Raw genomic sequence first — 72,089 nt, 5'->3', positions numbered from 1 at the left:
CGCGTGCACTCACACAGAATAGCTGATTTGATTAAGTCTCAAGCCCCCATTATTATGTTAGGTAGGTGGTGTAGAATTTCAATGATAATCCATAATGCATGACCAGCTCTGTTGCCGTGGAAACATAAATTCAAGGTTACCGGCTTGCAGACACATAACGGGCTGCTCCAAGGAGGCGCTGCTCAAAATTCCGCTCATGGAGGTAGAGCATCAATCAAACTGTCGCAGATTGCAAAGTACTCATAATCAGATGGAATGCCTCAGAGAGAGAGAGAGAGAGAGAGAGAGAGAGAGAGAGAGAGAGAGAGAGAGAGAGAGAGAGAGAGAGAGAGAGAGAGAGAGATAGCTCATATGTTTGGGAATATGTAGACAAACAACATCGCTCTACATAAGTAGGAGGAAAAAAAGACTGCGCCGTGTTCTCCGCAGACACTGTCCATCCACAAACACACACAGCTTTGGAACTGGTCAATTTGAGACAATATCACAGTTTTTTTTTTTTTTTTTTTTTTTTCAGGCGACTTGCTCGCACTTTATTTGCCGTTATCTTGCTCGGGCAGGCTGGGATGTGACCTGAGTCTTCTGCTGTGGGGGATGATGGAAATCAATGCTCCGTAAGTCAGCCACGGGCCCCCTGCAGAGACGGAGAGAAGGAGATCTCTGGGCCATGACTAGGCCCGGGCGGACTGCTTCTCACATTTTCTGCACTGATTTTGGAGCAAATGTGCACAATTGCTGATTTTAATATGGTCAAATGTGTTAAACAGAGCTGAGAGTTCGACAGACTTGCTGACTGTAGTGATACAATATAATTAGCCAAATGATTTAATGAACAAACATGCAATGTGTGATTCTGGATGCAGTCCCTATAGGCCTATCATGACTTCTCACTTTTCAGTTCTTTCTGCAAATGTGTCTCAGACCTGCAGTCAGCAGTATGCACGACACCAGACAACAAAAAAAGACAAAAAAAAGGGAACCATCAGGTCCTAAAATAAAACATTTAGGAGTCAAATAACCTTTATGTGACACATTTAGGCGATACCTTGCTTGATTAAGATGGTTGTTTATAGATGTGCTTCATTTCATTATGTGCATATCTTCTTTCTTGAGTTTTTAACCACAGCCACTGCTCTGTCCTCTCATATAGGAATATTTTAGTACATTTAGTAAATATTTGAGTATTTTGTACATTACTATGATGATTGAAATGAGGAATTCCCAAAATATTTTGTCAGCCGAACCCCTTTGACCTAAAATATTTACTTAATATTTTAATATTTTAAATTAATATTTTCATAATTTAACAACACGTTCACATCAAGGTTCTCTGATGTTGGTTTATCAACTTTTTAAGATTTTTATTTTGGTTGTTTTCTTTTTAAATAGGTTATTTTAATTTGGCATTTTTATGACTTAATTATTAGCTGTTCATCAACTCACAAACCCCCTGCAGTTTACAATCCCCCAGTTTGGGAAACTCTGATTCAAATGTATAGATCCCTATAAAACCCAGTTAGGTTCATCTTGTTGTTGCCTATTTAGTTTTAATATTATTTTCCAGTTTGATCATGCACTCCTAGTGATCTATAAACTCTATAGAGACATAAACTCTGTTGATTGTCATCCAAACAAACTTTCACTTATAGATAACATTTAGGAATTGGACCTTATATTCTAAACAATAGGGATGTCACTGTGAGGAAATGTTCAGACCGGTATATATATAAACTTGTGACAACAATGGTATCAGCCTACCGATAACACTGTGGTATAGGGTTAGATATTGTAGGGCTATATAACTTGCAGGGATCAGGGAGCCGCTATCAGTAATGCAGGGTACTGACATCTCTTGCATTTCACTTTCAGATTTGCAATCACGAGTTAAACTCTCTGTATAGGCCTATAATTTGCAGGTATCAGGGAGCCGCTCAAAGCTTTTACTTTCGATTTCGCGATCTCGTGTACTGTTTGTATAAGGAGTGACGGTACTGATCACATATTTGATAAGATAATGATGCTCAGGATCTGTTGCTCAGGATCTTCACGTAATAAGTGAAATTTAACTCTGCTGCTCTGAGTACATTGGTCCGTTGTTGTTGCTTCATAGTAGAAAATGAAGTTGTACTTCTGATGAAACGAGACACTGATTCTGTTTTTCATGTTTAATGCGGTAAAGCTGCTTGATTTTAAGCAATCTATTGAATAAAAGGATATATAAATAAATGTAACATGACTTTACTAGAGTGCCGGATTGCAGAGCTTGTGCAAACATATTCACGTTGCTATGTTCAGATGCTTTTATTATGCTTTATTAAAAAAATGCTTGCTGTTTTCTCAATTTTGTTTGAGCGTGCAGCACATATTTACATATTCATCTAAACCCCGATCTCAGCAGTGTGTGCGGATGTTCACTAACAGTATATCGCTGGTCACACAAATCGAATTTCGTTTTACCCCTTAACAAACAATGAAAATAACAATATCGGAGCCTTAACACCGGCTCACTTAACAAGTAAACAATATCCAATGATTTGTTTATTTTTTTAAAGAAAATGTTTTATTGTTTTTGGAATTTGAGTCATTAATTTATGCAACAAAATTCTGTTGTGATGGATTTTTAATACCCTTGTTCTCCTGGTTCTCTAAAAAAGAACCGCTTTAGTCAATTGTTTGTGAATCGGACATCATGGCTCACGCTGTGTTTGCTGAAATGGAAATAATGACAGGGAATTAATGGCAGTGAATCATTCGCAATGACCTGTGTACATGAAACCATTTCTAAACATTCATCACAAAATGTAGGGTATTTTTCAAAAGCATAACGTAAAAAAACATGTATTTTTTTATGTATTTCCCCAGCATGAGACATTGGCATGTGATTTGTGGCATTTATATGGCAGTGTTTTATACGATTGTACACATTCTCTCTCTTCGTTTAATTCTCTTTCAGTGTTTTACACTCTCACACACACGCTGGGCAGGACTTCAGTAGCTGTCACTGAGAGGAGCTGGTCTGGCTCCCAGAACTGTGTGTTCAAGGGGGATATTGTTCAGTATTTCTTTCAACATATCAGGTTTCTGTTCAGCAGGTCTGTGGTCTGTGAGGGAGGCCGGGCTTTGCAGATGCATCATATACATGTATGTGGAAACACCTGATCCCAGATGCATGACGATTTCTAACTATACCACTTGTTCTTGGTTGAGGTTTTGAAACTGAAAAGACCTGAAGCTGGTGGTCTAAAGCCATCGTGAACATGTTTGGATTATTTAAAGGGAATCTGGCATGAGGAATTCAGGTGGTGTGCTGAGAGACCGTGACTGTATCCAGAATTTGTATTCATAAGGTTATAAATCCAGGGCAATAGGGGTCAGTTCACTCAATTGGTCAGTGGTCTCTCTTGATAAAACAGACTTTGATGAAAGCCTCATGGTCTGTCACATTGTTTCTTTTTTATCAGAAACTGAAAGAAAAAAAAAAAAAAACATTAGTTGTGGCCGTTTCTCTCCATAAATATTGAACATATCGTGGATAAGACTGGCCTGGCCTGCTTCACGGCAGATAAGCTAAGAAAGAATTGTGCAAGCATTTGGATGGTTCCATTTGCATGATGTACAGTGGGATTTGTCTCCACGGCTTGGGGAGAGAAAACAAAATAAATCCGCATTTGATCATATCTTCAATAAAGGAACCGTTTCCGAATCAAATCAAAGAGCCGAGCGCAGAACTCTTGTGAAGGAGTGATGCTCTTATCGTAGCGTGAGCTCTGATGTGTGCAGGTATTGGCTGTTTCCCTAATGCACATTTTTCTTCAGATGATGTACGAGATGATCAGCCAGTAATGTTGTTTATCCAAAGCTCATTTTATGCATTTGTAGAGAAAAATATGATGTGTTCTTGATATTATTTGTCAACCTTGCCACTTATTCACTATTCTGGATGGTTATTTTCACACTCCAAGGTCAAATGCTGATATACACACCTTTACTTAATTGAATGTAAAAGCATACCGTTAGTTTGTCATCAGAAATTGTTCTATATTTTAAGAAAGTATAAACATTTATAACATAAATATTGCATATATTTTTTCATGTGCCATTATAAAATTAAAGCCTAAAGTGCCTCAAAATATTTCATTCAGTCGGGATCAGGTTGTGAGTTCATGTTTGTGTGTTTAGCACCTGGAGTAACTGTGAAGTCATCAGATAATTGGCAACTACCATGAGTATGTTTGGTTGTTTACAGCTAGAAATACCAATTGCATTATATTTTCTAGACAGACATATACACTTGGGTCGGAAGTCTTTCATGCTCATCAAGGCTGCATTTATATGATCAAAATACAGTTAAATTAGTAAAATTAATTTATTAAAATTATATAATTTTATAGGTATTATTGCAATAAAAAAATTATTACATTTTAAAAAAGTGTTTTCTATTTACTCTCTTTGGTACTCAAGAAACAGCTCTTATTATTATCAATGTTGAAAACAGTTGTGCTACTTAATATGTTTACATTTTTTCCAGGATTTTTTTTTATGAATAGAAAGTTCAAAAGAACACAATTTTTTTTAAATAAATCTTTTCTCCTAGAAATAGAAATGTTGAACACATTTTTGATTATTTTTACACAGTTATTGAACGGAACTAAATCAACACTGAACTGACCTCAGCTGAACAACGACGCTGTTTTCTTTTTACAGCAGAAGTGAATTTCATTAAATCATTATTTTCCTGTATCTTTGTAAAGCTGCTTTAAAATAATCTATACGATGCACTATATAAATAAAGTTGACTTGACTTGTACCATTATAAATGTTTTTACTGTCACTTTTGATCAATTTAATGCATCCTTCCAGAATAAAATTATAAATTTCTTAAAAAACAAAAAGTGTGACTCCTTTAGGCCTATATCATTTAATAAAACTATAATAATCGTATTGGCTATATATGTTCAAAAACGCCAAGCTCTTCATTCACCACGCATCTTCTGTTCTGGACAGATTTAACAGGCTTTGGTAGGATGGCTCAAGGATAGGTTTAACACAGTTCAGTCAGTGTGGTGTGTGTCTGAGTGCATGCTGGGATAGTGCTCGCAGGACCCTCTGCAGGACACTGAGCTCACGGGGCCAACATTGATTGTTCGCTTGGCAAAATGCGTGGAGTTCCCTCGCCTGTTTCACGAGATATGACTAAGCATGCTCACTGAATTGATATTAAATATTTATTCACCACCTCACAGTAATTAAAGGGGGGGTAAAATACTTAGTTTCAGTCAATCTCATGTTAATCTTGAGTACCTACAGAGTAATAGTGCGTCCTTCATATCTCCAAAAAGTCTTTAGTTTCATCATATTTATAAAATAAAAATACAGCTTTCCGATTCTAACCGGAAAAAGCCGAGGTCCTTGATTCTGGGCGTGGGCGGAGCTATAGAGTCAAGCGGGAGCGCCCGGGAAGGTTTGCTTATTATCGATCGTGGTGCGGTAGGCCATATTACTATATATATAGTATTTGGTTTGCAAAACCAGCGACGAACTGGGCCTTGTTAATAAAACTTTCGTCACTGAAATGACCAGAACACAAAACCGCACTTGCCACACTCCTTTGCTGTCCAGGAAATACAAACTGCATCCACTGTTCCAGTAACACTGGGTTCTTTGGGAAGCTGAACAAGGTAAACTTTCCCTCACATCCCAAAACACACTTTTTTGGAGACATTCTTGACATCAACCATTCCTATTTAGCGCTGCTGATGATGATTTCCGGTAGTAGCGCGTCGATGCATAGATATTATATAGAGATATGTCTATGCGTCGATGAGCGCGGTCTTTCTCTCCTCTGGTCGACGTGTGCGTGAACGCGCTTTTCCGAGAGCAATGCTCATATAAGGAGTTCCACTCTGGTCTACGTCATTAGATCTACGACAGAAAAAAACCAGCCGAAACGTGTTGCAATCCGGAAGTATGATTTTCAGCACAGAAATTCTCTGTTATTCGTTCAAAATAACTTTTCAAACTTTGGCCATTATTAGCATGAGAATCCATCTCTTTAACACTGTAAACAACTCTGAATACATGAAACACCAATGTACCCCCCCTTTAAGCGAATATGTGTGTCTATGAAGGACTGACAAGTCAGGTTTGAAAATGCTGAATGCATATATGGTTTATCTGTCACCTGCAGCTGCTCTTTTCCCCGATTGTGTATGCATGTATCTGACCAGCGGGAGAGGCCTTTGATAGCCGTGGATTTCATTAGTCCAAACTTGATTTCCTCAGGGGTGTTTCCTGCCTGCTTACAAATTGATCCAGCGAGCTTTCAAGAAGGCAGGAGGCCAATCAAACCAGTCAGAATCAGAGTGGCCACATGTGGACGCAGCTCGTGTTCCAGAACTTTCTGGAGACGAGCTTTGATACGTCATCTCTGTGAGAGTCGTAGTGGTAGAGCAGGGGAGCTGGATTTAAAATGTTCGATTGATGACTTTCTGATGCAGCCTAGAATCATAAATCGCAGCCTGTTTGTTCATTTTGTCCCCCCTTCTGTCACATGCTTAGATGGGGATTAAAAGACACTTAATATTCAGCAATATTATTGATTTGACTGCACTGACACATATCGGATGAGAACAACACTTGAAGTGAATTGAGTTGATTGATGTCTTCTGAGCTGCTTTATACCTGAATCGAATTTGTTTCGTATTTGATTCATTTTGCAGAATTGATTCATTTTGAATCATTGTTGAACTGACTCAAGCTGAATAACGAACAACACTTGTTTTGTGTAGAGCTGCTACCATCTGAATTTAACTTGATTCATAATTACATAATTATTGAACTGAACTGAACAAACTTGAGCTGAATAATGACACTCCTGTCTTTTATGAGCTGCTTTACAGCAGAATTTGAATGTTTCCTATTTGATGGCAATTTCATCCATTATTTTCCTGTTTATTCGTGTGAAGCTGCTTTGAAACCATCTGTATAAGACCCTTCTATCCACCTGCTCCTATTCCTTTTTCCACATGAGCAATGAAGACAGTGCCTTTTTTATTTGCGCTCTCTGTTCTGTTTGCATTTCTTATTACCATTCAGATAAGTGAATCCCAAGGCAAAGCTTTGGCCTTTGGTGCTATCATTCAAGTCATTCTCTAGGTGTTTATCTATGCCCCCTCCTCCAGAACTGAATTGAAGCCCAAGCCACTTTTTGTATGCACAGCCATTATTAAGGTGACAAGATACCATCTCTCCAGTGGGGGGTCTGGAAGAGGCCAGGGCGAAATGGATGAGCCATTCCCTGAGTGTTTTGCAAATGAATGCACCCCGGAAGGCTTCTAGGATAGCCAAGGTTCAATCCCCCACCCAACCCTTCTGTTCTCCGCTCCCTCTACATTGTGCTTCTATGTGGGCAACTATAAGACAGTCGTCAGCATTTTTAAGCACAATACTGATCATCCACATTCGCACTGTTCCTCGGGGCTAGTTTATTTATGAGGTTTTGTGTACATCATTGTTTTTAGAGTCCGCCATCTGTAAAACAACTCAAATATAGGAGTGCTGTGATGGTGGATGGGATTAACTGATCATTTGCAAGTTTTTAAAACCAAATTATTTTTTACACATTGAAAATGCAAATCCCTGGCTTATATTTAATGGGTGATATTCCTCTCTGACTCTAAATAATATATGAAGTGCTCATGGGAGTAACTCATGACATATTGTTATGTAACTTCTGGCCTACTTTTGCCTCAACATGCAAGTGACTGGTAATTAACAAGTGCCAGACTGGATAGTTTTTCTACAGAAAGAATCTGCAGAAAATAATTATAATATTTTATTTCGTTTGTTTTAACTGAGTGGCGCAGTTAGTAGATATTTTATAGTACGTTCTGTAGTACTTTGTTAATTAAAATAACTTTTTGAAAATAAAAGACAAGTAAAGGGAGAATCTACAGAATTGTATTATAATTTTTTATTTGTATTCAAAATATATGGACTACCAGAGATAATATACAGAAAAAATAAATAAAAAAAAATTTTTGTGGAACTGTGAATAGATTATTTCTGTAAAAAAAAAAAGGATTTTATGTAAAGATTTATTATTTTATTAAAGTAATGTTGCATTGATGATAATTTTAGTGGGTTTAAAGGAACACAACACAAACATTTCAAAAACCTTTTAATATGATTTGTTCAGTTACATTTACTCTGAAAAGTCCTATTAATTGGCTAAAAATGAAATACAATAAATGAGACTAAAACACACCCAAAAGGTTCAAGTGCCTAATATGAGGCCCACAGAACATCTTATACCCCTGAAGCAAGATCCAGATGTTTAACGAAGCAGAAACCTAGCCCGAGGTAACAGCCAGCTGTTAATAGTAGAAACATTCTGATAGACAGAGTGTGAAAACAGAGAGGGGTGACTGGTCAGAACGAACCTCTTTTCTTCCCCAGCTTCTGTGACAGATGGCTGGCCTGAGGTGTGGGTTTTTGCAAAGCCTCTCTCGCTTTCCCTCACTCAACAGGACTGTTATATCTTCACAGCTAAAACCTCCCCAAAAACAGTAGGATGGACACTTAAAACTGAAAAACAACTAAATTTGGCATCAACACATGTGGTGAGATTATTTTTTATAGCTAATCCAACCTCTTTAGTTCAAACACACTTATAACAAACCCAAAACGCATGTCAGTTCAATTCCATTCCACCTTTGATCCGTCCTGTAAAAGTTCGGCTAGTAATTAATGATACTCTGGCCCATGGAAGGTCACACAAAACATGTCAGAGAGCCAGAGGCTTCCTACTGGGAGAAACTAAATCACCTGCATCGCAGACATGAACCTAACCTAACCCCTTCTACGGGGCTTTACTGCACACTAATAATCACCGGCATCAAAGGCACGCCGCCCCTCAGACTGTAATGTCTCTCTAATGACTTTTAAAGGGTATTTTTATGCTTATTTTACAGTTGCCTGTTGATGTTCAAACATGCTGAGTTTTTAAAACAGCCTGTGCTGTTTTACGGGATGTGAAATGACAGTTTTTGAACGGCCCTCTCTGTTTTGGGTGTTTGTGTGGCGATATGCAGGTCTGTTACAGGAAGAGTCTCGGTGGAGATCCAGGTGATGACAGGCATGATATCAGCTCAGAGGAAGTGCTGACGGATCCTGACTGGACAGACATGAGGGCTTTCAGGATGAGGGTGAAGGCAAGTGAGATAGACCACCTGTTCAGGACAACTATCACGGCACTGCCAGCTTCACTACACTCTAAAAAATGCTGGGTTGTTTTAACCCAATTTTGGGTCAAATATGGACAAACCCAGCCATTGGGTTAAATTTTTAAATTGCATTTTTGATCCAACATTTGGGTTTGTCCATATTTGACCCAAAATTGGGTTAAAACAACCCAGCAACCCAGCAGAGTGTATAAAGTATGAGTAGTTATATATACAGTACTCTAGGCCTACAATTCAAAAGTTTGGGGTTGGTGCACTCTAAAAAATGCTGGGTTGTTTCAACCCAATTTTGGGTCAAATATGGATAAACGTTGGGTTAAAAATGTAATTAAAAAATGTAATCCAACGGCTGGGTTTGTCCATATTTTACCCAAAATGGGGTTGAAACAACCCAGCATTTTTTAGAGTGTGAGATTTTTTTAAATGTTTTTGACAGAAATCTCTTATGCTCTCCAAGGCTGAATTTTTTGATAAAAAAATAAATAAAGTAAAAACTGTACTTTTGTGCAATATTATTGATGTCAAAGCTGAATTTTCAGCATCATTACTCAGAAATCATTCTAATATGCTGATTATCCTGAAACAATGGAAAAGTCACTTTTGATCAATTTGAAGTGTCTTAGCTGAATAAAAGTATTAATTTCAAACAAAAAAACTTCAAGTAAATATTTCAGGGTAGACAAATGTTGATAGAAAATGTTTATTTTATACTGGATGTTTGGAAAATGATGCATACACACTATGCAAACGATCATTGTGGTGGCTATTAAATACAGTCTTGTGTCAGTTCATGTTCCTTGCGTCCAGCTTCAGCATTATACAAAATGCTGGGTCAATTATGGACAAACCCAGCCGTTGGGTTAAATTTTTAAATTACATTTTTAACCCAATGTTTGGGTTTGTCCATATTTGACCCAAAATTGGGTTGAAACAACCCAGCATTTTTTAGAGTGTAGGTTGACAGATCTGTAAGAGAATACCCAATGCAGCAATGACATCATTCAGGTCCATTATTGTGGTCAGCTGACAAGAAAAACTTAAAGGGCTATTCACCCAAAAAGGACAAATTTATCATTACTCATTCTCATGTCGTTCTAAACTTGGATGACTTTCTTTCTTCTGTGAAACTCAAAAATATTTTTTATCCATACATTTAAAATGAGTTGGGTCCAACCCAACGTTATTTGGACCCATAGACTGTAAAGAAAATATGGACGTAGTGTCCGTGACGTCACCTGTAGGTTTCTGAAGAGCATTTTTGAAGCCTAAAGTGGGCGGAGCCGGCCGTCGCCATCTTGGCCTCGCGTCACTCCCGGATAACAGAAAATGGGCAAAGAGGCGGAGCTGAGGAGCCTGGCTATCTGAAACCACGCCCACCTGGCTCGATGTGATCGAGTTAGCTCAGGCTTGGGAGGAAATGCTATATGCTACTGACAGTGCCAAGTCTGCGACTGCACAGGGCCTCGCGCTAAAGTGACAGTTGATGATGTAAAGCCAATTAAAAGTTCCTGTTTTTGCCCTTCGAAATATTATAATAGTTAAAAGATGGCTACAAGTGAGACTATGTATCGTGATTCTGTATTCTGCTAGTTGAAAATGTATTATGCAGTAACTTAATATTACTTAATGAGAGTGTGTGTGACAGTGATTTATGTGTCAGTCACTCTTTTTTTACAGTCTATGGTCCGTCAGCGCGGCATCGCTCGTCAAGTTCGTAGAGAGCTTTATTATTCAGTCCATTTTAAATTCTGATTTTGGCCGCATCTCAAATGGGTCAAACCATATATATATATATATATATATTACGTATATTACCTATGAAGTTCAAGTAAATGCGCTAGAAATCCGCGCTCATTCAAGGATGTGCATTTATTGCATGAACGGAGAAAGCACAGACACCTGCAGGATTTCATCTGACTATACATAAGCATATTATAATCTGTCTGTTCCGGGAGAGCAGAACGAGCCTTTATATCTATTGACGTTTTTAAATCTGAAATCTCCAAAAAGCAACGAAATTGTCAGACATCCATCAGTGCATGTTCACAGAGGAAAACAACTGGCTGGTTGTTCTCTCGAACGAAACTCGACGACATTAAATTGTATGAAATAATCCTGAAAAAAAGCATAAACACGGCAGAGATGGCAAGTTCAGCAGCTGGAGTTTGCTGAGGTGAAGTGACGGCTAACAGCAGACAAACGGCTAGCATTAACATCAGCGGCAATCCACCTGTCACTCAAGTGGACACACCCTTAATTATGTAGAAATGTAACACTTAATATAATTTAAACGGATGAGTTATAAAAAAAATCACCCCCCTCACAGTTGTCATGAAGGGCAAAATTAGCTGTATAGACCAAAACCACTTTGAGTACCAGGCTGTAAACATGTTTTTTTCTGCTGTAAAGTTGGGCATTTCAACATGGGGGAGATGCAGACTTGACTCACTTTTGACACCAGCCTCAAGCGGCCAGTCGATGAATTGCAGTTTAACTCACTTCCGTGTTGGTCTCAAGAGAGAGACAGGGAGGTTGCCGCTTGTTTGGACCCCAACGTTCTTCAAAATAACATCTTTTGTGATTAGATATATTAAGGTATACCGGTTTAGAGCAACATGATTGTGAGTAAAGGATGATAGCGTTTTTTTTTTTTTGGGTGAACTAACCCTTTAACAAAATGTAGTCATACCAAAACAGGAAGACAGTTTGAAGCACAACAATTGATCTTAAAAGTGTCTGAACAAAACAACAAACTGACCTTTATACTGGCCTATTTGCTCAACTCCAAAGTTATCTGATTTCAGAATCAAGTGATTATTTCATTTCCTGAGATAACTGCGGCAGTCTTGCAAGCTCGTTAAAGTCTTTTCGTCATATGCTAATTTTGGAAAAGCAAACACAGTGGCTGGAGGGAAACATCTATTGTGGCCAGACTAGAGCCTGTTCAAATGCAAGCTGACCTGGTTTGTTATCAACAAAATCTGGAATGTGAATGGAGAGTTCAAGGCACCGGCCACAACATTTACACTAACATATTAGCATTATGCAGAGGCTCGTCAAATTATTATTATTTTATATACAGTAACTGTAGACTACCTTTGGTGTGAGTGTCCGAAGACATACCAGCAATAGGAACAAATGTTTACGCAAGAGATGCAAAGCTATTTTTAGGTTATCAGTATGCAAAATATAATAGGATAAGTGCCAGCTAGCTCTCAGTGTTCTAGGTCAAATGGGTAAAACGTCCAGATTTGTTGATGTTATCACACACTTGAACAACCGTGCAGTGGCTCCTAAACTTTCTTGTCCAGGTCTATGTCTGTCGCCATGAACTTTAATCTGATGGTCATGCTCTTTGGCTATTTGCATTTGGTTCCTATTTGAACATTATGAGGCCACAAGGAGAACCGAGACCATCATATGAAGTCAGACGATTCATGCTCAGGAAATGAGGGTCCAATTATAGTGACCTCAGGGGGCAGCCGGGAGACTTAAGGACAGAAACATGGAGGAGAGAAAGAAAAAGAAAGAGGAAATGTAAGAAATTGTGCATGAATCATATGGTGAGGGTGTTTATGTTTAATGTGCATTTGTGTAGAATGTACTTCCTGTTGGCTTCCCGATATAAGATATATAAGGGGGTTGAGAGAGAAAGCAGCCAGTTACTCTCCGCATGCCCTTCTCCAGATGGGACCGTGTCAAAGCTGCTTCATAAAATCAAAGAGCGATTTAAGCAACGCTGTAAAACTAGGTTGCTCCTCCTATAACTCTGGGCCGAAACTAGAACTGGTTCATAATCCCTCTGCAGAGCTGATGATATTTATTAGGTGGAATTTAATTGAAAGTCCAGACAGTGGTTAAGCCTCTGATGACTGGGGTTTTAAAGCTTGTTTTATTGGATGTTGTCTGTAATGCTCTCGCTGAACTGACAGATACATAACAACATTCACACCTGATAGGATGTTTAGATGTAATATGATCTTTAAGCTTAAAACATGTGGGAAACATGTGGTAACATCACTGTAAGGAATGATCCTGGGGAACTCCTTTTTTGAGTTTCTGTTTATTAAACCATTCTTCTTCATTGTAATTTTTCTCAAATTTTTAATTACAACCAACTCAAAATTTTAAGGCAACTTGCTTTTTTAAGTTAAACCGTTTTTTTTACAGTGTTGTTGCACCTACTTTTATATAGAATATTTCGCCCATTCTATATATATAAATAAATATACTAAAATATTCCTTGTTGCATCTTGCATCTTCCTTGTTACTTGTTGCATCTAATTTTACATTTCACTGGTAAATCCATCAGCACACACATGGAGAGAAAAAAACCACCCCCTCTGAATACCAGAAAATTAATTTTCTGCACCGTATTTCCAAACACATACTGCAGATATACTCCCTAGTACCCCTGCTGAGCTGGTCCCCATTCTGCATTTGCATTACATCGAGTAGATCTCATCTCCGCCTTCACTTTTGTCTGCCACCTCCATCTAGACACATAATGAAATTGTCTCGCTTGTCTACCTGATTTAATGTTGTTTAACAATGCTCCAGTCAAAGCTGAATGCTGAGGGAAGGGTGCTTGAGGTGAGAACTAAAAATGGAATCCAGTGCAGGCCTCACCTGGTTGACATAGGCTCTATAATGCTGCTCAGAGGCCTTTGCTCCAGATAAATACAGTGGTAGAAACCCGACTTAAGATAAATTTGGTAAATCAAGCATCTCAGTCACAGTCTTTTTGTATTTCTAACCGAAATACAAAGTTTCCTGCTTTCACGGCACCGCAAGATCTCTATTGAATCTACAATATGAAACAGTATATTGGCTGATTACTAGATTAGTGACTATAATGAGCCGTTTCTTTTTAGTGAATCAAGAACATGCGTCTGTATGACTCCCAGATAAATGACTCTTATATGAGCTTGTTATTATCAGTGAATCAAACACCTATAGAGCACAACAATATAGATCCACTCCCGAACCGAACAAATTACTCTAATGTGACATTCCAAACACACACTTCTGAAATCAGGGGTTGGGAAAACTTGTTTGACAAAAGAGCCACAGCAAAAAAAAAACAAAAAAAAAAGAATATTATATAGTAAAAAAATCAATAACTTTTTAATAATAGTACATTTATTAGGTCCATAGACAACTAAAAACAAACAAATATGCAACAAACAATAAACAAGTTGCGATATGCAATTAATTGTGTGGCTAGTGTATAATAGTATGTGTCATTAACTGTTAACTGTCACTGGGCCCACTGGTGGGCCCAAAGTCATTACATATTTAAAACAGTCATGTCCTATACTAAACCTGAACTAATCTTGACAAATATATAATTTGAAAGCTTACAGTCTCTAGTTTTCATATTTGGTGACTGATTTTCAAAATAAATTACGAGAAGCTGTAATTTATCAATTTGCAACAAGAATATTTTCATACTCCCTAAGGCGTGTTGAGACGTTTATTTTGAAATAGGGATGAACATGAAAAATCATGAAAGAATGGTAGAAACCTCAGTTTGTTTTCATGCCAAGAGTTCAAAAGATAGCATCCATTCAGTTATTTAAAAAAAAAAAAGGTCTGAAAATGTTTTAAATATAAAGAAAAACCACATATGGAAATGGAGGCGCCCTTATATGGGCAGTAGGCCTAATGGTAACTAGTGAAAAAGTGTGGTACTGCGCCCAAACAAAATCTCACTGAAAGCTTTTTTTTGAGATATCAACCTAAAATTTGAAACACAACTTGTTCAGATTTTTCGCTTTGAATTTTTTGCAGTTTTAGAGTCGCCCAGGTTTTGAAAAAATATATTTGATATAAAATATGAATAATTACATTTTTTATATTGTACATTTTCATAAACTCAAACTTCTATAACTTCTATAGTTTCACTTTCTTAATTTATTTCACTTCTACAAAAATCTGACAAATGTCTTCTTTAAAACAAGACCAATCCAAATGTCTATATTCCAAAGCATTCTTGAATTACAAACATTTAAGTTCCGAATGTGCATTTTCATGTCTATTAAAAAAAAGGGGGGTGACAGTTAACAGTCAATGCTCTATAAAGTGTTCTCCACTGGTTTGTGACGCAGTTTTATATGCTGCACCTCTGATTCTCTGATTAATCGACTACACCCACACTCTTTCCTTTTCATTCACTCCAGGAAGCCTCTCCACCATGTTTGTTTGGGTTACTGTAGAACCATGCAGCCACATGACCCGAGGCCAGATTCAATCTCCAACTCTGATCCACCCAGTCTTGCCCAAAATAGAATCTAATAGTATTTGCATTCTGCCCAGACCCTGCTGTATGGGTCAGTGATGCTGGATGCAGTCAACTGAGCACTCCTTTCTGGCCTGGACATTTAACAGTGCTTAGAATTTGCATTTGGTTCCTATTGTGATCCAGATTCGTGCTATTGCAAGGATGAAGTCAATAGGAGGGACATTCACACACACAACAGAGATCAATAGACCTATTATTCTCATGGCTGCTTTCTCCACTGTCTAGCATCACAGTTGTTGGATAAATTCAGATTACAGGGGGGAAAGCTGAATGCAGCTGCATGCCTGGTATGAACTTTTATGTTATAAAATTATTTTAATGTTTGCATGCAAATATATTACTTGCATGAAGTTTACTGGTACCTTAACCCCAATGAACAATGAAACACACCCCATTGCTGGGGAATTGCTACTTTGAACTCAGGTTGCCTTGTGATATTTTTCAGCAGTGGTCTGTTTATTTGGCCACTAAAGGGCTTATTCTGTTCAGCCTTTTCCTTTTGCGTTACCCGTGTTGTTTTATAGTTTAGTACGCTTCACAGTATTTGGGGCATAGTATTTTTTAACATGTCTGTTTACAGGATCGACTAGAAAAAGACAGAAGTGTATTATATAGGCATACACTAAAGTTTAAAAGTTTGTGATGACCCTCACTAAAACCGGCAGTAATTTTTTTGGTTATGTCTGATTCAAAATGAACCAAGAACCATTATCATGATGTAAACTTTGTGAGACTTCCATCAGTCCATTTACTGATCTGTGGTGCGTTTCCCGTACAACTATATAGCCAACCGCTCACTGCTTAACTACCAGAGTACGATGCATCGTTGGAGAAATCAACTAGCTAGTCACGACTGTTTCCCGAAACCGTATGTCGCAAAGTATCATTCAACCACGTTGGTTTATGACGTCTCGCACGTGGTGGACTTATAACTTATTTTAATGAATCTGTTTGAGATCGAATTAACGCTAGATTTTGTCATATCAGTTACAGACATGGCATCTGAAGACCATTTCTAATTTTTCTCAGTTATTTTGCTTTATTACCAGACTCAATATTTGGCTCGTTCTTACATAGTAGAGCACGTTCGCACATGCGCAGTCTTCAAAAACGGTGCTTTAAATCTCTTGACAAACTAAAAGACGTAAATTACATTTGTATGTATTCTAAATAAATAACACGGGTTGTACTGAATGTCAGCTTGCTTATTCTGCTAAAGATAAGGATTTATTCAGTCTACATCTCATGTAAACTAGAAACTCTGCTTCTAACCACAGCTCGAGAGATGTCGCTCCAACCACACAAGTTTGCGATTCTGTTTGCGAACGTTCGTTGGAACGATGGTTTCGGGAAACACCAAATCGTTGAACTATGCGGATAACGACGGAACTTGCGACCATAGTTGGCTAACGATGCTTTCGGGAAACGCACCCCTGATTGTGAAATTCTTTAGTTCACCAAAGCTGCATTTATTTGATCAAAAATAAAGTATGTTTTATTGTGAATTTCAAAGAACTGTTTTCTTTTTGAATATACCTTATCATGTAATTTATTCCTTTGATGAGAATGCAGAATTTTCAGCAGCCAATACTCCAGTCTTCAGTGTCACATGATCTTTTACGAGTTGCCCAATTCGCACGAATGACCAACCTCTGACCCCGCCCCAAACCTACCCATCACTGGGGTTAAGACAAATCATACAAATTCCTACGAATTAGCTACCTTTTACTCAGCCTGTGTGATCTCGCCCACTGCCAGTTCACCCAATAGTATTTCGACACCCGGCGAAACACGGCGTATCGCAGCCTTGGAAACGAGCAAACAAACTGGGTCAGAGATTGCAGATTCCACACAACCTAAAAAGCCTCGATATCTATCTAAAAATCTCTATGAATGAGAGGATATTAAAAGCACGGATAAATCAACTCATTAACTTACAGTCTGTAAGTCTCATCGGCTTTTATTGTTAATTGACTGCTCGCAAAGACCTGCCCCCCTTAGTTACTGTCGCTATATCCGACAAGCTATGCCGCTCTCACACACACACACCATGTTCTCACACAGTGAAAAATACATCACGGAGCAGAGAGGACACTGACAACACACTGACAGACAGGACAGACCAGGTTACTTTTTATATTTAACATATTAAACAAAGTTTTTAAAAAATCTCATTTTTTTAAAGAAATTTAAACAATAAATACCGTTTTGTGGCTCTTTAATGTGTCTGTCAGATCGCTGTGTCGCCTCAGTTAAAGCTGCTGGTGAACCGATCATCTCTTCCTTCTAGTTTATCAAATAAACATGAATGAACATCAGAAGGAATGTTGTTTTAACCGCGGAAAGGCGTCAGTACACTCCGCTTCTCAAGTTCAAATCCTCCCATGTTAATCTACTAACTCTCCTGACTGCTTTGTCGGACAAAATGGCGGATTTCAAAATATGATTGGTCTGATTGCCTGTCAATCAAGATCCCTGCGAAGGGTCAATTGGGCTCGTTCCTGTTGCGTGTCCTCAAACTGGCGACCCGCATGAGTCTGAGGAGGAGGGGGCGGGAGAAACAACATCTCCGATATTTTGAATTTGGACTGCAGTACCTATTTCGTCCACTAGCTGTCATTCTTACAGACTGCACCTTTAATGGTTCTATACACCACACAACATCTATCCATATATAAACTACCACTCCTGCTCAGTTTTTATTGTTACTATTTTCTGCATTTTGAAAACTCTTAAATGAAAACTCTTGATGATTATCTCAAAATAATAATTTTTGTATCATTTACTGCTTAGGTCTCTTTTGCATGCAATTACAATGGACCCCATAAATGATTGAAGACTTTTCATATTATGCCATTTGTTGTACTGCTATGTAAGAACTAAAACTTGCATTGAGATGTATTATACTCGTTTATTATAATCAATTCCCAACAAAATCGAAACCTCACCATTCTGTCTTCTCAGACTGGGTGCAGCTGTGGACCTCTTCACCTCAGCCTGGCACTCGAGGTCTGCACCCCTGCATGACGAACAATGGAGGTATTAGAAGGCCCTGTTAAGCTGCAGCCCTCTTCAAACAGGCAGCCAGCATGGTACCAGATCCAAGCCCTCAGCAGCTGTGCTAACCCCCATTCACTTCCCTGACAGAAATCCCTGCTCTCCATCCCAAAGACTGCTTAATGCAGGGCTCTCTCAAGTGAAAAGAGTGTTTCTTATGTCTTTATTATCTCAGAAAAAGGACACACAGATTCTTTTTGTGCCCGTACACTTTCATTTGCCAAAGGCAAGCAGTCTCTTTTTTTTTTTTTTTTTGAAAAGGGTATCAAAGAGAGAAAGGGGGTTTTATAACAAGCCCGTAGCAGAGAGAGCCGGTCTCGTATCCTGAAACGTCTTATGTTTCACTGCCTCTTTTCCTGGTATCTGACGCTGGGCTGCCCAGCCTCCACGGTAATTAGGCTGAAAATCCTTCAGTACGGCCCCTGCATAAAACACTCTTTGATGGGGAACTTGATTTCCTCAAAAAAAAAAAAAAAAAGATTTTTTTTGGTGAAGTTGGCTTATGCCCATATCGGTCAGCCCCACCTCGTTCCTCATTGGATTTTGACCCACTGTACCAACACACTTGTGACACCCTGCCCTGTGCTGGTACACAGAAAGCAATTGGACATGCTCTGTAAATCATCGCCCACATCCTTCTAGTGGAGAATGGAAAAAATAAAAAAGGAGACAGGCCTGCAGCGCTGGAAGGAAGGAGGCACAACTGGAATGTATTCTGCCAAAGGAACAGGGGATATTAAATACATATCAGCAGCTGGAAGTATTCAGATATATATGAAGGAAAGGTGTGTGTTGCACTGGAGTACAAGTTACAACATATAAAGACTGTATTACACTGGCATATCTTTCGAGATGAATCTAATCAAAATTATAATGCGGGATCTCTCATATGGATGACAAGCATTTCTAAAAACCCATATGGCAATATATGTTTATATATGTTTATTTCAAAATATACAGCTTTTTCAAAATGTTATTTTTCGTCATATATATTTGTAGCCATTTTTATAAATATTTGCAATATAAATATATTATTGCCCAAAATCTATTTTAAACGCACTTATTTCTCCATAAATACGTGCGTGCGCGCGCGCGCGCGTGTGTGTGTGTGTGTGTGTGTGTGTGTGTGTGTGTGTGTGTGTGTGTGTGTGTGTGTGTGTGAGTGTGTCAAATAGAAATGTATGTAACAAAAATGTAAATATGATTATTGTTATTATTATTTTGCTATATAATTTCAGGTGTCTTGTGTTTCCCCCACTTTTTAATCACTGATGTTGGACACATTATGCTCAATTAAAGTTCATCTATATCTTTAAATCTTTAAAAACAGTAATAATTGAAAAACACTGTTAAATGTAAACTTTAGCAAATCTCAAAATCTCACACTGTACATTATAATGTATGATTCACTTCAATAAGATTGATAGCACTTAAAATTATTGATTTAAGTTTACATTTGAGATTTTAGTAAACAAATTCCAAAAAATAAGCTGAAATCTCAGATATGTGTCTGAGAAACTCCTTTCTCACAACAGTTGATATTCTATTGTAAAAACCTCGCTGGTCATTTCATCGTACCTTCTGCAGCTCGCTGGGGCAAGAAGGATGTTTGAGTCCAGCATGACCTGGCATGAAGGAATGATATTTATTGGGACAGTTTTCAGGCAGTGAGCCCAGCTGACGCTTAACTGTTAGCATAGGCCTACACACACACAAAAGCTTTTGAATATTGTCAAACCGCTGCTCTCAACAGAAGGAGTTCACCTTGAAAAGACCCCCTCTCGGTTGTACTTTCACTCCTCTTTCTTTCCACTCCATTTTGGATTCTCTGATGTGTAAATCTGAATACAGGATGTATAAACCGGACTCTCACGACCACGCTTGCAAATTTCAGCTCAGAACGGAGTGGCTGAGAAAACTCTTTTTCCGCTTTCAATCTGAACTTCCAAACAACTGAGACGTGATCGGCAAGGGCTCTTCTGCCTTTTCATCTTCAAAGGCATGCTATTAATAATCTCCATAAATAATAACAGGTTGCCAGGAGTATGACGTAGATGAGAATGTCACAGTATCTGCCCTTTGTCTGTCTCCGAGGGCACAGTGTATAAAGCCTGAACCCATTCATCACTAAACTACTCATAGATCAAATATATTAGGGTCCGTCTTGTTATGCAGTACATTTTCATTATTATATATCTTAAAATACACATTTAAGGGGACATGGAGGTGAATTGTATGCTGTTGCCACTATGATGTTGCCATGTATTGTCATGTATGTTTTATTTTTAACTTTGAAACATTCCATCCAGTTCAATATAAATTGTAATATAAAAATGTAAAAACATAATTAAAACTCTTAAAATTCATGATGACAAACTGACGTAAAATAACTCAACTTAATTATAAATTATATAGACTTATTACATGCATACGGAAGAGGATTAGGGCCAAGCAATAATTAAACCATCTCGAGATTAAAGTCATTATAATGCGAGATTAAACTCGTTAAATTTCAAGAAAAAAAGTTGAAATACAATTTTGAGAATAAACATTTCGAGAATAAAGTCGTTGTGTTTCGAGAAAAAACTCGTTAAATTTCGAGAAAAAAGTCGAAATACAATCTTGAGAATAAACTCATTACATTTTGAGAAAAAAACTCAACAAATTGCAAAACTGTCTCCATGGTTACTTCGTAAAAACCTTTGCATTGCTGCCAGAATACCATTTTTGGTCCCCATGTCCGCGCGGATCCTCTCGGGACACCCTCCTATGCCAGTAACTGTTTTTATGAAGTAACTGGCTATTACTTTAGGATCGTTGTTGGTTATGTACGCCTCCATCCACAGAATGTAACCATCTATACCATTAATGGCAATGCCGTACGGTTTTAATTTATCATAGCTGTCCATATGCCAGCGTGCATTATTTGGGCCAGCGCAAGTGTACTGGCGTCTTCTCAAGCGTCTCCTTCGGCAAAATTCCACTTGTTTGTGTACAAGATTGTATATTTCGACTTTGTATATCAACTTTTTTCTCGAAATTTAATGAGTTTTTTCTCGAAACACAAAGACTTTATTCTCGAAATGTAATGAGTTTATTCTCAAGATTGTATTTCAACTTTTTTTCTCGAAATTTAACGAGTTTTTTTCTCGAAACACAACGACTTTATTCTCTAAATGTAATGAGTTTATTCTCAAGATTGTATTTCAACTTTTTTTCTCGAAATTTAACGAGTTTTTTTCTCGAAACACAACGACTTTATTCTCTAAATGTAATGAGTTTATTCTCAAGATTGTATTTCGAGTTTTTTTTCTCTAAATTTAACGAGTTTTTTCTCGAAACACAACGACTTTATTCTCGAAATGTAATGAGTTTATTCTCAAGATTGTATTTCGACTTTTTCCTCGAAATTTAACGAGTTTAATCTCGCATTATAATGACTTTAATCTCGAGATGGTTTTATTTTTTTATTATTGCTTGGCCCTAATCCTCTTCCGTACATGCAATATTAAAATTTTTCGACTTTCACCTGTATAAATAATCAAGCAATATTTAATAAAGGTTAACTGCAATTGACAAAACCAACATAAACATTCATTTTTGAAGTTACAGAGTTTATTGATAGTTTTACTAACAGACAGGCCTTGGGAATTTCCCTGGAACTGGAAGAGAAAAGAGAAAATGTTTGGTCATGTAGTGTAGAAAAGTAGTGCACAGATACTAGATCTCCAGGAATACGTTCAGTCAAGCTACCGTTTCTTCAAGCACACGCCGTTTCTTCTACATCTCTCCTTCTGCCCCACTTTACATCTCCAGTATAATAAATGAAGAAACTGCGACCAAGTTGCTGCCGTGAATTAATTGGCACTAATAGATTAGTGAATAATACGAGTCACTGAATGTTGTACCATTCTCTCTTTAACTCACACATACACTCTTCAGAAACGATAAAGCGCTTCCCTGCCTTCTGTCTTTCTGTGTGCATGAGAAATGTTCACATGGAAGTGTAGATGACCTGGGGAAATTACTGGTGTGCTTCACACGAACATGCAAGATCCCCATCTATCTCTTCTCCTCCGCTATTAGACACTTAATCTGTCATCATGTCAGCTTTTTTCCCTCATAGCAAGATCACTTGACACGCAGCTGATTTTACCAGCGTAAGATCAGATATGTGGAATGAAATGATAGCTTAGCGTATTGTGTGCAGGGCCATCACCACAACAACCACAACGACATCGGAGCTGATGTCATGTAATACTTTTAGTTGCATTTTAAGGGCCAGATTTATTAACAGCTTGCTCCAGCGCAAACCCACTTTTGGCGTTAAAAAACTACTGTCAGGATTTACTAAAGACACACACTGAAAAGGCGTAGACAGGTTTTATTTTTTATTTTTGGCTGATCTATTTGTAGGAGTTTTCCGCTCAGAAGCAATATGCATGGGAGGAGAGTTTAAGTGAATCATGCAAGGTGGTTTACTATGGTTTGCGCTAGTCCATTAACTGCTATTTGCTGTCATTATGGAAATCATCAGTCCTTTAATATGTGCATCGTCAGTAGATCATGCGCAGAACTTTCCACTCCAGTCCCATGATCTGTGCTTTTATTGAATTGCGCTCTCACGCTAATTTGCCTTGTTTAGTAAATCTGGCCCTAAATTTCCAGCACTGACATTTCTGAATATACAGTTCTTTTTTCTTTTTGCATGAATCATTTAATATATATTTTTATAAAATGCAAACAATTCAATTTAAATAATTTAATATAAAATAGTAAAAAATATATTATTTTGTGAATTTTGTGAACAGCATTGACCATTTTTATACTTTAGATAATTTCAGACATTTTGTATATTTTTATATTGTATATATTTTTTATAAAATTGAATTAATTACATTTTATAAATTACATTTTATATGACATTTTTATATAAATAATTAAAAATATATTTTAGTATTTTGTGAAATTTGTAAATGTAACATAAATAAAACATTTTTATATTTGTGTGTGTGTGTGCGTGTGTTATACATTTTATGTATTTTTATAAAATAATTGTATAAAATCAATCAATTTTATAAAAACATTTAAATAATTGAAAATATAGTTTAATATAGTAAACTTTGTTCATCTAACATATAAAACAGTAGTTATAAAGCATCTAATCATCCACGTTGTTATATGTTTTCACCAATTCGGCACTAGTAAAGTCACGTCACATTAATACAGAGCTTTATGCAATAGATTATTTAAAATCAAGCAGCTTTACAGTATTATACATGACCAGACAGTGTCAATCCCTCTTTCAATTATAATTACAACTTCAGTTTTTACTAAGCAGCTTCTCCGGTGTGTTCGTGTTTTACTCGCGGACGTCTGACCATGACGGACTAAACATGAGTAATGAACTGGAGAAGATTCGTTAGTCAAAGAAGGCGGAGCCTCCACGCACACCTATTACGTAATCGTCATTGACCAATGTTTGAAGATGCTTACCAGCCGAAGCAAACTCTGGAAAGTTTCGAACTCCCGAATCGAACACCAGTTCAGTCTTTGATTTCTCTGGAAGTATATTGGGACCTTGAGCCGTTCACAAGTCATCATGCAGGTGAGACGGACCGTTCACACCTGGTATTACCATGTGACTAAAACGCCTCTGAGACCACTTGAGATCAGATTTCATCAAGAGTGCATACAGCATTGTGTTAAAACATGTTGATAAAACACAAAATGGCAGCACAAAACATTTTGGACCACCGTTCTGGGGTGCGTTTCCCGAAAGCATCGTTAGCCAACTATGGTCGACAAGTTCCGTCGTTATCAGCATAGTTCAACGATTTGGTGTTTCCCGAAACCATCGTTCCAACGAACGTTCGCAAACAGCATCGCAAACTTGTGTGGTTGGAGCGACAGCTCTCGAGCTGTGGTTAGAAGCAGAGTTTCTAGTTTACATGAGATGTAGACTGAATAAATCCTTATCTTTAGCAGAATAAGCAAGCTGACATTCAGTACAACCCGTGTTATTTATTTAAAATACATACAAATGTAATTTACGTCTTCTAGTTTGTCAAGAGATTTAAAACACCGTTTTTGAAGACTGCGCATGTGCGAACGTGCTCTACTATGTAAGAACGAGTAAATATTGAGTCTGGTAATAAAGCAAAATAACTGAGAAAAATTAGAAATGGTCTTCAGATGCCATGTCTGTAACTTATATGACAAAATCTAGCGTTAATTCGATCTCAAACAGATTCATTTAAAAAAAAATTGTTATTAGTCCACAACGTGCGAGACGTCATAAACCAACGTGGTTGAATGATACTTTGCGACATACGGTTTCGGGAAACAGTCGTGACTAGCTAGTTGATTTCTCCAACGATGCATCGTACTATGGTAGTTAAGCAGCGAGCTATATAGTTGTACGGGAAACGCACCCCAGGACGGATGTTAAGTCCAGCCTAATCAGAGTCAATGTGCCCCCCTCCCCACCCCCCAAATGTAATGGGCTAGATTAATCCTGCCTCTCTGCCTGACTGAGGGGTAGCAGAAGCTTTGCCTCATAATAGCGGCCATTCATCACTGATGTGTGGGCTTTGTGTCAATAGTTGTGAGGGAATACTACTATCTTCACACCTTAAGATAACACTGAGTTCACAGTGGGAAAAAGACATGTTTCTTACAGTATATGTTCTGAAAAGAATAAAGACATATTGAACGCTGTTTCCCAAATGGAAGGAAATCAAAGGTTTATGGATGCAGGTTATGAATGCAGTATTATATTGCCTATTGCATGTGTTTTTGAAAATGAAAAGGAGTTTTTTTTGCTGAGAATTGAATGCACTTGACAAATAATACAGAGTAAGCAGTCATGACCAACTGGGGCCAATTTAGCTCTTAGACTGGCTTTTTCATTCAAGAACATCTGTTAAGGTATATTGAAAATACTGTTTTTTTAAAGACTGGGAAACAGGAAATAAGATTAAGGGCCTTCTATATATAAGTTGTATAAATATAAGATCTTCCACAACATAGTATAATGTTTCAGGAAAAGTGGGCTATGTTATTCTAGAAACACTTGATATTCTGAGCAAATGCGTGGAACTATATACTGTATTTCATTTCTTGACATTGACTTGCTATGTCATTCTGGCAGAACCTCCTTTCCTCATAAATAAATGTGAGGCTGTTGAGATTATGTGATAAGACAGAATGACTGACATTTGTAGAATATAGAGGGGGAAGACACTTAAAAGGCAAAGGAAGATCTTTGATATGCAGAGGTGGAAAATAGCGATCTATATGTGCATATTTTAAGGTCATGCATAGAATATCTACCACCAGACCGATATTTATATTCCTTTATCTGGAAATGCCAAACAAACTATTATTTCATTATAATTGGGGAAGTAACATATGCAAATTTGATTTGATCTGGAGGATAAACATTATTATTGAGAATGTCTAAATGTCTTAAACAAAACAAAAAACTCTTATTCTGAGGTAGTGATGAGGACAAAAATGATCATTATTCTTGCTGTCAACATGACTTTTTATATTTCAGTTCTTTAAACACTCTGTGACTCTACCTTTTATGACTTTGATGAGACAAACGAATAACAGTTCAAAAGTTTGGGGTTGGTCATTTTATTTAATAATAAAAAAATATATATATATAAAAAAAAAATATAAAAAAAAAAATATATATATATATATATATATATATATATATATATATAACAGTAATATTGTGAAAATTATAATATTAATATTAAAATAATATTAATACTATTTAAAATAACTCCTAAATAACTAATTAAAATAACTAATTACATAAAAAATATGTATATATATATATTTTATATATCTTCTTCAGAAATATTCTAATGCTTATTTTGTGCTCATTTTATATACAATAAAAAACATTGACACAAGATTTCAGATAAATCCCATAAAAAGAAGACCAAAGAGCACCTCAGTTCTCTGTGCTTGGGTTGGTCTGCAGCGGTCAGCGAGCCCCCCAACACCTCAGAGCCGTGTCTCGGGGTCATCAGGGCCGTCTCCGGCTCATTAGGGCCCGTTGATGGGAGCATATGGCTCTTTGGATGTGGGAATGCCTGTCGAAACAAAACTGCACACTCACACACAGCATCTCGTTGCATGATGTGTACTTGCGAGACTGTAAGGGACTCTGAGGACATGAGGTCTTTTCCAAGTTTAAAAAGATCAGTCATAGTTTAGTCAGCCTATTAACCATTTAGACCTGATCGAGAGAGTTTAGTCTAGTTAAAGTCAAAATGAAATCACATTTAGCCCTATTTTCTTTCTTAATCATGGTCTAAACATGGAATGATGAATGAATCTCTGGTGTATGTTATTCCAGAAATAATGTCCTCAGAAACTACTTTCCCTTTCTGCTGACCTCACTTAAGCAGCGTGAGCTATTGGATATTGTTAACCCATAGACAATTAGCTATTTAGCTGTTTAGCAAATCGCGTTTATTTTATGTTATGCCCACTTTTAACTACCCTATCAAATCCTGACGAAGTCTATTTTTAATTAACATTTAATGTCACATTATACACGCAAAACAGTGGAAGTGCCATCCATGTTGACTTTAAAGTAAAACGTGTTTAAAAATCAACAGACAGCAGTGATAGTTGTGTGTATAATTGAGTGTGAAATTCACATCACTTTAAGACTGCATTTATGTGCTGCTTTGTAATCGAAAAGGGCTTTGTAATCATCGCATTATTCACTTCAACAGCCATGGGGAGCACAACTCCCTTGGTGTTTAAAAAAAAAAAACGCAAGGAAAGAGCTCTTCACAATTCACTCCAATTTTGTTAAATACCGCATTTCACCAGCAGTATTTGCCACCCCCATCCCCACCCGGTACTCATTCGTGTGGCGTCTCACCGTTCATTAAACGGCGAGGGAGTGTGAGTGCTCTTAATGGATGTTGACGTGGTGCCTCAGATAAAGTGCAAGCTGCGGATCTTGTTACGTGCAGGTTGTTCTGAATAAGCCCACCTGCAACCTCAACTTTAGCCTTTCTGTGTGTGTCACGCTCGGGCTCAGCGCACCTCTCTCCCGCCGCACCAGGTAATTAACTGGAATGTCAACACGAGATGAACTGCTGTGAAATAATAGCTTCTTTTATCCAGGAGTCGTGATCGTTATCTTTGTATTTTTTTCTTTTTCTTTTCCTACCCATCTCCAGTGCTGTCATCCACCCCTCAACCCCGGCCCCTCCTCACCATTGTCTTATTTGTTCACAATTGATGACATCCTCTACTTACCTTTAAATTAGTCTGCCCTCAGGATGAAGTGCTCTGAAGAGGCTTGCCGAGGAAAGGAGAACTTCAATTTTCAAGTAGCTGTGAGCAGTTTGCGAATAAACCAGTGACAGCTTACTAATTCGATGGTTTTCAGGAACAGCTGGAGTTTCAAGGCTGCACTGTAAAATTTCACAGAAAGAAGTGTCGAGCGTTAAGGAAGAAAACATTTCTTAACTACTTGAAACCTTGTTTGAGCTGAACTTCTCTTCAAGGAATAGTTCACCTCATGTCGTGCCAAACCTGTCTGGCTTACTTTCTTCTGCGGAACACAAAAGACTGCTGGCCTTTATTTTCGATGCAATTACAATGAATAGAGACTGAAGCCTTTAAGCTTCAAAAAAACAATGCAAACGCACCTGAAAGTATCATAAAAGTAGTCGTTTTAACTTGTGAACAATATGCCAAGTCTTCTGAAGCATGTGAAAACTTCATGTGAGAAACATACTGAAATTTCAAAAGTCAAAAGTCATTATTAACTGATAATCTTTAGCCCAAGTGGAGGTTAATATCTGCTACTGTAATACAAGTTTTGTGAACTACATCGAGCAATTCACAGAGAGGATTCAACAGTTTCTCACATCTACATACTGTATAATATAAATCGTGTGTGTGCTACAGTATAGTACTCTATATAATCTATATAAGAATTTGTTTTAACATTCTCGGCACGAATATATTTATTTTTCTCTAATTGTGTTTCAATGTTATTCTTCTCTAAAAAATGGTGTATAGACAATTTTCACTCAATTTTCACAGTAAATTTCACAATTACAAAAAAAACAGTAAGTAACAGTGAATTAAACATCGAATTTTGAAGCAGAAAGACTGAAATAGAATTTTCTTGTAAAACATATTGTGAGAAACAATGAAGTCATGGACCCTTTTTATAGTGTTTTTGCATTGCTTTTTAAACTTAAAAGCCATGTGTACCTTGTAATTGAATGGAAAGCAGTCTTTAAAATGTCTCTTCTTGTGTCTCTTCTTGTAAAATGTCTCTTCTCTTCATGGAACAAATGATGATAGAAATGTAATTTTTGGGTGAACTATTCGTTCAGAATAGTTTCACATAACACATAGGAAAGCAGCTCAGCTCTTGTTGCACTAAGAATGGCTGCTGGGTTAAAAGCAAGATTGTACTTCTGATTCTGACAAAGGCCTGGACTGATTCCAGTCCTTGTAAATCTGCAAAACTAGGTCAAACATTCTCTCATCACAATTTAACGGTACAACTCAGGTAGTGATTTGGATTTAATAAAATGCCAGAGGCACAACAAAAACTGATCATCGCAAGTATGTTTATTATATATCCACCTTGCATGTTTCTGTACCTAGATAATAAAGCAACATTTTCTGATTGATGCCTTTCATCTTGCCCTTTGCCACCACATATGCATGAGGCCTGTAGCTATGACATGAAATCGGCTCCAGTAATCGATAGTTTGAAAAGGGCACACAGACACACAGAAATCTATGTCCACCCTGCACCTTGTCGAGCCTTCCTGTGGTGTCAAGAAAGAGAAAAAACTCTCCCTCAGGCAGTGCAATCCATCAACACAGGGCCTGGCCTTCAGACTAAACACACTCTCATTATAGTGGGTCAGGGCCCCACGAGAACCTCTGAATACATGTTTACTATTACTGCAAAAAGCAGCAAACAAGTGCACCGTACATACGTGATCAGCTTTATGCTGCACTTTCAGGGATGGTTTATCAACGGTCCAACAACCGACTTTGATAAGTGAGCTTATTTCGATTTTCCATAGTATTCGTTTGGTTTTCTTTCGGGTGACCCACCAAGTTTGACTTTGAACATATGTAGTTTTGCACATTCTTTACGCATTGTTACTAGTTTTGATGGATATCGACTGCTTGATTTCATGCTGCTTGACAATATAAAGCCATAAACAGGCAGGTTTTTAACATAAATTGAGCAAGCAACTTTTCAAAGTCAGTAGTAGTGTAACTTGAGAATTTTAAGTTGTTTTTGCCATTTATCTTGTTTACCTCACTACTTTCATCATTTTGACACAGAGGCACTGAAGAGAGTGTTGCGAAATCCTGTAAATAACTTCAACAGCCACCTCCAATTCACATGGAGATGTTTTTGTAAGAATACGAGAGCAAGGTTACGGTGTTGGAGTGTAATCTGCCATTGCATTTGCTGCATTGACAACGTCTAACACGAGCACACACACACACCAGCGTGTTAAGTATTCTCTGTTTATCTTCTTGTGAAGTCACTCCTGCCTGCCAAGCATCAGACCTTGAAAGTGTGGAGACATGGGGTCAATTGCATTACAGTATGTATTCCACTTCAGAGGCTTCTTATCTAAGACTGATAACAAAATCCTTTACTCTCCCCAAATCACAGTGACAGTGGTATTTTCACTAGAGAATGGGGGAAAATGTTTTGGAAATGACAGAATTAGATCAAAATATCATGCATGGTGAATTGAGGAAATGTCCATACAAATTTCAAAATGAGACAAAAGGGTTCCATAAACGTCTTTGAAAATAAGTTATTATAGCATTTGTGGAGTGTGGTCTGCTTTTGACTTCTATAAGAGCTTGAAAATAAAGATCGGGTTAGTTTATAAATAAACAGAGAGTTGTTTAACCAGGGTTTTTTGAACCAGGATCTGCAAGAGAATGCTTATACTATTAATAACGCAAATAGTAAGCTGTTAACTATAGGTAAATATCGCTTTTATAGTAACACACGATATTATGTATTGTTTAATGTTGGGTGGGCCTACATGAAAATATATAGCTATCGGAAGGGAGTACCATGAAAGTCATCCTATATTTGAGGGTCTTTTGCATCAATAAATGATGGTTCAAATACAGTGAATTTAGTGAAATATACCGTGCTGTTCAAAAGTTTGGGGTTGGTACGATTTTTGGTGATAGCTCACCAAGACTGCATTTCTTTGATCAAAAATACAGTAAAAACGGTAATTTTCAGAAATATTATTACTCCGGTCTTTAGTGTCACATGATCCTTCAAAACCGGTTAGAAAACAGTTGTGCTGCTAAGTATTCTTGAAGAAACAATGATACATTTTCCAGGATTCTTTGACGAATAGACAGTTCAAAAGCATTAAATTTAAATAAAAAAATATTTTGTAACATTATACATATTTTACTGTCTCTTTTGATCAATTGAATGTATCCTTTCTAAATAGACGTATATTTGTATTGTTAAAAGTATCTGACCCAGTAGTGTTTTTAGACTGAATATTTCCAACCAACCTACACAGATTTACAAGACAAAGTGTTGCGAAACACTCCCAACAGTCCGTTTCCACGCCTACTCAACAGTGCCTGGAGTTCACACATCTAACGGCAGCCGTTAGGTAAGCTACGGCCCCTAAGACCAAAGCTAGCCATTGCATCCCCAATCAAGGGCCAGGATGCTAGGCTTGTTAACTCATTTATGTGAATGTGGTGCTCCACCCACTGCAAGCGTCCCTCCAACCCTGCAGTCACCTAATCTGACTGTGGCCTTTTGTGTGTGTTGAGATTGAAGGCATATTGAACGGGCCCATCCAGGGGCCATTCAGAGGGTATAACGTTCCTGCATCTTCAATATCAGATAGCTCCTAGTCAGGACTGTCTATATCGATCCAAGGCTTTAGCACTTCTCCAGCGGGTGAGTGGCAGCTTCTAGTCTAAGGAAGATAAACGCCATGGAGGTGATGAGTCATTCCTGTCTGGTGTGCTCCTCTCTGTCTCTCTATCACCTTCTGTTCACCTCATATTACAGCCAAGTCCTTTTTACCACTGTACAAGCCTCATCTAATATAGCCGAATGCACTGAGGGTGCTATTATAAACAATTAAATTGGAAGGTGCAGCAATAATTCTTAAATATTCTTGGCTTTAAAATTAAAGGAATGTTCCAGGTTTTACTCACTATTTGTGACATAATGTTGATTAAAAAATAAAACAATTTTGGCTCATCTCTCATTTTTCTTTAAAAAAAAACAAGCAAAAATGGAGGTTACAGTGAGACACATCCATGGGAAGTGAATAATGTCAGTTTTCAGAGGATTTAAAAGCTGTTATGTGGAGCATATCATTTTATAAAAGCATTTACATTAATTCCTCTGTTAAAATGTGTGTATTATTTGAGCTGCAAAGCTGTTTAAATCATTTTTACAGTATAGTTTTAGGGTTTTGTGGTGTTGCGTTATCATGGTGACAGAGTTGTTATATTGGAAATAACTTAGAAAAGGTTAGTCACTAAAATCATGTTAACATGCATTCTCTATACATCTTGTGGTTATACTTTTGAAACAGTATTTTTATGTTAATGGATTGGCCCCATTCACTTTCATTGTAAGTGCCTCACTGTATAACCTAGATTTTATTTTGTAAAGAAAACAAGGGACAAGTGGAAATTATGGTTTGCTCAATAGATAAAGTGCACAATACGCTCACTTTGTTTCTTTTGTATCAGCATGTCAACCTTTGGTGACTTTAGGTCTTGGGGTGACATAGATTTAAATTAGACTATTCAAAGTATAGCTGAAAAGGCAGCAGAATATTATGATCCATGGCTCAGAGTCGGAAAGACATGTGGCTTGTGGCAGGCAGCCCTCGAAAGCAGCCAGTCTCAGCGGGAAGATGTGACGGGACGGGAGGGAAGGGGGTGGTCTGGTCTGCAGGAGACGCTGCCTGTGAAAATTAATCTCAGGCTATATCTCAATATCTCAATGCAAAACTGCCCAGCAAAATCCCCTCGCTGCATTTCTAATGTGTCACTGCATGAGCCTGAGGTGGGGGAGGAAGTGATGCGTGGGGGCAGGGCAGGACTGATTCAAAGGGGTAAATGATTGCCCTCTAGGGGAAGGAGAAATGAGAGAACGGCAGAGAGGTTTATCAGAGACAGAGCTGGCTGTCAGCCAGAGCTGTGGCTAAGGTGGTCTACAGAGGGAGAGAGAGAGAGAGAGAGAGTTGCTCACCTCCTTGACACAGCAAATCTTTGCACTACCTCTCCTGTCTGCTGTCTGGACATATCATATTATAAAAAGAAATATGCAAGGTAAATATGTAGGTCAAGATAACCGGGTTGTATATAACATCATTATTCTATTATGAGCAGGCTTTAGAGTAATAACCTACATACATTTTCCTTGCATAATATAGAGGAAGTGGGACAGGGGGGTATAGCCGACACCAACACTGACATTACATTGTCAAGATGTGAATCAATGAATTCAGCATGAGTGTGTGCAGGACATCAGCAGATTCTCCTCACTACAAATAGGAGAGAAAAATCGGACAGATAAAGTTTGAACGGTAGTGTATTTAGACCAGTTTCCAATCATTAAATGCAGTGTTTAAACTGTGGGGGGCTTATGAGGAGACCCAGACCCCTTTTAAAAAAAAAATTGTAAGTTACATTTGTTTATTGCATTATAAAAAAACTAAATTAAGTATATTTATGTTTTTCCTATCTCTGATTAGTGGTCTTAAATTGACTTTCTGTGTGAAAGTAAATACAGTTTTGTGATGTGTTTACAGGACTGACACTGCAGATCCTCGTCTTCACATGATAAGATTCAAGTTTTCAGTTTATTATTGTTCTATGTAAGTTAAACTAGGCATTTTATAGGTATCCTAATGCCTAAATAGTGCATGGCAAAGACATGCACTGCTTTTTCAACAGATACACTAAATGTTGATCCTCTCACGTTATCTCTGTCCCCTGGTGTCTCACCCTGAACGGACTGGTGTTCATTCAATATGCCTGTCTCGCACACGTAATGAAAATCCCACCCACAGGCGTGCGCACAAATGAAATCTTGGGCTGTGAATGGAGGTAGGATGGCAACAAGGCATGTCCGAATCCAGTGTCTGCATAGTGAGATGCCTTGATCTGGTCAGTTTTTGTTCACTTTTATATAGGCTACCACAATCATGTACGTGCAGAAAAGAATAATAATAAAAAAGGCAACTGATGGAGCATTCAATACATTTTTTATTTATTTTTTACTCATAACTCATTTTATAATTTATTATTAAATCACTTAATATTTGATTGATTATACCACATATTTAAATTAGTTTTAGATTAGTAAACATGACATTATGGTGCCAGAATAGCCTGTCATTTGGTTATGAAGGCACCACACTAAGATCTAGCTCGGACGCAAGGGGTTAAGGAGCGAATGTCTAGGCTTGTGGGAGGAGCCGCGGCGCGCTATTGGATAATTATACGTGACGCAATCGATATGAGAAACCTAGGAACTAGTTAAGAAGGCAGTCGGTAACTTTGAAAAGAGGTTTGGTCAGAGTGCGGCAGCTGTGAGTCTATCCAGGGGGAAAAGTATCTTTGAACATGGTGCAGCAGACGGAGCACCGCGAGACGGAGAGCAGCATGTCGCGAGAGACCACAGACAGCGAGGAGAACGAGCTGATGGCGTGCAGCCCTGTGCCACCGAAACCGGACTGGTGCAAGACAGCCACCGGCCACATTAAACGACCCATGAATGCATTTATGGTGTGGTCTAAGATCGAGAGGAGAAAAATCATGGAACAGTCTCCGGACATGCACAATGCTGAGATCTCCAAAAGGCTTGGAAAGCGGTGGAAAATGCTGAAGGACAGTGAAAAGATTCCCTTTATCCGTGAAGCCGAGCGGCTCCGGCTCCAACACATGGCTGACTACCCCGACTACAAATACAGACCGAAGAAAAAACCAAAGCTCGAGAGTTCTTCGAAACCAGCGGTGCATTCGCCGGAGAAGATCGGCAAAAGTGTCAAAGCAGCGGGGAAGAAGTGCGCAAAACTCAAGCCGAGCAAACCGGGGAACGTTACAGCGAGAGCTTCTTCACAAGACTGCAGATTCAACTATGTTTTCACAAACTTAAAAGTGACCAAGTCTATTAAAAGGGAACTTACTGACGACGAAGACGACGATGAGGACGATGACGACGACGAGGAGGATGAGTATGAGGATGAGGAGCACATCAGGCTGCACAACGTCCCCGCGAGCCCCACGCTGAGCTCCGCGGCGGAGTCCGAGGGCGCGAGCATGTACGAGGAGTCCAGGCACACGAGCGCGAGTCCCGGCAGCAGACTGTTTTACAACTTCAAGAACATTACCAAGCAGAGCGCAGCTTACCCTGCCTCGGTGTCACCAGCATCATCTTTCAGGTCCGTTTCTTCTTCGTCCAGCAGCTCCAGCGAGGACTCCGATGACTTGCTGGTAGACTTCAGTTTGAACCTAGCGGCTGGCTCTCACACGACGGACTTGGGGAACACTTCAGGAAACCTTTGTCTCTCTCTGGTGGATAAAGATTTGGACTCTTTCAGCGAGGGCAGCCTTGGTTCTCACTTCGAGTTCCCGGACTATTGCACTCCCGAGCTCAGCGAGATGATCGCGGGAGACTGGCTGGAGGCGAACTTTTCAGACCTAGTCTTCACTTACTAACTGACACACTCCAGAACCAAGGAGGCATCTCGCATCTTCAGGTTATTTTTTGACTCTGCCTCTGTGGTTGTCCCGGTTTTGACGACGGAACCCGCGTTACGAGACTTGTAACGTAGGAAAGAAAAGTGACAACATGGTCAACATTGACAGGGCTGTGTGTGTATGGCAAGCGCTTTTAACATGTATTCCTTAAAACTACATAGCATCTATTTGAATCTGACTCGCTTATTTTTATCCTAGCAAGTAATATATTGGTTTATTTTTCAGTTCGATAGAACTTAACCAGTAATATTACTTATTCTGTTAAGTTGACAAGTAACTATTCTGCTGTTACTGGTAAACAAGTTTTTTTTTTTCATTGCCAGATGGGAATTATTCACTATATGTATTGTAACTGTTGCTGGTATATGTTCCAGTTTTACTAGTAGCCTACATAATTATCAGGCACTAGTGTGTATTCCAGTTGGTATAGGATAGTGACTAGTAGGAAGAAGTAATAGTGTGTTATATAAATCATTGATTGCTAGTGAAATTGAGATACTAACAACTGTTGAATTGCTTACTAGTAACTAAAATAAGTGCTAGTCATATGAAAATTAGATACAATTTAGTTTAAAGCAATAAATGTTAAAGTACCTTGCCATAGTGTGTGGTTATTCTGTGGGGTTGCAGTGAAACTGCTTAAACTGTGGCGGAGAGCAAAATGTAAAATCTGAACTATGCATTCCCATCCCACCCATATCTCTACAGGGAGCTGGCAAACAGCCGTTGGACCGAATGGAGGCAATTCTGAAACTGTTCAGGATGGAACTTTTTCTGAGGTCTTATGTAATTTCTGTACACCACAAATGTTTTTTCTTTTCTTGTAACGGTTCAGTTTCCCTACAAGTACAGGGATATTTAAGCAGATAACCACTCTAGAACACACAGGTATGGCAGGAAGCATTTTGATACATGACCAACATACCTCATCTTTTTAAAAAAAAAAAGTAAAATATTTTCTGGCATATTTTTGTACAGTTAAAGGGAATGTTCTTACTGTGCTTTAAGTGAGGTTTCTTCAGGCACTTCAACCCGGTTTCATTTGTAAAAGCATGCAAGAATTAAACTGAGAATTCGTCTTGCATTTAAATGCCTGGTTATTTTACTCGAGGCAAATGTACAGCTGTAGATCTGAAGCGTTTCTATAGGAAAGTGTACAATGGAATTGGGGGAACACATGAGCCTCATTTCTGGTACTAGATTGAAGATTGTATATGTTCTGTAATATAGTAAAGCTAGGAGTTTATGTATATCTGTGTGAATGGGTCCCAAATAGCAGGTGTAAAACTGGATTTTGTTTTGCTTTTTTTTTCTTCATCATAATGGCACATTTGTTTTTCATTATTTTTGTGCAATATACTCTCAAAATGGACCATCTGCGTTTTTGTAGCAAAGGAAATGAGTTACATGTCGTCATGCTGAAGTCTGTATCTGACACAAATAAATCAGCTGGAACTGATAAGAAAATGTTTGTCTGGTTAATGGCATGTGTGCATGTGTGTGTGTATGTGATCATATGTGTGATCTTGCCATCGGGCTCCTTCAGAAGGGTTGGTGTTCCCAGATGCATGCAAACATTTTCCCACCCCTTCTTTCAAATTGAGTAATGCCTTTATTTTCCTTCCTCCTTTCTCCATTCAACTGGAAAAACCTTCCCCTTTAAGAAATCAAATATCGCGCTGCCGGATGAAGCTCATTTTGATTGGTGTAACTATGACACCCTCCCCAAAGTGTCCTAAAGGGCTCTGCCCCTCTTTTTCCCTTCTGAAATGCCTTCATTCAGCAAGCCTCTCACTCAGACTAACTGCACAGCCTGGTAAGAGGAATTCTGCTCTGAATATGCATAAACTTTGCAATCATTTGCACAAGCTGAATCAGAAATGTTGAACTTGGATCGATTCTCCAGCACTGCATGTTATTAATGAATATGGCTTTATATGCTGCAATCCCACCTCAGCTTTTATTTCAGTGAGTGGCAGAGGATCTACTAATAGGCTGTAGGAACTGTCATGCTTCTGGCACTTAGTATCTATTTCTGCATAAGTCATGAGTTGTGCCACCCAGCCCAAACTAAAGCTATGTGGGTTGCAACAGTAGTTTACAGTTAATATAAGATGATAAAAAAAAGTCAGCTCCAAAAAAAAAAAGTTTTAGCATGGTTCTCATATATATATTAGGGCTGTCAAATGATGATTAATCGCATCTAACATAAAAGTTTTTGTGCATATAATATATGTGTACACACACACACTATATATATATATATATATATATATATATATACACATTATATAAACACACATTTTTATGTTAGATGGGATTACTCACGATTAATTTATTTGACTAATATATTGCTAATTAAAAAAACAGTGTTGTCAAAGTGGATATTGTGGTTATATAACATTCTACCAAAATCAAGGTCAAATGGAGTTACAAGTTTTTGTTGACCAGTGAATGTCCGACATATACGTGTTTTGTCCATCACTAGAGGCAGTAAGTGGATCGCATTACACTTTCATCAACTTACAGGTTATACACTTTACTGCAGTTATGTGGGTGTTCAGTTTTTTCTGTCATTTGTCCAAAATCTCATGTTATAAAAGATGAAGTGATACCGCACAGGCTATTTAAGACAGTATTGGCTGTGACTCGACGAACCTCAGCAATTATCCCTGGCTCCTTCATGTGTACAATTAAATATAATGATTTATACTTAGATGACTATCTATGGAAAGGTATCAGAAGCAATTCTGAGTCGCAGTGCATTGCACTCTATAGCTCTTTTATTTGCCCCATACGTTAATCTGCAGGAGCAAAGTCTCAAATAAACCAGACAGCTGCCAAGGTACATGGGTTTGATTATACATTCTCGTGTTCTGTTCAGGGGTGTGTGTCACCATTTCAACCTATAAACACTTTTCTTCTCCTTTCTCTGTTTATCAGGCCTATCAACATAATAAAAGCTTTCTTTGTGGCTTACTGATTTTACTTAAAATAATGAGTATGGATCCATGATGTCCACCTCATCAATGTTTATGAAAATAGGCTCAGTTTTTTTACATTTATTTTTAATATTTGTTTTAATTCTTGTAGTCTAACTATCTATTCTCTCTTTTGATCAGGAAGTGGGTCAGTAGGGCAAATATGAAAGTGTATTCAACATTCGGCCTATTGCTTGATTCACGTAAGATGGTTAATCATCACTTGAATGCAAGTTTTGAGTTGAATTTCTGTGTGGCACATACAGTATAGCCTAAAACAGTCTCATGCAAAACGTCTTTGTTAAATCACAGGAGCCTCTATTATCTATTAAGGAACTGAAAATGAGCATTTCATATTTTAATTATTGTATTTGATGTATAATCTCTCTGCAGAGAACATCATAAGGTGTGACTTCCATACGAGGCAGAACACCTATATCTGACTCTAATTATGGCAATACAAAAATGAGAACAGACTTTCTGAATTACAATCTTTAAAGGTTAATGAATATGAACAGTCATGTGTGTATTAAGCAGGGCATCCATAGCACATTGTTTTAGTTAGTTGCGAACCTTATTACTTGCCGTATTCATCTGCAATATTATTAAATAATGTTTGAATTTAATGACATTTGTGTTCAGTTTTATAAGATAAACAATTTTGCACTGTAAAAAGTAACCTGCCATTGCTACTTTAAGGAGCTATTTCTTAAATGTGCTTTTGTTGGTGTAATCTAATTTATTTAGGTCGATTTAATGATGTTAAATCCTATTTTCAATATTACTTTGTATTACTTTTGTACATTTTTGACTTTAATTTAATTTGCTTGTTTTTAAGATAACATTTTAGGGTTGGGTCTCTATAAAATCTGGGCTGTGAAGCGAAACCATTTGAGAAGCACTGAGGTAGAGTTCGGTTCATCCCTCGGCATGAGTGCCCCCCCCCCCCCATCTCCATCCCGCAGATCTTTATTTATGCTTGTGGTTTTGTTGGTCTTAGTCAGTTGCTTTGGAGCCGTATCTCTGACAGAGAATAACAAGCAAAGCAGCTTATACATACTCATACTACACAAAGTATGTGTCTGTCAAACCGTTCGCCTCCCACCATCACAGATGGCGGTCTGGTGTGAGGATATACTGTCATTTATGTCTCTGCCATTAATTAAAGCCAAACAGAGACACAAACTGGATTTGCAGCTTAAACCGTATGCCGTCGCTCTTTATTGATTTAACTGAGGATCTACACTCTACACCACAGTACAGGTTTAGTCTGGACTAGTTGAAAGAACTCTTTGTGGTATCAGCTCATAAACTATATGAATGAAAGTAAGAGTATATTCATATTTTATGTATAGTCACAGTGGGAGGCTGCTGAAAAACCTAGAATTAAGTTCACACAGTGCTAATTTGACAGTCTGCATAAATGAATGAATGCATCAAAGTTTCAACATTTTAGCTGCACATTAACTGTTGCTCTTCTCTACCTTGCTTACAATGATCTAAACTTAACTGGCTTACTCAGTAGTGTCCATCATGCATATATCACAAAGGACTTGAGGACTTTCTGAAGCTACAAGTCTCCACGAGATTTCCTCAAAACTTCATTTCATGGTACAAAAAATGATCTGAACATATTGTGTTCATTTGATTAACTATAATAATTTTCAGAAGGCATTTAGAATTAAGCCAAAAGTGTACATTTTCCTGTCAACAAATGTGCATGTTGTTAGAGTAGTTCATTGTGAAATTATTAAATATTACAAATGTTTGGTTTTAAGAAAATTATTCTTCCACTTTTGTACAATAAATGATTTTGGTGGTTTGGAAAGTGGCAACCTTCAGTACAATCTGGAGTTTATTTCTATGTGATCTAAGCCTTGAATTTAGTTTCATTCTTTTTAAAAACGTCAATACATAGTCCATTAAATTGCTAAGAAAAAATATATACATTTATTTGACCATTTTAAACAATGGTGAGCAATCCGATGTCTATTAACATGAGTCTGCTGTACCTCTGACCAGCATCTTATGTAATTGTAAATATATGATTTTGACAGGTGCATAACCTTCTCTGAATGGCAAGGCGCCCAGACTTAACCTCCATTAAGACCCATTCTAGATATGATAAAATACCTTTTGATGGAATGCGGGAGTTGTGAAATTGAATAGGCTGAGGATTAATCTGTTTCTCCCCCTTTTTGCTCTTTCCGTAGACGCCACACAGTGTCTGCTCACAATTTGCTCACACGCTGGTAATGTACTCTTCAATGTAATGTGCTCATTTGATACATTAAACATGCTGTTTTCTTGGTTTTTAGAAGATCTGCTTTCCTCTGAAGATAAATGCACCCGTTTGGGATGAAGATGCGAAGTAAGTTGTCCACATTCTTCCTCCATTCCTTTCTGAATCTTCTGATTGACACTTGCCGCAGAGACACGTACCGCTGGACTTTATTTTTCCAAGTACGCAGACATCCTGGCCTGTCATTGGTCACATGTGTGGGATAAATGTTCAAAGGAAGGTCCTCCAAATAACATGTAATGCACAAGATCGACTGGAAGAGCAATACCGCACGCTATCAAAATATATATTAGTCCTACGATGTTCTTTTCGGCCCATGAGATTGTGTTTTGTTCAGCCAGAAAGTCTTCAGAAGTCATTTGATTATGGTCACTAACCAGCACTGCCCTCATCTGTATGTCTGCATGTCTTGGCTTCTCTCTAACTGACTCTCAGCCATTTCTGTTATCCTCAATTTCCTGTAATTGAGCTTGTCATGTTTGTGCAGAGAGATGTCACATCAGATCACACAGTGCTTTTTGAGGAGTCTGAATGAAAGAAGGTCATTGGTCTCCCCAACTTGAGGATCTGCCTCATAGTTTCTGGCCCAGTTTTCTAATTGCTCATTTGCATATCAGTTCCTCCTGTCTGTCCCTCACTCCTCACATTTTCAAGAATCTCTGCTGTTTACAAATCCCCTGTCAAGTGTTTCCACACAATGAAAACTTTTTTTTTTTTTTTTGTAGTAGTAGTGGCAGTTAGTTGGGTTATGAATTGTGTCAATGGTTTGACCACATCATGTGTGCATTGAGATATAATTTCTTCACTGGAAGCGTTACAACTATTGACTTTGCGTGTGTTATTTTAGAAATAATTTTACAAAATTTTTAGATTAAGATTTGTAAAAAAATATTGTTGAAAGCACTCTTATGCTCACAATGGCTCAATTTATTTGATCACAAATATAGCAAAAAGTAATATTGTGAAATAATACAATTTAAAATAACGGTTTTCTATTTGAATTGAATATATTTTTAAAAAGTACTTTATTCCTGAGATGGTAAAGCTGAATTACTCTAGTCACATGATCTTTGAGAAATCATTCTAATATGCTGATTTGGTGCTCAAGAAACATTTCTTATTATTATCAGTGTTGAAAACAGTGCTGCTTAATATTTTTTTGGAAACAATCCTTTTTTTTCAGGATTATTTGATGAATAGACATTTCAAAAGAACATTATAATATAAATATTTAGTAATTTATTGTATCCTTATATCCCCTGAAAATAAATCTAAAATATTGCTATTATTATTAAATTCTTAAAAATAACCCATCCAAAACCAACTTTAACGTTATATATAATATATATATAATTTATAATATATATATTTACAATATAATTTATATTGATTATAAAGTGAGCCATCTACTTTTTTGTTGCTGTTGTTGATTTTGCATTGTAAACTTTTTTCTTTTTGTAGACAGTGGTGATCAAGATGAGCTTTTTAAATAATCCAACTAGCAAATGCATGTGAATGTATTGTAGGAACTGATGTGTATTTATTAAGAGATTAGATTATCTTTTGCATCATCAAAGCCTTTTTAATGAAAGCGGCAGTGATGTAAAGATTTTGAGTAGGCTACATTAGTTACTCAAGTATCTTTTTGGCTACTTTGTACTTTGACTGAGTATCAAGGACATTAGCAACTCTAGGCTTTAACCAATATCTCAAAAGTTCTCTTCTATAGAATGCATAGAAGATCCCTTTCGGGATATTGGTTTACTTTTTGAGCACTTGAGCTTAACTGAGACTTGAGTTTCTGTAGATATTTAAGAGGCTGTTGTGTCGATTGCAATATTGAGGTGTTCAGTTTTATTTCAACTTTAAAAATCAAACAAGGTTTTGAGGACTAGTGCATCTCTAAGCTAAGTTCTGTTAAAATCAGATACTCTCTAAAGTGGTTTTGAAATTGGTGACTTGTAACTTGTAATGGAGTCATTTTTGCAGTAATGTATTTGTACTTTTACTTAAGTATGGTTTTCATATCTCTTTACACCTCTGGAAAGTGGCATATAGAACTGAGAAATTCAATGTGCAACTTTGATCGCATAAGCAAGGATCCACTATTACTTTCATTATATATATATCAGTGATCGGATTATGTTTTTTATATAACTGCATGTTGGTTATGTAATGCCATTACTAGTATTCCGTTACTCAGCAAGCCTGGCGCCCTGTGGCATATGTTTCCACACCAAACAGGACGGCCAACTCCAAACCTCCTCCTCATCGCCTCCTCAGCCCTTCCCCCAAAGCTCCAGACCAAAACACAGATAAGCCAGGCTTTCTGTTACTTCCTGCTGATCTCGTGGACTGATAAGTATTCAGTGCTGCTGTAAAAGCACTAAGCTACTGAGGAAGATGTCATTGCCATTATTGGCCAAAGCTATCACTGTCAATCACTTCGGTGTGCTTTTCCTTCTCACACTGTTGCAGTGAATAGCTCTTGTATTTCTTGTAAAAGAGAGCAGAGGTCCCTTCTTTTCAAACCAAGGTGTTCGAAGCAAGATGTCAGATCAGTCTGCAGTGTCTGGCCTCAAAGCATATCTTGCAAAGCTCTTTTTTCTGATAGGTGGATGTTCTCAAATAACCATTTTCGTATTTGAATGGCTCTATAGTGATGATGACACCACGCTTTTAAAGATGGCAAGACATTTGACCTAGAAGTGTGTGCTTAAGAGCAACCCTCAAGTCAGTCTATTCCTGGCAATACGATGGGCCGGTGGGCCTCAGATATGACAACTCTGCATTTTCATGCTTAGCAAGCCTTTAAAATGTAAACATTGATGTAAATATTCCCCTCACATAGCCGTTCTTAAATCTTATAAGGTTTTTGATACATCTGGTGTTGTGTTTAGCATGCAAGTCACACAAGAGAATGGCCGAATGCTCTTAAATGAGTACATGTATTACCCAGCTGAAGTTTTCAGGCACTTATGGATTCTGGTTATTTGTTTTCTCTGCTCTCATATCTAACAACATAATTGAACAATCTATATTTCCTCTGCTTTCCCCTGCCAGAGAGCCATTGTGGTCCGCTGGATTGATTAGATTGATTCTGCTGCAATATATGCTTCGTTCTCCCGCAATGTAAACTTTCTCCAGGTCCTCATGGAGCCGCACTGCCACGAGTTGCACATGCACTGTGAGAACAATCATTTGTCTTGGTAACACTACTGTACATTGTATTTTTATGGGTGAAACCAGAGCTGACTTATATATATAAGGGGAATTCGCGAAGAATGAAGCAGGTCTGCTGATGCCGTTGTTTATTTGCATGTTCTGTCTGAGTCGCTTTAGTATCTGAAATGAATTATGCACTAAACTAAGTATGCAAATTTCAATAAACAAATGAGGTGGTGGTGCACAAAAAAAATTCAAAGTTGTAAATAAAACAAAGATTACTGGAGAATGTTTTAAAAGAAAATACTATTTCAGTTTAATTCATTGTGTTACTTGCCAATTATTTGACATTTACTAGCCATTTCTGAGTGAAATTTCAGTTCAGCATCGCTCCACCACTGTGACCCAGGCATCTGCACCGGCTCTTAAATGTATAAAGTGCGCTCATCCACAGTCCCGGTTATAATTATCATTGATCATCATTGATGAATTACTGCTGCCATAATGACTAAAAATTTAAACAAATGTCTCTTTTAAATAATATTCACCGTCCAGTTTCTGCAACATTAATTGCACCAGAAATTCAACGGTGAGTTTTGTGAATAAGGTGCAATCTATAATGAGTCTCATTTGCATAGAAAAGAGCTGTGTGACTTAATTTAAATACTGTTTAAATTAATTTCATGCTATTTTAGTTTACTTAGAACCTACTTAGACTGGATTGTGAATGGTTAGTGAAAAAAAAAACTGTCTCTATGTATTGCCTGAGCTACCTAAATAAAATAAGAGGTTAGATGGTAAATATAGTTTTATTCCTGTGCTGTTTATTCTCATTAATATAACAATATAGCAGAGTTTTGATACACCATGACAGTAAGTCTGAGCTTTACAGTTAATTAGATGCCTGCACATATATAGGAACATACAGAGACAGGCCTGAACACACAAATGGTTGTGCATGCAGTTAAAAATGCATCACAAAATCCCTGCATACAGATCACCAGATTCCCTGTCAAATTAGGAGAAGTTGAGAATTTACTTGCTGTCAAATCCTTGTTGGAGCTCTGCTAACAAGAGCAAACAGAGAGGCAATGAAGGACATTCAAAGCTGAAGAAAAGCCTGTCACTTTTTTTGGGTGAAATGTGCAGTGACGGAGGAGGTGAAAGAGAATAGAGGGGTTGAAAATCTGTAAATTGCAATTCTGCTATAAAGCTCTCTCTCTCTCTCTCTCTCTCTCTCTCTCTCTCTCTCTCTCTCTCTCTCTCTCTCTCTCTCTCTCTCTCTCTCTCTCTCTCTCTCTCTCTCTCTCTCTCTCTCTCTCTCTCCACACACATCACCAGCCTCCACTTTTCCTGCTCATTTCTCAAATTAATGTGTGACCTGCACAATGCTCCCAATGTGTGAAACGACTAATTGGCTGGTTTAAAGTCCAATCTTGTGAAAGGAGCTGTCTGCCGCGCTCCCCCTTTCCCCCTTTACGCTCCCTCTTCTTCTTGCGCTACAAATCATCATGCGCACACATGCTAATGGCTGAAGTTTTCCAGAGGTCTTTCGATAAGTGGCCCGAGCGCTCTGCATGCTTCTCGAGCGGAGATTGGCTCCTAATGGGAACTGTTATAAACAGCCGTGACTGGTGAGTGAGTCGGGGTCACATGCACTTACCAGGCCTCAGTGAAGAGGTGTTTTAGTGGCTATACTGTTCTTATTGCACTGCAATATTTAATATATTGACAAATGTGTTGTCATTGTAAATGTTCATGAACCTTCACATTAGATAGGTGAAGATTGTACCTACCCCAAAAGTGTTTTTAATAAATTAAATTTGTTTTAAATAGTACAGTAAAAAACTGTTAATAGGTTAACTGTAAGTGGTAAAAATCTATAAATGGTTCATTATATGCAATTTACAGTTTTTCTGAATTGCTAAAACACATTTCTTGAAACCATCACTCACTTTCTCAAAACCTTAAACCCAAAACCAAATTTTCAAACCACATTCAGAGAACCTCTGACTCTTCTGGCAAAATCAAACAATTCCCTTTAAAACCATTTTATCTGTGCTCAAAATCAAACAATGCTTTCAGATCATATTTATTTTTTATTTTATTTACTGTAATATTTATTTAATATGGACATAGCAATAACTTTGGACGAACCAGATGCATTGTTTAAAGTGTTATAACACATGTGCTAATTTTTAACACCTGTCCATAGACACAGCGAGTCAATATTATAAACACGACAGATTATTGGTTAGACACTACATCAAAAAATGGAGAACACAGAATCCAAAATATGCAGTTACAGAAAAAAAGTACATTGAAACAATAAACTAATTTTGCAATTATGTAAAAAAATTATAGTAATGACAACCTAGTGAGGTGAATAAATGGTATACTGTGCACTACAAGTATAGCATTTTACTGATTGAATATTGTAAAGCCTATCGAATGTCTGTATATTCAGCATATTGTGAAAATACAGTGACCCAACTGCAAAAGCCAACAAGATTACAGTAAAAGACTCTAAATGAAAAGCGTGTTACAGTCACTCAGAAGAGTTGTGCAACTGCAAAATCAAGGTCAGTGAGAGATGATTCTGCCTCAGCATCATGTCTACATGTTGAGTCAGTCTGAGGAGCTTGTCCACGTCACAGGCAATGTCATCTCTGCAGGCAAAGAGAAAAACCCTAAAGCCAGATCCAGCTTTGGCAACATTCTCCACACCTGCTCTTCCTCCTCCTCTTCCTCATTGTTCACCTCCTCTTATACACACTCTTCCTCCTCTAACTCTTATATTGTTTCCATCCATTATTGGTATCAACATTCAGTGCAACATTTTGAGTCTGACCTCTAAACTGACTTGTGTTATGTACAGTTGGTTTGGTCACATCATTAGAAATAAGTGTGAACAATTTTGAGTCGTTGTGTGTAATCGATGACTACTGTGTTGTGGGTGTGTTTAACTTTTGCCTGCCTGTGTTTAGCGTTTTGAAACACAAGTGCATCACAGTGTGAAATGTGTTTTAATGAGTGAGAATTTGTTTAGAGGTTTGCAAAACGAGTGCATGAGATTTGCAAACAGTGTTTTACTACCTGAACTTGTGTAATGTTTTACAGAAAGAGTGATTTATTCGACAAATTGGTTTAGGCTATTGAGAATTTGGCTATTTTAGCTATTCAGAAAAACTGTAATACTATACAGTCAAATTTATGAATTGGCCAATGAATTACCATATAATTTGCAGTTAAAAACAGTAAAAGGAAATTCCCAGAAGTCATTGTGTTATTAAAGACCTTATGCAGAGAAACAGGTGCGCAGCCATCTTTAGAATATTTCTTTGAACCTCTGATTTTGCGTTAAATCTGTATATTTCTATGGTATTGCTGTCAAAGAGTGAAGTAGATTTACTTATTGTAGAGTCAACGAAAGTTATCATGAGCATTGTAATGTTTGAAGCGGAGGTCATAACAAATGTGTCACACTCTCACTCAGTTTGGACTCGGATTAGTTGTCATTTGGTTCAGGTGTGTGTCGTCAATTATCCTCATTTGCTTGTATACTTAAGTCATATGTCTCTATTCGTTTGCTGTTGGGTCTCGTCTGTGATATATGTGTTGTAAGGTGTTCTCTTGTGTGATTATCTTCCTCTGGATTTATTAAAGATTACCTTTGCCTTCATCATGTTCGTCAGTGTTCTCACACAGCATGGTGACAAAATGTCAGTAGACCGGAAAGATTTTAAAACGAGCAGTTCATTCATAAATACGTAAGATCTTACCTTCATGCTCTGGAAATACATACCGGAAGACCGAACACCATGAGCGCTGAAAAGGGGCGGGGCTACATAACATCTCTATGTGATTATACATTATTATTATTAGTTTGGTTTCTTCTTATGTTCTTTTTATTTTGTACATAAGGGTGTTTTGTGTTACATTTTGTGTTATCTAGTTAAGGCAAGTGCACACTACAGGATTTTAAAACGTCGGGCTGAACTGTGCAGTTCACACTACATGACTTGCTCTCTGTGAAATCAGGAGTGTTCAAGTTGTTGAGCTGTTCACACCACACGACACAACGTGATTGATCCGCAACAGGAGGTAACTCACTACACGAGTTGACAACAACTCTGTCAGCCAACGATTCTATCTTGTCTACAAACCACGTTTTATCACGAAGAAATCACGCGATAAAACGAACCGGAAATGACGCAATACAGCACGCGCGCCACTACCCAGCGAAGAAGAACACAAGTGCACAACACGCGAGTCTTTGTTTGAATATGGACGTCAGACAGAAATTAGTGCTGCAAACTGTTTGCGCGATGATTTGCTCTGAAAAAAAAAAAAAATCCCATAGACAGTATATAAACGGTATTTTCCCAGTGACCTCAACCCATGCCTTGCTCTGATTGGCTGTAGCTCATGGCATCACATGTGGTTGAGTCGTGCGACAGCTCCAGATATCTAGCATGCTAGATATTTTTCTGGGCTCGGCGACGCGTCTGCGAGCGTCTTTGATGCGTTGTTGGCTCTTTCATACTAACAGATTGGTGAGCGTTCATCGGCCGCTAATCCCCCGCGATTTGCACGCGATAACAACCCGACCTGTCGGCGAGCTCAACGATTTGCAAATTGGGCTTAAAATCCTGTAGTGTGAACTAGGCATTACTTGCTTAAGATAAACTATTCATCGAGTATAGTTTTCAGTTTTTCCACCTGTGTTATTGCGCTGGTTTTCAGTACATTTTAGGTTAAAAACTGATTTTGATATATTTTATATTACATTATATCTTTTAATTAAATAGGGTGTATGGTTATAAGTTTGATAAATATACAGGTGTAACCTCACTCCTCTGATCTCAATAGGCGCTCTAGCGACAGTCGCTAGGGGCTGCAGTCTTTAGCCTCCTTGTTAGAACGCCTGACTCTCAAGCTGGAGACCCGGGTTCGAGGCCCGCACAGAGCGGGGCGAGTACCCGGGTGGAGGGGTTACACAGGCACCAATACTGTATGTCATCTCGTAAACCTGACACGTTTACCGTATTTTTACAGTGAATTTCTGACAACCACAGCTGTCTTTTTGAACCATGCATTTAACAGGATATTTTTTTACAGTGTAGATTAGAATATATATATATAAATATAAGATATGAAACTTAATTGTTCCCTTAACCCAAAGATTGCCCATTTGATATACCCCAAATAAATGATACCTCATGTTCACTATGAGCCAGTGGCAAATTCCCAAAGGACTGGCCGAGATGAAGCTGTTCTCCGCGGGTACATGAGCGCTCGCATCTGCAAAAGCCTCTAAACAAATGGTCAAATAGGCGCTGTTTATTTGAGTCACATATGAGGTCTAAATAACTACATTCTCGCATAAAAAAACTCTTAAAACTGCATTTCGTGATACAACAATAGTAGTCTTTAAAAAATATGGTGGAATTGCTTTACTGCCATGACAGTCACAGCTAATCAAACGATAAAACGGACTAAATATTACAGAGAGACAGTATATCACAGCATGGAGACAGACAGTGCAAGCAAAATATCAACTGCGATTGCCAGTTTGATTGCTGCTTTATTGACAGGGTCATATTGGGTTGAGACCATTGCTGTTAGTGTGTGTGTGTGTGTGTGTGTGTGTGTGTGTGTGTGTGTGTGTGTGTGTGTGTGTGTGTGAGTGTGTGTGTGTGTGCGTGTGTGTGTGTGCATTTTTGCAAATGAAAGAGTTGGTGAGTGATTGTGTTTGTCTGGGTCATTGCGAGGTCCTCTGAATGAGTGGCAGCGTTCATGCATGTGCATGTCTACAGGCGGGTCGGACCCATGCTGACATCAGCTTCTCCACCAGTACATACTCCCCAGTCATCGTCTTCTTTATCACATCTTTCATTGTCATCCAATTAGCTAGTATGAAGGAAAAAACAATAAACATTATTGTGAGGCAGGAGATTACAGGCTCTGATGTTTTGGTTTAGTGGTGCATACTTTCCATTCCAGAGGCTTCTCAGATGTAGGCCCTCTCCGATCCCTTTCCTATTACGCCATCTCATTATGACACGATCGTAGCCTATATCAAAGCTGGCAGACATGTTCGGACCAGGGAACAAGATGTCATAATAAGATACTTTACCAGCATAATTCTAACTATAAAGGCACAGAGGGAGAACATTCCTCATTTGATCATGCAGCAAAGATGACCCCGGTGAACTAGCATTACGCTGCCCCCAAACAAACATGGCGCTTCTTGTTTCCCAGTCACAAATGCACTCTTTTTCATGGTTGCGTTGAGGCTTGGACTTCTTAGCCAAATTGTTTTTCAAGCTGTTTGGATGGGTGAGGTCAAACTGGAATCCAGGAGGCCTTTGCCTGCCTGGAAATCAACAGATGCATTATTTTAAAAGGCTTTTTGTTGTGTGTTTTCGCAGCATCTGTGTTCTGAGAAATCTGATCCAGGGTAAAAATGAGCTGCAGGCTGTAATACATGCTTGTGCGACTTACATACAATAGCAAAGTGTAAAAGAGGGTAAAATGGACAGACAGGAAAAGAAGGCAGACTATTGAGCACACACACACACACATTTTTCTCAGGGAGTCTTAAGAACTGGGGTTTTCTGGGTTTAAACACAACAGCTTTGCTATCCTTCACACAGTAGCTCATGTATGAAAGGATTAAACATCTCAAGTTCCTGACCGCATCTGCAGAGTGTCAGAAAGAGACTGAAAAGGCACTTTTCCTCCAGGTGTTACAACCACTCAGACCACCAGCACAACTTTCAGAAGACTTATGACGGTGAGAATTGACTAATGTGATAATTGATGCATTTCTCTAATTTATGTTTCTCCGTAATGTCAGAGTTGGTAATGTTTTTACCTTGTTTTAATGTTCCTTTAAGATCTAACCTGATGTTCAAAGATAAAAAATTGTATCCCTCATGTTCTGTTTGGGGTCCCAGGACTATTCCGCTTTAAAAACAAATATTATTGTTTGTATTATTATATTATTAAATATTACTTTATAACCTATAAATGTTAAATGTTTTTCAAACATACAATACATATCAGGGTTATTATAGCTAATTAAAACCATTAATTTATTTTTTGTACCTGAAATAAAATAAACTTACCTGAAATAAAATAGGTATATAATATGCTGTAAAAAATATTTTTAACTCTGTTCTCTGTCAATTTATTCTACTAACCCGAACCCTCGCATCTAACCTTAACCTATAGGTTATAACCTATAGATTAGTACAGTCTACTAATGCTCTAATGAGAGTTAGTTGACATGTTGGCATGTCTAAAGTGGACCATCGAAATAAAGTGTACAACAATATTTTATAGATTGTTTACAATTTTAACCCTCATGTTCTATTTGAGGTGCTAAGTCAATCTTAATAGCTTCAACAAATAAAAATTATTTTTTATTAATTGGCTTCAATAGCTTCAAATATCGTATGTCTGAGGTCCATTAAATAATGCAAATATGTAATTTCTGTGTCTGGGACCCCAAACTTAAAAACGGTAGTCTCAACAGAACATGAAGGTTAAGCAACTGTCTGTCCTGAGGGGCCATGGTTCTTTTACTTCCTCTCATTCTAGTGTCAAAGAATTGAAAAATTGGTGTTCTTTGACTGTAGAGGTTTCTGGGCATGTTTAGAAACAAAGAACACAGAGTTTTTCATGCCTTTTGATCTCCTCAGCACCTGTGGTCTCCCAACCACCTACACAAAACACACACAGACCAAAGGAACACGGCATGTTTCTCTGTTTGCAGACTCAGAAGAGAAAGGTTGATGAGTGCAACCTGCTTCTGTCTGAAGAGTACATGTTGCCCGTTAGTGCATGTCACAGTCGTGGCGAAGTATGCGTGAGTGATGCCCCCCCACCCATGTCTTTCATCTGCTGAGTCATGGAGCTTGTGTGCTTTCTGTTTACTCAGGCTTTAGGGGCACAAGAGGGAGGTACCCTTCCCCGTCATGCCGGACCGGTGTTTATCCACAGTCAGGCTGTGGCTTTTGCAAATCTGTAATGGCTTTAAAATTATGTTTGGGAAAGGAAAAGTTACTGGATTATTGGAAAGAAAGAAAGAAAGAAAGAAAGAAAGAAAGAAAGAAAGAAAGAAAGAAAGAAAGAAAGAAAGAAAGAAAGAAAGAAAGAAAGAAAGAAAGAAAGAAAGAAAGAAAGACAGAAAGACAAGTTTCAACAGTATGAGGGCAGTCCCATTAATTCTCACAGATAAACATGTTGTTCACTGCAAAGCAAGAGAAAGTTAGTCTGCCCTCACAGGCGATCCAGCAGATGTCAATGATAACTTTCAAGGCTTGCGTGTGTGTAAGTGTGTGTGTGTGTTCAGCAGGAAGCTAAACGATCCACCTCACAGACAAATTAAACTGAAAGGAACCTAGAGATTATAGGCCACCAGCACAGAAACCACAGTTTAAATGAAAAGACTACGGCGCAGAGTTTTAACACGCTTAAACACGACTAGTCATTCTTCACACCACTTCCAGTAAAGTCTTACAGTGACTGCATTCACATGCAAACAAATGTTCTGGTTACCAATTATGTGATGAAAACATGGTCGATTGCGGACCCATTCGGACTGCTTATCTCAAGAGCTTCTCCACAGCTTCTCTCGCTGTGTAACGTTGTGTGTAGACTGATAGTTGCTACAGAATGCTGAGATATTGTGGCTGTACGTCTGTGGTTGTGCAGAGGTTTTATCTTATCACCACGTATCGCATCCCTGTTTTATCAGATTGTGGCGATGCAGTCATTGGGCTGTGTGTGTGCTGTACCGCTCATGAGGCATTTCTATGAGTCAGATTGATATGAGCATTCTTTGATATAGATTTTATATGAATGATGATCTCTTCTAGATTAACATCGGCCTCATCCTCTTCTTGTTTTGAGAAGTTGAGAAATAATACTGGAGAATCAGGTATACGTCATGCACTGATCTTTTGAGTCAAGATAACATCTCAGTATTTCATTATTGATTGGCTCTGTAAGATATGTTAGTCTAGCGATACAGTTTCAATTATCGTGCAAGGGGACCTGGCTTCAAATCCTAATCTTGTATATAATTTTCCTAATAAACCACGCAAAATTGCAACTGAACTGGAAAATAACATCTTTGACAAGCTGGGTTTTTTTTACCAACTGTAAACATTTTTCCCACAGTAAAAAAAAGCAATATTGGGTTTGAATGGTAGATGACAAAATATTCAGTGTAATGCAAATTATCGGCCAAAATGTGCCTTGATTTTCTTAGTCAAATTTAGAAATGAACGCTTGATTTCTGCCACGATTTAGACAAACATTTTTTTAATCTACATAATCATAATCTAAATGATTATATAGAACAGCACGACTCTGAGAACACGGACAGTGTGTTTATTTTATTTTTTATTAACGTCAATCTCTGCTTTAAGGCCCAGTTTCACAGACAGGACTTAAGACTAAGCCAGGATTAGGCCTAATTATTGGGGCATTTAAGTAGCTTTTATAAATGTGCCTTAGAAAATGTTACACATTACTGGTGTGCATCTTGAGACAAAACAATGACACTGACATGTTTTAACATATGTCAGTGCAAGTTTCTTTCAGCAGCTCAAACATTAATTGTAGTCTGGGAGGACTATCTTAAATGAATAGCTCACTTTAAAATGAAAATCCTGTCATTATTTACTCACCCTCAAGTTGTTTTAACCCTGTATGAATTTAGTTCTTCTGCTGAACAGAAAAGATTCAGATATTTTGAAGAATGTCTGTAACCGGACAGTTGATGAACCCCATTGACTTCCACAGTAGGACAAATAAATACTATGGAAGTCAATGGGGCACAGGTGGACAAAGTACACAACTTCCTTACTTGAGTGAAAGTACAGATACTACTGGTCAAATATTACTCTGTTACAAGTAAAAGTTGTAAAGACCAATTTTTACTTAAGTAAAAGTACAGAAGTACTTGTTTTTAAAAGTACTTAAGTATAAAAGTAAATGTCAATGCATTGTTTTATTATTGTTGTATGTAATACAGTCCCTTATGCCTCTGAATCTATGCCTGTCTATCTACCCTCATATCAATGTCACATTCATTTCTATAACACAGTTCCTGTAGTGGGATTGAATAAGTCACTCAATAACGTCCACAATGGTTTCGGACACGCAAACGGCTGTTCCCAGTTTTTTGGCTTTTAGTATGAATATGTTAGCCTTGTTATCTATAAGCTAGTGCGCTCCAAAACAATGACAAATTTAGAAGACCAAACCCAACGTTGAAAATTTAAATCAGGTTGATGTCAGAATCCAATGTCAGATTGACGTTAATCTCCAACGTTGGACAGACGTTGTATTGTGGTTGAAAATCGGTTGACGTCAGAAACCAACATCAGTCGAGTCCTGACGCAAACCACACTTTCATTTCCAACCCAAATCATCCCTGACGTAACTACTTTCTACTCAAGGACCTTGACAGAAATGTAGTGGAGTAAAAAGTACGATATTTGTCTTTAAAATGTAGTGAAGTTAAAGTAAAAGTTTACAGAAAAAATAATACTCAAGTAAAGTATAGATACTCAAAAAGTGTACTTAAGTACAGTACTCAAATGTACTTTGTTACTGTCCACCTCTGCAATGGGGTCCATCTACTGTCTTCAAAATATCTTCTTTTGTGTTCAGCAGAAGAAAGACATTCATACAGGGTTGAAACAACTTGAGGGTGAGTAAATAATGACAGGATTTTCACTTTGAAGTGAACTAATCCTTTAATGCCTGGTTCAGATTACACGATTTTGGCCCGATCTGTTTGACGTAGGGTTTCGTGGGGATTCGTAAACGACAACGGGCGTCGGGACGCAAGATTCGATCGTTTCATCTCGTGTGTCACAGTGGAGTGAGTGAGTGCGTGTGATATGTGTGCGAGTGAATGTGTGTGTGTGAGACGGACTGGTCGGAAAGCAACGTGTAGTCTGACATGTTTCTTGTCCACGACACACAAGATTTTATGAGTCAAAATGGCGTAATCGGACACGTCGTATCGTAACACACACAAAAAATAGTGTAATCTGAACCATAAGCCTTTGTCTGTGAAACCAGGGGTTAGTGTCCAACTACATATATAATACACAACATCAAACGCTTCTTTAACTCTAAAATTGTATTAGTGTGTTTAGTGGGTATATTTGTTGTGATCATTACATAGATGATGCATGAATTAACTAAACAATTGCAAAATGACTTGTCATTCGTGCCAGGGTTAAAGCAGAACATTCCCGACAGACACGGCTTTCCTTCCTGTTCTCCTGTCATCAGACGAGGGAAAGCTTTGGATCTGCCGGTGGTTGTCTCTCTGTGGTTGGATTTCCATACAGGCTTGTTGTAAAGCAAACTAGCATGTTCGTAAAGGTCAATGGGGTTCAGAGGCAATACTGGTGATCATCTTCATTAGCTTCATCTATACGTCCGGAAGAGAGAGAAAGAGGAAAGATCCTGTTGGCCGACTGTTTATGGTATTCCAGACGTGCTTCGTTCTCGGAGAGAAATATTGGTAACACTTTACAATATGCTTGTATATGTTAACATTAGTTAAATGCTTTAGTTAACATAAACTAACAAAACCGTAAGAAGGTATTCTGACCATTACAATGATTTTTGTTGATGTAACTTTAAGTCAAGTTGAGTCAAAGTCAAGTTCAAGTTCAATTATATATATACACTTCCAAAGTTCAAAGGTTTGTGGTCGTAAAGATTTTGATTTAATGCATCATATTTAAAATAATGTCAAAATGATTAGTCAGTGTAGGTTTTATATTAACTAACTAATTAATTAACTAACTTTTATTGAGCAAGGACGTGTTAAACGGATCAAAAATTATGTTTTTTCATGAAAGAATCCTGAGAAAAATGTTGTACGGTTTCCATAAGTAGTCAGCAGCAAAAGCTTTTCAACATTGATAATAATAAAAGTCATTATTAATAATTGATCGGACTATATTGATTTCTGAAGGATCGTTTGACGCTGAAGACTGAAGTAATGATGCTGAAAATTCAGCTTTGCCATCACAGAGTTAAATTACATTTTAAAATCATAGAAATCAGATCTTTTAAATTAAAATAATGTTTTGCAATAACTGTTTTTACTGTATTTTTAATCAAATAAATGCAGCCTTGTTGAGCTTTAGAGACTTTTTTCAGTTTTTTTGTTTTTGTTTTTTTTGTACGAAATCCAAACTTTTGACCAGTATATTTGCAGAATATGCAGAAAAAAGAGAGCGAGAGCATCCATCCCCCATCGGTGATATTTTCTCTCTGCTGGTCATGCCCTCTGCAGTGGCATTAACCACAAATGGTGATGTCAGCATGTCTCAGGTGTTATCAGAGACTCAGACAGACAGAGAGGAAGACGGGCGAGAGAGAAAGCCAACGGATCAGAAGTCTGACTCTCACACCAGCACATCGTACACACACACACACACACACACACACACACACACACACACACACACACACACACACACACACACACACACACACACACACACACACACACACAGCCTAAATCATGATGCGACTCTCAATCTTCTCATATCTGTGTGATATTTTTCATGATGTAGCAGACTTGTAGGTTTTACATTTGCAGTATCCACAAACTGACTTTCCTGCAGATTTAAATGATCAAAGACAGATGTGAAAGCACTTGAGAGAAATACTCCAGCTTTAGGCCTGAGATCAGCACTTGATTCATCTCAAGCTAAAGCGTTTGCTGTAGTTTAGCAGAGATAATTCCACACAAGGCATTAAATGCGCTCTACAAGACTGAAGCTCATCAAATGATGTTTCTAATCTGCGGAAAAAAGCAAGCGTGCACTTGTAGGAACACTAACACTAAGATATTTACTTCCTTTACACAATAACAGCAGTGTCGGTTGCTTTTTCCGATGCAGGTCAGGTCAAAGGGTGCATTCGTCTGCACCTAAAACATGATCAATAACAGCAGGTCGCTCAATAGAAACCGTGAGCAGAAAGAAAGGAAGATATCTCTGTGTTCAGGGAGTGCTGAAAGAGAGAAAGAGAAAGAAAGAGAAGCTCATTCGGTGCAATCAATATTGTAGTCAGAATCCCCTAATGATCTGTATCTAGACACTTTTTTCACCTTGTGTTTGCATTTATCGCATATGTGTTCCTTTCTCTTTTTAGTAAATGTAGGCCTAATTTTCTCTCTCGCTCTCTCGCTCTCTCTCTCTCTCTCTCTCTCTCTCTCTCTCTCTCTCTCTCTCTCTCTCATATGACGTATGACCTTCAGTGCACCATGGGAGGCTGTAACAAGTGAGAGGTTATTTTGCACTTAATTGCCGTGGTGACAGTGCTGCTGAAGGCTAGTCTTTAAGATTCTGCTGGAACATCATAGGTCAGTGACATGGCATTTCGTGTCTCCTAAAGCTGTCATATTACCACTGCAGGCTGCTTAAGACTCCAAAACACAATTCCTATCCAGTCTCAGAAGGGAAAACAGGTTTGGTAGCATCGGATGCCTTTACTGAGATATTTAAACATTATTTTGTGCTTTTTTGGTTCACACATCTTCAGTTCTGCTCTCTTTTATGGGAGCTATAGCAATTTTTTTGTAAACGTAACGTAAAGCACTGGAGAATTAGCAAGGAACATCAATTTGCACTTTCAAAGCAACCTCTAGATCACTGGTTCCCAAACCTGTCCTGAAGCACCCCCAACACTGCACGTTTTCTTTGTCTCCCTAATCAAACACACCTGATTCAACTCATCAGCTCATTAACCCATGTGATAATGAGCCGATGAGTTAAATCAGGTGTGTTTGATTAGGGAGACAAAGAAAACGTGCAGTGTTGGGGGTGCGTCAGGACAGGTTTGGGAACCATTGCTCTAGATTATGATTTATCATGGTGCGTTATTATGAACACCACATACACCCCAAGTGTTACTCAGTCTGAGTTTACCTTCTGACCACACACAGAAGATGTGCAGTGGAGGCTAACTGCTAGCAGACACATACACAAAAAGATATAGTTCACCCAAAAAGTAGCCTACTCACCCTCATGTTGTTTCAAATCTGTATGATTTTCTTTCTTCTGTGAAACACAACTGCTTTTAACTGGTTTTATCCATACAATGAAAGTAATCAGGTCCGAAACATCACTGGATTGAACGGTTGAGTAAGTTTTGAGTTAAGAATTGTTTTGGGAGAACTGTTGATTTAATACAACAAAATAAAATCAAAATGGATATTCAGGCTATGTTTACACGGAAACGATCTGAAGAGAAAACACAAAAGTGGCGTTGCGTTATCACTTTTTATTCTGTGTTTAGACGAGCGTTATGGGGGGAAATCTGCGTGCATATGGTGACGCAAAAGTGTGTGAAATTGGATGTAGTGTGCACTCCAGGCGGCTAGGTGGCGATGTAAAGCACTGAAAGTGAAAGAGACGCTGACACAGTTTGTTCATGTTTAATACGGTAAAGCTGCTGCTTTAACCCTCGCTGCTCTTCACGTTTCACTCTATATTTTAGTTTGATAATGTTTTGTTATTTTCCTGTACTGGCGCATGCCTGTGACGTAAACGCGTACGCGACGCCTTCACTGTCTAGCAGACTTTTGCGTTTTTACCGTTTTTACCCTTTAGACGGGAACGCGATGGTGGAGTGTTTTTAAGATTTCCACTCTGGAGGGTGGTTTCACTTTTTTTGCGTTTTTAAGCCCCAAAAACGCCGTCGCCGTGTAAACGAAAGGCACATCCAATCAAATATTTTTAGGTTTTCACCCGCGAGCGTTCTCATGTAAACAGGGCCTCAGTTACTAATACTAGTACACTAATGATTGATATCAGAGGCTTATTTTCGTTCATTCCTGCTGTAAAACCTTACATTTCGATTCACCTTGAAATCTCAGGAATGACTCATTACAGAAAGGCTCAGACTCTCAGTAAAGGTTCAGTTCAACTTCTGTGCTTTATATTCAGTAGAAAAACAGCTGTTTTCACTGCTAGACTCTTGTATTAAAACTCAGATGAATTATGTGCATGCCTTAGAGCCAACTGATCCGTGCTGTGCCTGTAATTGGGCTGAATTTCACTGAGAGGTTATCAATAGAGGTATTTCATGCACATTTGTTAGCAGCTCGGTGAGAGTCTATAGAATTACTTATACTTTTGCAAGAATTATGTCTGAAGTTGAAAGTTTATTTTATTTTTATTTTTGTAAAGTTATTGGTTTGTTATTTGATCGGATTTAACATTATTATCACAAAATATTATCACAAACAGACTGTTTCTCTTTGTGATTTGTCCTGGAATTTGTTAATAACATATGCTTACAATGCACAAGTTTACAAGTCAAAAGGTTATAATTATATACAGGAAATATGCAGAACTTGTTGGCAGGTCTTCAGTCTTTGCAGTCTGAGATGGAGAGAGTTGATTATGCAAAAGAAACCGGATCTCATTAGCATTCATACGTATTTGTGCATTGTTTACACACAACATTTTGCATGTTTGGATTTACACTGAAACGACCAATATGGACTTAACGACAGCATAGAAAGTGTACGTATGCACATCTATAGATACACACAAAAAATATTTATGAATGCTTGTATATTACAAATATATTTGAATAGTATTTTTTTAATTAAAAATGAAATTATAAAATAGTAATTCATTTTAACACTCAAAAGTTTAGATGAATACAGAAGTGAAAATTACACAGAACACAATTAAACTGTTATATTGTCAATATACGTTGTATAATTGTAATAATATAATTGATTAAATGCATTTTAATCCCTATTCATTCTATAACTTCAATATTCAATAAGCCTAAAAGGATTTGAAAACATTTGTACATATCTAAAGTTGTTCATGCGTAAAATTCTTACGTTTTAGATCCTGCCAAGTTTCACTGTCTATGCAAAGCATACAAAAACTGTGTGTACACTATAAACGTTGTGAATCTACGATATTTTTCAGTCTTAAAGGAATAGTTAACCCCCAAAAAAGAAAGTGGAACAGGTTTTAAAACGTCATGATGGTGAGTAAATGATGACAGATTTTTTTGTGTGAACTGTCCCAGTCATTCCCTTTAGAGTGACTATAAAATCTTTCTTGACTAATGACTCTTCCCAGAAGTAAATCAGCTAATGTGATATATGCAAGTAGCTCTCATGCACAGTTGCTTCATAAGTACAACCTCAGATGTCACAGAGTAGACTAAAAGCACTCCAGACAAACACTAAGAGAGAGACATTGGGAGAGAACTGCGGATTGAAGGAAATGGAGAGACATAAAGGCTAAAGGGAGGAAGTGGAAGAACTCTGGGTTTGATTCTGCTTCAGAGGGAATGTGGTGCCACTGACTGGCAGGCTGGCGATTAATGAGAGTTTGATTTAAGGGCTGTTCTCAGAGCAGCCGTCCCCGGCGCAGACTCTGGCTTTGGTGTGGTTGCTCTTGCAGACATGTTAATCATGGCTACAGATGATTCTACCATACACTTCCAGCAGGGCTGCAGTCTGCACGTTGTTCGGCCCATTAATAACCTCCGAAGGCACGGCTGGCTGTATGCTGGCGCAGGAGTCGACTGATGCCCTGAGTGAGTGAGTGAGTGAGTGAGTGAGTGAGTGAGTGAGTGAGTGAGTGAGTGAGTGAGTGAGCGCGCTGGACGCCTCGCATGAACAGTTGCTGTTGCTGCCTCCACAGATGAGATTTTTAAATCAGATTTTCTCAAGGTTTCATTTCAGCAGCTGTTTCATTTTGAATTTGGTTTTCAAGGATTTTAAAACATGGGTTATTGCAATATACAGTACAAAAATGAAAATGCTTTGCTTTTTTTATTAAATATAAATGTATTTTCCTTTTAAATTATAACATAATTTTAACAAACTGATTGAAAAGTTTAATTAATAAAAAATAAAAAATAAATCTTAATGTCTAACGTAACCCTCTTTTGCTTGAATTTTTCAAATTACAAAATCTTTTACTTTTTATTTCCTGGTTTAAATTGATTTGAAATGTGCTCGTTTTTGCAGCAATACTGAAGCTTTGGGAAATGACACTGGCAGATATTTATTTTTTGGTACAGTATCATCTTAACATATGTATTGTTAAACTATAAACACAATTTTGAAATAGATATCTTTCTGCGCATCAAACAATATATTATCCTCTGAAAATTTCACCCTGAAGAAACATACTTTTGTGACTGAAACTCAATATAGAGTGAGTCACTCACTGAGATGTTAGAAAGTGTTATTGGTCATCCAATCAGGTTAAAAAATGAAGGTAACCGGGCCTTCTCAGTGGCTGCTCCTGACCTCTGAAATAGTCTACCCGTTCTTAAAGACCAGCTCGGATTGCTGAAATTTTCAAGTCGCTACTTACAGTTTTTTTCGATTGCTAAACGACAGTGAGCACAACTGGAGCTACATGTGCAAAACTCTAACTACAGTCTGCACTACCAACAGTCACCTAAGCTAAACCGTTCACATCACCTGCACAACTCACTCCAAGCAACACAACTCTTAACACATGGCTCAAAACAGGCTCAGTGCAGCCAAACACTGTGCACAACCCTCACTGAGATAACACACACTGTCACTCAGAACACACTGAGAGTAAAAACACAAGCATCAAACACCAATACAGAAAATACAAACTTTTCATCTTTACAGTTTGAACAATTTTAGTGACTTCATACAAAGTAATATTTTCTTCAAAGAAAAGAGTGACATTCTTTCACATGATTTACAGTAATTACATTTTTAGAACATAATTCTTTAAGGTAAATGAAAATGAGCAGTTTGCTTCAATAGTGTAGTAATTTACGGAATTACAGTAATGAGAAAAAAAGGTAGAAACTAAAAGTACATACTGTCATTCGAACAAATAATTGAGGGGCTAATCCTGCTTATCTCTAGCATCAGGCCATAGGCTTTCATCAACATCACATCTAATGTTCTCACTTGCCATGCACCTGCGGAAGAACCTTCTGGAGTGCCTTATCCATCACTGGCAGTCCTCTGGACTCGTGTCCTCACATCCGGCACGCATGGCTTCCAAAAGAGACATTTGGTCTTGTGGGTGGTGACCAAACACTTTCCACCTCCAGGCAGAGAAAAACTCCTCTATTGGGTTGATGAAGGGTGAATATGCAGGCAGGTACAAAACCATAAATCTACATGTGCTGCAAACCAATCTGTGACAGCTGCAGAGTGGTGAAAAAAAAACGTTATCGCAAACTGTGACAAAAACTTGGGGGTTTCTTACTGGCTCCCCCTGTTCTGCTGTGTATGTAACCTCAGACGTCTTACCTGGACATATTGGTATCTTTGCTCTTTTACCCGTTCACTGTTTCTCTCGAACGGTACAGTGTATAACTGTTACATTGTAACTTGGTGTTTCTGTAGGACTCGAGCAATAGTTGTTGTGCTGATAGAATAAAAATGTTCAAATATATCATTATCAGCCAGCACTCTATCTTGAATCTCCCGCAGTTTTACGTATTGCATTGTCGACAACAACCATGTCAACAATAGCATTTTCCTGCGCATCTGGAAATATTTTTCCTCTTCCTCCTGTTGGGGCCAGCCTTTGGGTCCTGTTGTATATTATATAATAAAAATATATTTTACAGTCAAACTTACTGTAATATATATCTCTGTAAATATTCTATAATTGCAATACAAAATATATTCCTGTAATGTTGTCATTTGCTGTAAGGATGTAACTCTCTCCTGTCTCGGCTGAAGTTGCCATCAGCAGTGTTTGAAAGGCACAAGGCTGAAATCTATTCTGTTTTGAATGTGTGGTTCACAGTTTTGACAGCAGTGTGTTAGCATTTGAACAAAGTGCTGTAAATCCACAGTGTTGTGCAGGTTGTGGTTAAAGTCATGGGATAAGTGTGTAGAGTTTTGAAAACTGTGTTCAAGCAATGAAAAACGAACTAGAGTTTGGTCCACATGAACTGCTGCTGTGCAGACTGTAGTTAGAGTTTTGCACATGTTGCTCCAGTTGTGCTCACTGTCGTTTAGCAATCGAAAAAAACTGTAAGACTCCGGTGTGTATTCTTTAGTTTTTATTTCGAGTTGAGTTCTAATACTGTGACATTTTCTACTGTGTTTGTTTTGTTTATTTGTTTGCACTTTGTTAAGCACTTTGGTCAACTATGGTTATTTTTAAATGTGCTATATAACTAAATTTGAACTTTGAACTTTAATTTGGACGGATTGCCTTTGCGTTTCTCTGTGTTTATGATATTACAATATTATTATTATTTTCTCGAATGAACCGGTAAAATACTCATGAAGTAACTTTCAGAGAGGCTCTGGAGATGAAGTTCATGCATTAAAGGTGCATTAAGACGTTTTTTAAATATGTTGTCTGGAAGTTAGCCGGTCCGACACAACAACAAACGTGCAGCCAATCGACAGTATGACGATGGAGGAGAGAGAACGAGCAAGAGGGAGATTTGAACTGAAGAAAGACTGCAGAAATAGAGATGAGACACAAGACAAAAGAGAAAAGCTCAGAAGAAATCATTGGAAAATAAAGGGTTATGTCTGGGCAAGAGCTTTAGGACTTGTGTTAATATTAGAAACGCTGTCCAGCGCTGGAGAGAGCTAAGCGGGGAGGCCTGATAACACACGCGGAGGTTGCTTTGATTCGGGTCCACACGAGCTGCTGTGCTGTTGGCAACTAACAACCAACTCTAGTCTGTATTCTATTGTGGACTGTTCGCTAATTTTTTGTGCTTCCTTTTCATTCGTTCATTATCTGCGCTATTTTTTTGTGAAGCATTATTCTGTTGCGTTCTGCTATGATAAACAAAAATCCTCTCTTGCGTGCGTAACGGAGGCCAGTCAGGCCAGAGTCGGCTGGCGACTGAGAGTGAATGCGGTGTTTAGCGTCATTGTTAGTACACTCGACTCGCTTAAAGGGGGATCGGGGTTCGAGACCGACTCGGAGCAGGGCTGTTAGGATTGGAGTGTGAGTTTTGGAGGTGGAGCAATGAAGAAGTTAGCAGTGTGTTTGTTTGGGTTGATTTCAAAAATCAACGTTGGCCAACAGCATATTTAAAAAACTACTTCCACCACCTTTAATGTCTTCGTATAGTGAGGCATCAGAGGCTGAAAACACCGCGAGCGTCAGTGCTTCAGTGTGTGTGTGTGTGTGTGTGTGTGTGTGTGTGTGTGTGTGTGTGTGTGTGTGTGTGTGTGTGTGTGTGTGTGTGTGTGTGTGTGTGTGTGTGTGTGTGTGTGTGTGGTAAATTAAACCGCGCGTCTGCACCATTGATTCACACAAGGACAAGCAGAACATGTAGGTTTACATTTTAAATAGTCTTTTTGCGGTTTTATTTTCACAGACACTAGTATATATTGCAAGATATCGGCTAGAGTGCTCCTAGTAAAAATAGTTAGTCTGGGGCCCTGCACTTAGATAAACACACAAGCGACTGAAAACAGCTGCCTATTAGTGGCTACCAAGTGTGCCGCACAATTCCTGAAAAGTGAAGCCAAAGCTTCTCGATCGCCCCCAGGTGGTTGGTCCCAGTACAGGTCATAAACCTTGCGCTGTAGTCTAATGGGAAGCTAAACAATCAATTACACTTCAAATACATTTTTTCCAAAGATGTTTTCTGTCATTTTAGGTAGTTTTCATCACGCTGATGTAAGTTTAAGTGTTCGGGTTTTTTTTTTAATAAGTTTGATCTTAGTTATTTGATATTATAAAAACGGGAATGTGAAGTCATGATTGACAGCTGTGATTGACAGCTTCTCTAAACAATGTAGTGACTGACACTTTTGGGGGGATTTTCGTGAGGATATTGGACAACTTTAATGAGGACAACTTTAATTTCTACATTCCCATAACTATTTATTTCACACCGACATAATGAGTTGCTCTGCAGTAAACTGTACCAACCGTTTCTGCGTGAGTGTGAGCGGGACCTTGATATCGCTGCTCCACTTCACGCTCCCTACTGCGCAGACTCGGGACCCGGGTTCACTACTGCGCAGACTCGGGTCCTGGGTTCACTAATGCGCAGACTCGGGTCCCGGGTTCACTACTGCGCAGACTCGGGTCCTGGGTTCACTACTGCGCAGACTCGGGTCCCGGGTTCACTACTGCGCAGACTCGGGTCCCGGGTTCACTACTGCGCAGACTCGGGTCCTGGGTTCACTACTGCGCAGACTCGGGTCCTGGGTTCACTAATGCGCAGACTCGGGTCCCGGGTTCACTACTGCGCAGACTCGGGTCCTGGGTTCACTACTGCGCAGACTCGGGTCCCGGGTTCACTACTGCGCAGACTCGGGTCCCGGGTTCACTACTGCGCAGACTCGGGTCCTGGGTTCACTACTGCGCAGACTCGGGACCCGGGTTCACTACTGCGCAGACTCGGGACCCGGGTTCACTACTGCGCAGACTCGGGTCCTGGGTTCACTACTGCGCAGACTTGGGAACCGGGTTCACTACTGCGCAGACTCGGGACCCGGGTTCACTACTGCGCAGACTCGGGTCCTGGGTTCACTACTGCGCAGACTTGGGAACCGGGTTCACTACTGCGCAGACTCGGGTCCCGGGTTCACTACTGCGCAGACTCGGGTCCCGGGTTCACTACTGCGCAGACTCGGGTCCCGGGTTCACTACTGAGCAGACTCGGGTCCCGGGTTCACTACTGCGCAGACTCGGGTCCCGGGTTCACTACTGCGCAGACTCGGGTCCCGGGTTCACTACTGCGCAGACTCGGGTCCCGGGTTCACTACTGCGCAGACTCGGGTCCCGGGTTCACTACTGCGCAGACTCGGGTCCCGGGTTCACTAATGCGCAGACTCGGGTCCCGGGTTCACTACTGCGCAGACTCGGGTCCCGGGTTCACTACTGCGCAGACTCGGGTCCCGGGTTCACTACTGCGCAGACTCGGGTCCTGGGTTCACTACTGCGCAGACTCGGGTCCCGGGTTCACTACTGCGCAGACTCGGGACCCGGGTTCACTACTGCGCAGACTCGGGTCCCGGGTTCACTACTGCGCAGAATCAGGTCCCAAATCAGTGCGAGATGTCAGCACCATATTGGGACTTTGGCGGCTTCACTTTTCTACAATGGAAGAGAGTGAAGGTGCATCGTCCATCTTTACCATCTATGGTGGCTATCGAATATACCTATGGTGGCTACTAGTACTATGTACTATATGGTACTACAGAAATGCTGGTATCGTCACATTTCCAAAATTTCAGTGCAGACCTGGAACCGGTATTTTTGACAACCCTAGTAGAGACCAAAAGGGAACGTCCTATTGTAATGGTCCCCGAAAGATTCCCAGATCGTCCTGAATGTTCCCTGAAGGTCCACTAAATAACATTCCCCAACCCTTAAAAGATTCCCCAACCCTCAGAACGTTCTGGGAACGTTACCAGGCGACGTCCTTGACACCAGCAGGGAACATTCTGAGAACATTCTGGGAACATGAAATTTCCAAATACAACATGGTCCCCTAAGCGTTCAGAGAAAATCCTGAATGTTTTGTGAAGGTTTACCAAGTAACGTCCCCCGGCCCTTTAAAGAACTCCCCATCATGATCGTCTCTGAACGTTCTTGACACTAGCGGGGACATTCTGAGAACATAACATTTCTAGTGGGGATCTATCTGTCTATCTATCTATCTATCTATCTATCTATCTATCTATCTATCTATCTATCTATCTATCTATCTATCTATCTATCTATCTATCTGTCTGTCTGTCTGTCTGTCTGTCTGTCTGTCTGTCTGTCTGTCTGTCTGTCTGTCTGTCTACTTTAATTTGGTCTAGATCTGTAATGCCTGTTGGACTGTGCAATTTTGCCAATCCTATAAAATCATTACAAATCACACAGATCTAATAAACTTGGGTACGACATGTATGGAGACTGAATGATGATGACACGTATTAAATCGTAGGCTACGATGCAAATTAGTACAGAAGAATGAAACATTATCAGCATGTGCTAGTGGTAAACAAATAGAGCAAGTGAGGTTTTTATGTGTGCTGGGGAAAAAAAGAGGAGGAAGTGAAAGAGGAGATAAAGGATGTGGTCATGGCTTGGGAAACGAGGCCAACTTGGTATGCTAATTTTGCACATTTTTAGTGCCATGTTGCGGTGATCAATACGCCATTTCATGTTGCATTTGAATTGGCTAGTCAGTAGACGTAGGTCGTAGCACTGTGAGATGACCATGGTAAATTTGAAGACACTGTCAGTAATCTTTGGTAGCAAGACCGTGACAACTGCCGTCTTTGAACCTCTCTCACTGTACGATGTAAGACCACCGTTTAGGAGCAATGACCACAGAAATCACCATGATTGATCTTTCGTCTGGGACAGCTTAAAATCGTACAATGTGTACCAAGCATATGTTCTAGGTTCAGTGCACAAAGACTGCCAGTTCAGCCCTCTCTATTTACTCGTACCCCAGTTAAAGTACAATAAATGTTTGGAAGAATAAATGTTTGGCAAGATCTTTTGAGTGCCTTGAGACTCTCTATTTCCCAGAAGGCCAATGAGATAATCTGCTGGGCTCTGTATACGGTTTGTGATATCCGTTTTAACCCGAGCCTTTATAAATTGCTCACTTACTTATTAGCAGGGGACATTCAGATAGCCTCCCTCCAGTGGAACGAATGAAATATACCTTGTGAAGGCTGTTGTGATCTGTCTGTCTGCACACCAGGCTAAGTATACCAGAAGGCCAGGCCTGAAAGCCTATACACTGCAACACCCACAGCTCTGTCATCTAGGGCTGTTCCGAATACCATTTTTTGAGCTTCGAAGCTTCGGTAGTAATGAACATCGAATATTCGAAGCTTCGGAGAGAGGGTGCTAAACATAATCTTCTCTCTAAAAAAAGCAGGAGTCTCTATGTGTCTGTATGTCTGTTTGCATTTTGATTATTTCGAGAACCGTTCATCCAATCGACTTCACAAGGGAGTGCAGTGTCGATTTGGTGCAATATAGATAGACACGTGAGACGCGACACGTTCAGAATTAATCAACTTTTAATAAACGACAGAACAGCGCGAGCGGGAAGCGGCGCGCCTCAACGCGGGCTGGGCTTATGCTCCGAGAACGCGGACACTGCACTATAGTGATATAAAACGCACACACACAGGGCCGGGTTTCCCGATAACGATGTATTTTAGCTCTTAAGAGCGCTCTCTACGTGCAAGGTTTCGAACGCTCGCGGCAATTCCACGCGCGTTTCCCAAAAATGCACTTAACATGAGCGCGCGAGAACGCGTTCTACGTGCTACTTAAGAGCCGCTGTCCATTTGCGAAGTGCTGAAATATTACCTTATATGGATTCCTATTCTGAACGTTTAACCTAATAATCGTCATTTGTTGTGGATTAGCAATCAAGACAAGTCTATATAAAGCACCCACAGGCGGAGGCACTGACAAAATGGCAAAAAAAATAAAAATAATAATAGATACCTTTCAAAAAGATTACATTAAAGAGTGCCCTATAAAGGGTGATTAAAGAGTGAGGAAGATGAAGAGTTGGAGGAGGTGGAAGAGGAGGACGACGACTAAGATGGCATGGGACATGATGGCCAACCAAGAAATCGCCAATAGGCCAACATGGCTGGTTTTCGTGCACGTCATTGACAGATTTTTTTGAATTCATCCCTATTTTGCCCAGTCTTTGAAGCATATTTTCCACATTAGGCCTACTTTTATATATTTTTTTGTTAATTAATTTAATTTAGGTGTGTATTTCTATCTTTTTCTTCCCTTTTTAATTATTTCATTTATAAATTCATGTAGGCTAAACAAAAAACGAGTAAAATGAAGTGTACAATAAAGTACAATCAAAACATTATATTACTTACGTTGCAGTGTGTTATATCTAGATAAAAGTGTAATCTGCCGGTTGTCCTGCAGGTGTCCTCATAAATATGTCTTCTTATGATGCACTTGGGGATGTACGATTACTCCATAGCACTCGTAGTTCTACGAAGATTTTCAAGTGCTACTTAAGCTACGATGCTTTTGGGAAACAGACCGTAATATTAAGATCAGTCGTACGATCGTTTTTACGATCAACTTAGGCTTACGATGCTTTTGGGAAACGCAGCCCTGGTCTGTTAAATTTAGCAATAGTTTTAAGGTAGTCTAATATTTTTCTGACTAACAAATTACTGACAGAGTAAAGGGTACATTTTAAATAAAGAAAAACTAAATTTAAATAAAGAAAAACTAAATTTAAAAAAAGAAAAAAGAAATTTAAATAAAGAAAAAACTAAATCTAAATAAAGAAAAAACGAAATTTAAATAAAGAAAAACAAAATTTAAATAAAGAAAAACAAAATTTAAATAAAGAAAAAACGAAATTTAAATAAAGAAAAACGAAATTTAAATAAAGAAAAAACGAAATTTAAATAAAGAAAAACGAAATTTAAATAAAGAAAAAACGAAATTGAAATAAAGAAAAACGAAATTGAAATAAAGAAAAAACACAATTTAAATTAAGAAAAAACGAAATTTAAATAAAGAAAAAATGAAATTGAAATAAAGAAAAAACGAAATTTAAATAAAGAAAAACGAAATTTAAATAAAGAAAAAACACAATTTAAATTAAGAAAAAACGAAATTTAAATAAAAGAAAAAATGAAATTTACATAAAGAAAAACGAAATTTAAATAAAGAAAAAACGAAATTTAAATAAAGAAAAACGAAATTTAAATAAAGAAAAACGAAATTAAGTTAAATTAAAAACGAGATTAATTTAGATTGATAATAACGGGTAAAAAGTCTAATAAATTTTGTTTCTATTATTTTCCACAATGTCAAAACAACGCAGCTTAACCCAAAACACAAGCTCATCATGCACTTCCACACACACTCCGCTGTTCTCATGCACTTCTGTCCACACACACTCCGCTGTTCTGCTCTAGAACACTCCCGTTGCTGGAACACTTAAGCCTCTGTTATACTCCAGTTTGGACGCGTACACGACAGCTGCGCACAGCTCGGACGCAGACTACTTGTATTTATACTTTCTGCTGAGGTCCGCTCTACTCGCTTGCGCAGTAGATCGGTCTGGCCAGTATAATCGATAATATTTTAAATATTTATAGTTTATATTTGCATTTATGTCAAAACCTATCACTTTCAAACATCAAAATTACATTTATTAATATGTATTCGTGTCAAAATTACATATTAACATCTTAGGCGTTGGTTCATTTTCTACCATGCACGCGTTTTCCTGAGACTCGTGTATCAGCAGGTAGTGTGCAAACTCCAACCTGTTAACATGGGTGCCGAAATAAAAACGGACATGCCACGCAGCAGTGTGTCGCCGGACTTATTCAAGTGCGAATGAGAACCGTTTCGCAGGAGATCCCAGGTGTGCAAAAAAAAAAAAAAAAACCCGAATATTCGAATGTCAAATTTTCAAATCGAATACCAACCCACCGAACGAATATTCGATTATTCGAATATTCGGGTTCAGCCCTACTGTCATCATGAGAAAACATACATCGCCTTTTTTGGCTTGACTGTTTAAGTGTTCACACAAACAACGTGAGACCCAAAAAGCAGTCTCAAGGGCATCGGGGGAGTCCTGCGTTCCCCTTCACGTTTTCTTTAGCGAGAATGCAGGTCGTGTAACAGCTCATCAGTGCTGGCATGCAGTCCGAGAAAGAGAGTCTTAACAGAGCAAAACACACAGAGGGGAGAAATCAGCCAAGGTCAGACAGGGCCAAACGCCTGCTTCCTGAACACCTCCCACCCCACCACCCGACACCCTTCCTCCCGGCTCGCCTGCCTAACATTACGATCCGCTCACTGATGGCTGACCTCATCAGAGAGAGCAAGGGTTCGGAGGGGTCATCCGCACAGCCACAGACAGACCCTCACAGACAGCCCAGTGTGAGTCCTTCAGCCCAGGGGTCCGGGCTCTCTGGACGTAGTCGGCAACCGCACAAACAGCTCAGTGTTGTCGCTCTTCAAATCACTTCCAAGCACATAATGTAGGGCACATTCACTGATGAATGCAGTGAGGTGGTATGGGTTCAGATGAGGCTTGTCCGATGTGATCGACTGCTCTGTTCCCAGGGGAAATCTCCCCACAGGATGATCAGCACCCCATGCAAACCACCTTTCTCAAAACAAATGGGCTTGTTTGTTGAAGGAGAGTGGGGCGTCTCTCTGGCCCAAACATCCTGGAGTACTTCGCCCTCTAATCCCAGACTGTTTGAATGTTTTTATGAGCTGTTTATACTTGATTTATCATTATGCTTGGTAGTTCACTTGAATTATTTATCATATCCTTTCAGCTCACTGTTGAGTAACAGTGTTTGTGCTGTTAAATTCAGCCCTGTGTTTCATTCAACCTAACTCCAAACACTTACCTATACACACACACTGCAGTTTCCAGCTCAAATTATTGATTAATTAAGACATATTTTTAATCAGTTCCATGTACAATACTATTTTTTGAGCTCAAAACACTTTTACCATGATTTGTAAACTAATACATTTTGACATTTGCATCACATAAGCTCAATATGTTTGGCTTGTTTTCTGACAAAGTAAACTTGTTCAATAGTTGACCTGGTAAAGCATTGCGCTTGCGATGCAAAGTGCTCGGGTACAAATCCCATGAGTCATGATAAAAGAGCTTAAAGACTTGTAGAAGCAAGCTAAAATGGCATGGTTGCTTCTGCAAATGTATTTTTAAATCACATTTGCTTTTGTTAACACTATCGGTTAGGTTTAGTGTAGGTGGTATGTTATTTTTAAACGTGATAGAGCATTAACCTATAAGTGCAACTTACTGGAAATTTAGTTTCTGAGCTACAACAACCACTACAATAAAATGTTGCCGAATTCACATTCATGTGTTTATTCGAAAATTTAACATGCTTTTAGTGCCACTCACTGGACATTTCACTTTTAAAGTGCTGCGAAACATGTAAGAAGGAACGTAATATCATTTTGATGAAATGTCACCACAGGTATGAATGAACCTTGCTTTTATTTCAAGGATTTTAAAACCTTTTCGTGAGAGAGATACATGGTGTTAATGAATTTTCTCATGTCACGAACACGGATCACTTGACGCAAAGTCTATTTAGCCAACGATTTTTGAGACGTTTTAGCAGGTTGGCCCGTTTCTGCCAAGCGCTCACAGAATTAATC

The 72,089-nt window shown here is 38.5% G+C and overlaps 1 protein-coding gene across 1 annotated transcript; it reads left to right on the top strand.

Annotated features, from left to right (window-relative positions):
• The first annotated feature begins 34,187 nt into the window (after window positions 1-34,187).
• sox11b (SRY-box transcription factor 11b) lies at window positions 34,188-36,878 on the top strand. The gene has a single exon (XM_079639463.1). The coding sequence runs from the start codon at window positions 34,288-34,290 to the stop codon at window positions 35,380-35,382; it is 1,095 nt and encodes a 364-aa protein (XP_079495589.1). The 5' UTR covers window positions 34,188-34,287; the 3' UTR covers window positions 35,383-36,878.
• Window positions 36,879-72,089: the final 35,211 nt, after the last annotated feature.

Source organism: Phoxinus phoxinus (assembly GCF_949152265.1).
Source record: "Phoxinus phoxinus genome assembly, chromosome: 16".
NCBI lineage: Eukaryota > Metazoa > Chordata > Actinopteri > Cypriniformes > Leuciscidae > Phoxinus > Phoxinus phoxinus.
The sequence above is the reverse complement of the archived record's forward strand: the minus strand, read 5'-3'. Positions and strand labels throughout refer to the sequence as shown.

Excerpts from the sequence above, each read along its gene's own strand:
- sox11b (XM_079639463.1), top strand. The coding sequence starts at position 34,288 with ATGGTGCAGCAGACGGAGCACCGCGAGACGGAGAGCAGCATGTCGCGA.